This window comes from Papaver somniferum, chromosome 4 (genome assembly GCF_003573695.1).
Source record: "Papaver somniferum cultivar HN1 chromosome 4, ASM357369v1, whole genome shotgun sequence".
Lineage (NCBI taxonomy): Eukaryota > Viridiplantae > Streptophyta > Magnoliopsida > Ranunculales > Papaveraceae > Papaver > Papaver somniferum.
In genome coordinates this window covers 16,744,767-16,816,855 of record NC_039361.1, presented here as the reverse complement: position 1 = coordinate 16,816,855, position 72,089 = coordinate 16,744,767, and the positions used below count along the sequence as shown (strand labels likewise).

General features: G+C 36.1%; 4 protein-coding genes and 1 long non-coding RNA gene across 5 annotated transcripts; 1 reads left to right on the top strand and 4 right to left on the bottom strand.

Annotated features, from left to right (window-relative positions):
- The first annotated feature begins 53,237 nt into the window (after positions 1–53,237).
- On the top strand, positions 53,238–56,105 carry LOC113274831 (F-box protein PP2-A13-like). The gene is made up of 3 exons (XM_026524231.1): positions 53,238–54,275; positions 54,374–54,492; positions 55,439–56,105. The coding sequence occupies exons 1-3, from the start codon at positions 53,946–53,948 to the stop codon at positions 55,854–55,856; spliced, it is 867 nt and encodes a 288-aa protein (XP_026380016.1). The 5' UTR covers positions 53,238–53,945; the 3' UTR covers positions 55,857–56,105.
- Positions 56,106–57,241: 1,136 nt separating this feature from the next.
- LOC113272087 (F-box protein CPR1-like) lies at positions 57,242–58,253 on the bottom strand. The gene is made up of 2 exons (XM_026521993.1): positions 58,129–58,253; positions 57,242–58,046 (listed from the first exon to the last, which is right to left on the bottom strand). Exons 1-2 carry the CDS (start codon positions 58,251–58,253, stop codon positions 57,242–57,244), a joined length of 930 nt encoding a protein of 309 aa, XP_026377778.1.
- A 3,095-nt stretch (positions 58,254–61,348) lies between these two features.
- On the bottom strand, positions 61,349–62,284 carry LOC113272086 (F-box protein CPR1-like). The gene has a single exon (XM_026521992.1). It carries the CDS (start codon positions 62,282–62,284, stop codon positions 61,349–61,351), a length of 936 nt encoding a protein of 311 aa, XP_026377777.1.
- Positions 62,285–65,294: 3,010 nt separating this feature from the next.
- Positions 65,295–66,149, bottom strand: LOC113272085 (F-box/kelch-repeat protein At3g06240-like). Its single transcript, XM_026521991.1, has one exon. The coding sequence runs from the start codon at positions 66,147–66,149 to the stop codon at positions 65,295–65,297; it is 855 nt and encodes a 284-aa protein (XP_026377776.1).
- Positions 66,150–67,672: 1,523 nt separating this feature from the next.
- LOC113273563 lies at positions 67,673–69,243 on the bottom strand. Its single transcript, XR_003322479.1, has 3 exons — positions 68,780–69,243; positions 68,321–68,425; positions 67,673–68,015 (listed from the first exon to the last, which is right to left on the bottom strand). It is a non-coding gene; the product is annotated as an uncharacterized LOC113273563 (long non-coding RNA).
- Between the last annotated feature and the right edge of the window lie 2,846 nt (positions 69,244–72,089).

Here is a 72,089-nt window from a genome sequence, read left to right as displayed (position 1 = left end):
CAGCTGATCACAGGCTTGTTTGCTCAACCAGTTATCTAGCAATCCGCATTAGTGGAAGGTTAATCCCCTAAGTTCTCTAGTCCACCCCTAGCATTGAGTGTCTTCTTACAGCACACTCAATCACATGTGCATTTCATCACTACTAAGTTTACTAACTTCCCTACTTCAATTAAGCACAGTCCTTCAAATGGACTGAATCCTTAGCTACTCTCACTCTTACACCCCTAGAATCAGCTGTCTTCTTACAGCACAGCTGATCACAGGTGCATTCACTCAACTAGCCAATTATCAATCCTACTTAGTTTCAGCACTACAAGAACAGTGACATGAACAAGGACTATCCTAGCTTACAATTCAAGAGTATCATCTAACCCCTAGCAAATGGAGTTAGAACATAATGAAATTAAATGACAATGGAATTGAAATTGTTTAAAACATTGAACTAAACTTGAACTGAAATTAAATTCTAAAATGAACTGAAATTTACAAAACAATTTAAACTAAGAACTAACCCTTGAGGCACTGGCTATTCCAGTCCTCTTGGGTGAAGCACTGGCTAGCCCAGGCATGCGCAAATTCACAACCCTTAACACTTATGTATACATATAAGCAAAATCCCAAAAATCCCCCAAATCAGTGAAATTAGGGTTTACCAAATATCCAAAATTGACTCACCTAACAGCTCTGATTTTACTCAATTATCTTCACCCACTCTGCTATTTCTAGTTACAATCAACAATTCCCAAAAATCTTCAATTTGTAAAATTAGGGTTTTCTGTTGTGAAATAGAAATCAAAATCGACTCACCTAATCTCTGGTAACTGCTCCAAAGTGTCGACCCATACTTCAATTTCCTCTCCTGCGTCTCATGTTGTTCCAACTGCTCCTCTCGCTCGAGCTATTTTACCAATTTCTCTTTTATCCTGTCTCTGAAACCCTAGGAGAGAAATTGGTATGATAGCTGGCTAGAAAGAAGGGGGAAATAGATAGGGTTTCGTTAGGTAATAGACATGATGGCTTTTGGTGGTGTTTGTGGCAGTTGAGGAAGGTGGTGGTGGTGATGATGGTGGTGCGGCAGGGTATGGTGGTGTTGCAGAGGGTGAGGGAGAAAGAGAAGAAGTCGATGGAAAATGGATTGGGGTGCGTTTGTTTTGGGTATAGGGTATTTGGTACTCGGGTGTTGAGCGGGTTTAGCAATTGTTGATGAACAGCGAGGATGAGACGTTGGATGCGAAGATGATGGATCGATCTAACGGCGAGACAGAAGGAAGCGAGGAGCGACCGTTGGATGCGGAAGTACAACGAAACTGACGGCTCAAGATGGAGTTAGGTGCTGTAGTGTTTGACAGGAGCTTCAGACTTCGATGCATGACGATGAAGCGACCGTAGGATGCATCTGTGGATCCAATCTGACGGCTACGAGCTTAGGCAGGCTTTGGGCTTGGTCTTGGACTTAGGTTAGAGTTTGGGATTAGACAATTCTGAGCCCACTTCTTCTTTAAGAACAAATTCTTCCTTCCAAGCCCACTTCTAGTTGATCCGGCTCTTGCAAACATCATTCTTCGCTGCCTTTCTGCGGGAGTCTTTGTCGTTTCTTTGCTCTTTTCACTTCGTGAGTTAACCAGGCTTTATTTAGTACCTAAAAATGCAAAATTAATTAAGAAAAGTATTTATTCTTGAAAACAATGAAAATACAGAATATGGGATAAAATGGAGAATTAATGCACAAAAGATGAGTTAAATGCCAAGAAAAATATATAAAAATATGCACTTTTTAGCACTCATCACTCTATCATACATTCATACAAGACAATTGAAGATTTTCATGACAATGTTTTGAGTAGAGTGTTCGCAAGAGACAATGATGGAAGAGAAATTATGAACATTGCGAAAATCTCGCCACTAGAGGAATGGCAGAAACAGACTATTTCTTTTACCGCAGAAGAAGTCCCCGAAGGTGGATAGGTACATGACAATCCGTTGGTGGTAAAATTAGAAATTTATCCAAAACCGAAAGAAGATGAGGATGATGAAGCTGAAGCTGAAGATTCATGGGCAATTAATATGATTCTAATCGATATTGGAAGCTCTGTGAACATCTTATTTTATCATACTTATAAAACTATGGGAGGAAGAGATGATGATCTTATACCATCAACATATAAGATATATGGTTTTAATGGTACTGCCAACAAGCCTAAAGGGGGAGGTTACTATGCGAATTCCATTGAAGGGAATATCTTCTGAAATCCTGTTCTGTGTCGTTGACGTAAAATCACCCTACAATGCATTAATTGGTCGACCTTGGCTACATGGGATTCTAGGTGTAGCTTCAACGTTCCACCAGCGCATCAAATTCCCTCACCCCAGCGGTATAGGAATCATAAAATGAGATTGGGTTGAAGGAAAGAAGTGTTACGAAACTGAGGTAGAATCCTGCGAAGGAAGAGAAAACAAGAAGGAAAGTTGGCGACACAAAATCAAACAGTCACAAAGAAGTGAGAGATTGATGGTGGATGCAATCGAACGCAAATAAGAAGAAATGTTGCGAAACTAATGCTAGCTCAGAATAAAAAATGGTGAACATACCACTCCCAAGGAAGCAGTAGCAGAAAATAACAAAGAAGCATAGAATGGCAAAGGTAATAAAAATAAGAAATGTATGAATGATTGATTTGTGGTGACACTCTCGCAACAAATAAAATTCTTAAAAATACATTTTATTGAATGACAAAATTGAGATTGCGAAATGCAAATACGATATGATGATGTGCGACAATCTCTCAGAGATAATGAATTCTACAAAACACAATCAAAGAACAATGACAAAAGAGAAAGGGCGAACCTTTATGGCGTACACCCTAGTTCGCGAATACAATTTCGCAAGAGGAAAAATGTAAGACCTAAAGTACGTCATATAAGGGGGTACCTGTTGCATGGCTCAGGGAAAGGCTACACCGCCACCGGAACCTGAGTCATGGAGATTTGGGGTCAATAAAGCCCATCCGGGAGAGGCACCTTGGATTCTCAGCTTAAGCATATGACTTAGGTTGGGCGACTAAGGTAATAAGGACTCTCCCAAGGATTGCAGAATCTGACCAAGGCGTCGAGGTACACGGTTGAGTCAAGAGTGCCAGGGGCGTCTAGAGCGTACCATGCCATTCTTGACAAGTCTTGGCTTATACTGCACTCGGCCCGAAGAAAACCCCACTTAGGGTGCAGTCTCGTAACCATAATCCCTATAGGTAAAAGGGATAAGAGGCTGCGAAAACAACTGGTTGTTGTTAAGACCTGATGGGAGGAGCCAACCTTGTATGGTAGAGGTACGCCTCCTTGAAGGGGAAACCAGGGGGAAGATAAGGGCGGCACCCTCCATTAGGGAGCTGATAAGTTTCTTAAGACGCAAATGTCATGAGGCTTTTTACTCGCAAGGGTATTAAGGCTTGTCATATTTGTGCGACAATCCTGAAGAGGTAATAATACAAAAGAAAAAGATAATACGAGATCAATGGGTTTTCGCATGAAAGTGCGAAGACGTCCTGCGATTTCGTCGCAAGACGGCAATGTAATGGGGCTTTATTTTCGCAAGAATATTTAGGCATGTCATATTGTCGCAACATTCCTGAAGAGGCAATAATACAAAAGAAAAAGTTAAGGAAAGATCAATGGGTTTTTGCATGAAAGTGCAAGGACGTCCTGCGATTTTGTCGCAATGACAAGAGGTGGCATAATAAGACCTTTAACTAGGAAGGCGAAATAAGACCACACAGGAATCAAAATTCACTTCGTATATGATTGCGAAATTATACATAAACAACTGCGAAGTTAAGGCACAAAATAAGAAATATCTGCAAAATCTCTCATTTGGATACAAATAACAGAGGCAAGTATGGGAATGAATGAAATTAGAAAATTTTATTTGTCTCCACATGATAGATTTACGCAAAAATTCAAAAGTTAATGATTATGTTGATTAACTGTATTGCAAGGAAGAATTTTTTTAATGGATGCAGGTCAAAATGAAAGAAACTCATATATTAAGGAATGTGGAGAACCAAAAAAAATCGCAAATATACAGAAAGAAGGAATAAATGTACAAATATTTCAGAAGATCAAAGAAAGAAACAAAGACTACTTCTTAGTTGATCCTTCATCATCTTCATCAGACTTGTTCCCTTCTTCGTCTGCATCAGAACTTTTATCTCCATCAGAACCTTCATCACCATCAGATTCTTCATCATCAGCTTCGCTATCAGAGATGTTCAGACTAGGAATGTTCTTTGGGATCTCCTCCAAGAGACAAGTATAATCATAGTGAGGAATACTATGGTCATCACAAACCATTTGAATAGTTTAATTGCGAAAATGCAGAGCATCGTTCTTAAAGTTTGCAACAGTGATCTTGATTTGATTCTTTAATCTAGAATACTTGTCGTTGCGAGAAGAAAGATTCTTTGCGAGTTCCTCTTTTTCAGCTTCAAGTTCCTAAATTTTTTCGCGATATCTACTTTCAGAATCTGCAAGCAAAAGGCAATCAATTAATAACTTGATGAAAATTCATAAAAAACAAAAGATTAGTGAAGAAGAACAGTTAATAACCTTCTATGTCAGAAATCATATCTCTAATCAAGGCTGTATGCTCAACTTGGAGACTAACATTTACGCCTAAATCTTTTCTGGAATCGTCTAAGATTTTCGCAGCCCAAGCGAATTCATCCTCATTATTTATAAGGAGACGAGAACGAATTTGGTTTTCTCTTTCGCAGAGCTCGGTATTCTTGCGGTTAGCTTCATCTCGTTCAAGTTGAACTTCAAGAAGGGTCTCTTTGAATTTCGCCAAAGCCTTAGCACCTTGATTAGAGATGCGATCCTTATCATCTATGAGACCGCTAATTTTGGTTCTTAGATCATTGATTTTCTCTTTAGAATTAAGAAAGAAACGCTTAAATCGGTTGGCTAAGCCTAAACTAGATCTATGGTTAATCTCTAAGAGGCGAAATTTGGATCTCAGTTCATTCAGAGAAAGAGATGAAATTTTATCATTTGAGAAACTATTTAAAGATTTATTAAGATGCTCAAGAAGGGTATCATTATCCAAGGCATTAGGAAACGAACGAAGAATGGTAGCTTCATCGGAAAGACCATAAATGTCTGCAAAAAGGATCAATCAAATAAGATAAAACAACAGGATGAATGAATGAAGGGAAAGGAGAAAAGTAACATACCATAGAATTGATTATTAGCTTGTTGAAGACTAGAGATTTTATTCTTGTATGAAGAAGAATCAATTTCTAGTTGTTTGTTCTTCTCGCGAAGACCTTTGACTTCAGTTTCCAGTTCCTCATTCTTTGCACGAAATTGAAGATTCTTCTTTTCAAGAATTTCGCGTCTCCTCTCCAGATCCGAGGAAACATCGAAAGAAGCTTTTCCAGCCTGCGAGAAAATGTAAAAAGTATTAAAATAGAAAGAGATTTTGAGTTACAATAATGAAGAAGTAAAAAGACGAAAGCATACCAGACTATTAAGAGAAGGCAGGAAGTTGGGAGTCACCGATCTAGAAACTCCGCGAAGAGAACTATCACCATCTAATAAAGGAACATCGTAAATAGTGGCGAGAGCTTTGCAGGTATTAGCGAGTTGACTATTTCCCATTCCTTGCCAAGAAACATAAAAGATGCCAGAGAGCTTAGCCATAGAAGATTCAGATGGAGAATCTTCATTTGCAGTAAGGTCATCATTATCCTCATCATCCTCATCACTCTCTGAGTTTTCATGAGAAGGAGTATTTGAAGGATAGGAAGAACAGATTTTTCTCTTCTTTAAAGGAGGAGCAGTTGGTTTTTCCCTGCGAAGAGCACCTTTTCCTTTATCACCAATGTTCGCAACATGGGCAGGCTCTTATATTTCAGCAATAGCCTTCACACACAGATAGAAATAAGAAATAGAGGCAACAATATATTGTTTAAGATCATAAGAGAATATTTCTTACCTCATCTGTGTATGAGCGAAGAGCTAACAAGGTACTAGCCTTACCAGTCCTGTGGTAGCTATCTTTCAGTTTCTGGATATGTAGAATGTCGCAAGATTCAGCGAACAAAAGAATAAAGATAAATAACTGTAAAGTGGGAGAAATTGGAAGAAACATACCTCTTTCTCCTTCTCGGGCCAAGAGAATACCCAAGGTTGATAAGTAGCGAGATTCTCAGGAAAAACATTTGACCCAACAATGTAAGGTCTTTTCAGCATCAAGGGAAAAACATACCATTTATCATCTTTGGATTGGCGAGGGGTTGTGTTCTTACCAGAGTGCCAATCAATGTCTTGCATGAGTATTTTACATTCATCAACATTATCTTTCCTTTCCAAGAGAATACCCCAGCGAGTATTCTCTTTCTTCATGGAGATCAATTCATAATTCTCAAAGAAACTCGCTACTGTGTATTTTTCAGCGATTATCTCCAAGTCTGCGAATTTAGGATCCCTAAGTTCTTTAAAGTAAAGAGATCCTTTACCAGCACCACGATTAGCGAACTCCAGCATCAGATGGATGCAATCCCCACTCAATTAGAAGATAGCTCGCGAAAATCCCGAGTGAGCGAGAATTTCATAGAACAGAGGAATATCTGGGTCATAAAGAGGAATGGGGAGACCTGCGAGAATTTGACCCAGTGAAACTATGATTGATTGATCATCACAATGTTGATCAGAGAAAAGTTTGATAGAAAGAATTGATTTGGCACTTTCACCAGGAATGGTAGAAAGTGTGAAACCTTTCTCGGCAAGATCTTTTTGGGTTTCCTTAAAAGTTTTCTCATGCTTTTGGCCGCTTGGAGGCATATCCGAATATAGAGTATGGGAATGGATGAAAATTAAGAAGATTGAAGAGGGAAGAATTACAGTAGCATAACTTACGGAAGAACAATAGGGTTGCAGAGATGAGAGAGTAAAACGAGAAGAGAAAGCAAAAAGAAAATGGAAAGAAGAGTAAGAAAAATGTATAAAGAAGATTTTTTTACTCGAAGAAATAAACACCATTAATGCGAAAAGACGTGAGCGGTTGAAAAGCAGCGGTTACAGAAGACGTGTCAAGAAATAGATGGAAGAAAGGATACGTGTGATAAATGCAGAATATGAAGAGATGAACAGCTGCGGCATTTCTCACATTGTTCTCTACTTCGCAGAGAAGATATGAGAAGAGGCAAGATGTAGGATTAGAATCTCGCAGCAATAATGCCTCAACGAAGTTATTAACAACACAACACAACAGTGTCGCAGAACAACTTTAGAAACGAAATAATAAACAACGTCAGCTAAATCATGAGAAAAATATGATGGTCCTGCGAAAATTAGGGAGTTTGCGAGATTAACATTTGTAAGGTTGCGAGAATGTCGCAAGCCATATCCGAAAATAAAGGACAGATTAGCTGTCATCCACTATGTAATTCCCTATAAATAGCCGTTCAGTTGTAAAGGGAAAAGGGAGAGATCTTTTTTGAGTGAGAAGCAAGTAAATAGGAGAGAGAAAATCTAGGGCAGTGGTTATTCTTGATTCCTTTATCTTTTCTTGTAAGATTGTTCAAAAATTCATCAATAAAATTAAGATTGTTAGTCCAAAAATGAGTTGAATGTTAATGAAATCTTGTGAGGGGTGTAGTGTAGGATTTCCTGCAACTACAAAAACCATACATATAGTTTTACGTTTGGGAAGTACCTAGCCGTATATTACTCTGATAACCAAAAAAACAACGGACTCCTGGTTACAGCTAGGTATCATGTCCGTAACCCAGCTGTACCATTCTGGGCAATATAACGGTCAGAAGTTCTTTACTTCCCATTCGTTATTTGTATTTATGGCTGGGAGTTCCTCAGTTTCCAACTGTGGTTATCTATTTACGGCTGATTCGACACATTTTCCTAGTCGTAACAGGTAAAAAACTTAGATTTTTCTTTGATTTTTAACGGATTTGAATTGATAAAATTTCTATTGGGAGTTGATTATAAGGCTTCCCTGAGTATTATGACGAAGGATTTCATCATTTTCCTTCAAAGTTTTTCAAAAACAATTCACCTAAATCACCCTTTTTCCTTCTTCAAAATCCAAGGAAATAAAATTTTGATTTGCAAAAAAGTAATGATTCGAGTGGTTTAATCCATTCACTAATACTGATTAGTTAGGTTAATCATTTTAATTAGCACTAATCAATTGAGGGCAGATTAGGCATTACAAAAAAAAATAAGATAAGGGGTTCTACGAATTACTATTTCATGACCCAATGAAGCCCCCAAAAAAACTCACCCATTTAAAACCCTAATAATAGGATTCTAAAGAAAAATTTAATGATTTTTATCGGTCCTTCTAGACCGACTCCATTTTGAACACCATGAGAAGACGAGAACCTAAAATTAGAAATTTTCATCCATTCAATTGTTTTGTTTCTTTTTTGATTGTCGATATCTGAAATTTTTATTCACTGAGCTAAATTTTTTACTACAATCGATGACAAACTATGTATTCTTTTTGTTCTAAGAAAAGTTATATTTGTACTTTTTTAATTTGACCTGTTTTTACACAAAAATAAAAAGGCGACGATATCACTTTTCCTAAAAAATAAAGAAGTAGTATTTAGGAAAATATGTCTCGCAGAGATTAAGAGACTCGTCTCTGTCATGGGCCAAGACCGATAATCTTCACAAGATCTTGACCAAAATTCACTACACTGACCTCGAAGGCTCATTTTCTAGAACTTACATTTGTGGAAGATGAACTCCTAATTCACGATGTCCAACTACATCGCGATAAACATTCTGGTTCCGCAAAATTTGAATGATCAATCTCACGCACACATATCTATACGCAAAATGAAAACGTTGGGTACCTGTGAAGGTTTAATGCTTTTGGTATGATACAACTTTCATATTTCTTATTTAAATCATTTAGACAATTAAATTGGCCAAGTCAGTCAATGTTCATTTTTTTTATTTTTATGATGATGAATTTGGAGAGACAAAATTCAAGCAGTAAGATATTGGGGAAAACTGATTTTGGTATTTAGGTTTTTGTTTCACAGTTGATTTCATAGCATAAAAGAGTTGATGGATATAAAATCCATTTACTGTGTAATTGGCTAATGGTTCTTCACTTTCAGCAGTTTTGAATTCGAACTTAAAAAAGTTTAAAAAGTAAGAGGCAAGAACAAAATTAATTGTTTTGATCGACTGTTTTCATTTTCTTGTTTTTTTTAGACTAATTATAGTATGAAAAGAAAATTTATATGTGATCCACTAAATATTTTCTCACAACAAACTATGTATTAGGTAAAAGGAGTATGTCTCGACACTGCTTCTTGGGCAAAATCACTTAAAGCAAAGTATTATGCAACAACTGATATCCTATACGCTAAATGTCGGGATACTACTTTTTGGGCTTGGAAATGTATATATAAAACAATGGAAAAAATTAAGCCATTCATTTCATGGGTGGTGGGAGAAGGAAATTTTATAGATCCTTGGTGTGATAACTGGATACCATCAAAAGGAGTTGACACACCTAAGGAGAATACTACCCCTGACCAAAATCTTAAGGTGTCTGATCTCTTAAATCATCAAACAAGAACTTGAGATTCAGTAAAGCTACCAGAAGTCTTTGATCAATCTTCTGTAGAGAAGATTGAAATTATTCCACTAACCATTATGCCTACTAGAGATAGAAGTTTATGGGTAAATGCAAAGGATGGAAGATTCTCAACCAAAATTGCATATCATAGTCTTTCATTAAATGGGGATATTATGAATTCTGATTTATGGCTCAAATTGTGGGTTGTTAAACTACCAGCAAAAGTAAAACTGTTTGTGTGGAAGGCATTAAAAGGAGCCTTACCTGTGTATCTAATTCTACACCAAAAAATGCATATCTCAGAAGTTCTCTGCCCTAGATGCAAAATGAAGCAAGAAACAATAATGCATGCACTAATATCATGTTCAAAACTTAACACAATTTGGTCTCAATTGAATGTTCTAAATAAACAATTTCAAGACTTTACCTTGGTTGAGTGAGCGAGATATTGGTTGCAGTTGAACCTTTTCAAAGATACTTCTAGTAGAGCTGAATTATTCCTATTGATTGCTTGTATGATGTGGTCAATCTGGACTACCAGAAACTCAATTGTTCACGATATAATAATTGAAAAACCAGTCTCAACTTTGGCGAGAGCAAAAGCGATGCTGCCGGTGCAGAGTAATCAACCACAACTCATGAAGATTTCTACAATTACCCAATTTTCAAATCTGTCTACCTGGTTACCTCCGCCTCTGGATTGGATCAAATTCAATTGTGATGGGGCATGAAATTTAAATTCTGAGAATGGGGGAGTGGGATTTGTCATCAGAGACAATAACCAACAATTCCTACTTGCAGAAGCCATCTATGGGTCTTGTATGTCTGTAGAAGAAGCGGAGACAAGAGCAATCGTAAAGGCCGTAAAAAAGCATGGATGAGGAAAATCAACAAATAGTGATTGAAAGCGATGTTGAAGGAATCATACAGAAGATCAATCAAAAGGATTTATGTGGAGACCAAAGAACTCAAACGATGTTAACCGATATCAGATGCCTAATTTCGAAGTTTAAGAAAATTATCTTTATCTATGTTAAACGAATCAGCAATAAGGCTGCTCACAGTGTAGCCCAATGGGCAAAAACACATGAAGTATATATGGCTTGGTCAACACTTCAGGTTTGGCTTATGCCATCCCCGAGTGCTGACCATAATCCCACTCGGAAAACAGTGGGGGTGTAATAGTGGTTACTGTCGTTTTGACATTGCTTGTAAAAGGAAAAAAAAGGAGAGGTAAAAGGAGTATGAGAATCCTAAAACCTCTGGTGCACATGAATCGTCGGTCTTTAACTCACTTCTCCACGTAAAATGAGTTTCGAGCTTAAATCTACCTTGTCAAGTCCTACAAAACAAGGAAAATGCATATACCATCATAGGTCACCATAAAAACCAGACAGAAATGATTTATGAAACCTTAACAGTTTAAACAAACTTATTCTCCTAACTGTTTAACCGACCATATGTAAATTAATTAACTGAAAGTAAGTAGGATTAGTGGGATCTTGTTAAAAGACTAGCCAAGACCTACTTTTTATTGATAGAGTCGAACATATGATTCGAGCTTAAAAATCCTTTTCTACGTCCCACCAAAACTGACTGGTGATTGCCTGCCCTTTTCTTTCTTTTTCATTATTATAGTATATACTAACCCTTTTTGCTTTTTCAATAATCACTTTTCACTGTTTAAGTATAATTAGGTCCTACATAATTCCTGTGGACCTTTGTTTAGATTTCACTCCAAAGTTAAAATTATAGTCATCGTGGTGGAATCTCGTACTTGAAGTTGAACCTACTACTCACTAGTTAAACAACGTCTGGTTTTGTGTTCTTGCGATACCGACTTCTTTAAATTTGTTCCTCCTAATCTCATCCAGAGCAATTGGAAAGTTTTCACGAGTGAGAGATTACTTTGTAATTATATTCTTTTTTTCTCTTTTTAATATAAACTTATTTTTGAAAAAAAATGTTGAACCTAGTAAGATATAACACATACGATTTCTGTGTTCCCGCTATTTACGGTGCCTTAACTCAGTGCTTAATATTCATTCAGAAAAGGATATTTCATTCTGGAATGATGTTTGGTGTGGCGACATATCGTTAGCTGCTATATTCCCGTCTCTTTTTAAGATTTCTGACAACAAGAACATTAAGCTCGCAGAGGTGATCTCCTCGGAAAGGAACTGGTGTTCTAATTTTAAACGCAATTTAACAGAATCAGAGGTAAATCTCTTTGCAGACCTGATGCTTAGGATTGGTGATGAACCGCCAGTCTTAGATGCCTTACAAGATAATAGGAGATGGACCCTTGATAACTCAGGTGTATTTAGCGTCAAAACCCTTTATGCTAAATTGATGGAAGACTCTGGTATCGCAGATTTTCCTTATCAGTTTATCTGGAAGAAGTCAGTCTCACCTAAATTGATGGAAGACTCTGGTATAGTCAGGATGTAAATAGTTTCATCCTACTCATTTTCAAATATTTTTTCTTATATTTAATTTACATCAGGATGCATCCAGTTTCATCCTCGCTATTTTTTAAGTCTAAGCCAGAATGAATTTAGTTTCATCCTTGCTATTTTTTTGGTGTCCATTTCACCCATACTAATTTTTACTCGTACATTTAAACCATGTTTTAAAAATATTTGGACAAATGACCGATTTTCCGGCTCAGTTATCTGCTCTCGCAAATAAAAATGTTATTTCGTGTTTCTTCTGATGAGAATATGGTTTCGCCGACGGTTTGATCTTATTGATCGTGAATTTGGGCATACATAAACGAAGGCATTCCCAGGGGCCGGCATTTGATCATTTTTTTATTTTAATTTTTTGAAGCACAGGCATTTGATCTTATCAATGTCATTTGATTAATTTTTTTATGTTTTTTATGCGTGAATGAAGTTATGGACCATTTTCATGTATTTGGAATTTAGCCACTAAGGAAAAGAAGGAAAATGACTTCCCAAGTTGAATTATTTTACTATCACAAGTTTATAACCCCATTTGTTAAATGTTGGGACTCCGGATTTAATAGAAATAGTCTTTTTTTTTTTTGTGTGTGATATTATATGAACAAAAATGAAAAAGTAGTTGAAGGAAAATGAAAAAGCGTTTTTGAGTCGTGAGTTACCCACGGATTCGGGAAGAAAATGTATATTCCGTGGAGAAAACAACCTGGACCATAAGTGATAGACGCGAAAGTGACCAAGCAAGTTCTTCAATCCATTCTTTGGGAGACATTTTTTCTTCATTTGTTGGGTGGTCCTTAGTTAATTTGTTGTTAATAATAACAAAAGAAATCAATTTACATTGACGAATAAAATTTGACAAATGATTGTTAGCTGATCGTCAGCTGCGAAAGCCGGATTGTTGTTTCTTGTTGCTGCACTCGGCGTGTCGTAATGCTTTCATGCCACACTAGCTGACAAAGTTATAACTCGAATCTGATCAGACAGACGCCGAGTTTATCCTCCAAGTCAATAAAGCATTAGATTAGCATCAAGAAAAAAGAAACTAGTGGCCACGAATGCACCCAAATGGAATCCCGACTTAGAAATTGTTCCAAAGTAACCAAGTGGTTGGATTATGCATTGGACACCTCATAAATCCTTTGTGCTGAATGGATGCCATTGTCATGGCATCTCACTGGATAGACAGCTAAGTCTGTATTGTTAATAACCCGCATGATCAGCATGGCTGTGTGTATCTCAACTTATTTGCATGGAAGAGATTTTGTGTTTTCTACCTATATTTTCAAAATGCTATGAGAGTGGTAGTACATCTACCGTGTATCACTAGTATGGTCCGCATGGACTATTCCAATTGATTTGGTCGAGCCACAAAACGCAACTACTGCTGCTTATTTCACGAGTGGGGTGCTGGGACTTCAGTCACATAGTAGAACAGTTTCTTGTGGGACTGTAGCCACCCAGTCGCCAACTATCATACGGTTGTTTGTTATGCAACATCTCTCGATGAACCACCTAACTCGGGACCCTTGAATATTTGGTATTGCAAGAATTTCAAACGGTAACCAAATAGTTATGGTGGGTTTTGATACCATAAGCACAAATTAAAAGCAAAGTAAATTTGTTTCACAATAATTTAAATTTGTTTTTAGAAGAATCCTATTATTAGGGCTTCAACCCAATAGGATTTTTGTGGCTTTATTGGGTCATGATATGGCAAATCCAATAACCCCTATTATGTTATTTTATTAATGTATACCCTAAACTGAATTAGTGATAATTATTATGATTAACTCAATTAATTACGATTAGTGTATGAATTAAGATTAATCATTGCACTAGTTTTATGGATATTAAAAGCTTTTTTTCATCAATTTTTTTCTTTTTTTTTTGTTTGATTATGTGGAGGATTCTGAGGATTTTTTTTAACTTTCTTGAAAATCAACCACCTAATATGGTGAAGCATACCCTTGAATTACTCAGCATAACCTTATATATAAAGGGTTTTGTTGATTCAAATCGCAAAACATCCATTAAAAATCTGGGTTACTTGCAGTTTCGGCTGGGAAAATATCAAATCCCAGCCGCAACCGACAATTATTCGGCTGGAAAATATATGATGAACTTCCAGCCGAAAATATTATATACGGCTAGGATAACATTGCATCCCAGCCGCAACTCGACACTTAACGGCTGGGAAAACCCAGGAAGCAAATCCTCGTTGAATTAAAAAATTTAATTCGATTTCGTCTAATCTGCAAATTAATGTAGAACAAAAAGAAAGAATTCGAGCAGAAATCGAATTAAGTGAAGTTTGAGAGCAGGAAGCAAATCCTCATTGCTAAGAAATTTACAATAGAAAGTACTTCCCACAAACCCATGCCTTATTTTCTTGTGTTTGATTAATAGATTAGGTTTAAATCGAAAAAGCTAGGGTTTTATGGTTACAGAGTAAAGTTCGGATGACAATTGAAATGAATCATCAGTCGCACTACTCATTGTTCTTCGTTTTGAAAGTGCTGATGTACATTTCGGATTTCCTATTTTTGCTCGACTCAAACCGAACCTAAGTTCGGCAGTCAGTTCATAACTTATCAGCTGAACTTAAGTATGTTCTCAAAAAATCTAGGTTCGCTTGGTATGTTATCAGCCGAACTTAGTACGTTTAAAAAAATTTAGGTTCAGCCGAACATAGGTCCAGGTTTTGTAAATAAATAAATAATATAAAAAGGAACTTAAAAAATAATTTTTAAAATATAAATGATAAGGGTATTACTTTCATTATCAAAATATGGTGGATAAGAGGTTATTGATTTTACTACCTAGTGACTCTATTTTGTCTTTAATAACTATGTCTCAAAAGTTTTGAGTACGTCTCATTCAATTTTATGCCTATGGAACTTTTTCCAAGTTCAACATGCTTTTAGGCCAGGCTTACATTTTTGATTTGGCATGTGATACTTGCAAAGTTTGGTATTTCATTATATCGAATAAAAAACATAATTTATCCAAATAATCCGATATCTTTCAAATCAAGAACTATTCAATTAACAAAAAACGTTTATCAATTGACGACAAACTTATGTATTATTAGGTAAAAAAATCCTAAACCTTAGGTAAATATGAATGATCGATGTTTCCCACTTCTCCATCAAATCTTAGAAAACCCAAAGAAATGCTTTTACATGTATAGGCCACCATAAAAACCCGACACAATTGATTGAAGAAACCTTAATAACAGTCCAACTTATTTCTCAAATTGTATACACGACCATACTGAAACTAATCGACTGAAAAGTAAGGTCTATGCATAAAAATCCGACACAATTGATGAAAGAAACCTTAATAAAAATTTAAACCAACTCATTTCACTAATTGTATACACGACCATACCGAAACTAATCAACTGAAAAAGTAATTAGAATTCGTCAATATCTTGCTGAAGAAAGACGTGAGAAGACCCACTTTCTGGATTATGATGAAAATTTTGAACTTAGAAATCCTTTTCTACTTTAAAAATTATAAACCGTCCATGCATTAAACTCTACCATCTGTCCCGACCCACACAACACAGTGGGAGGGACGTCCCTCTAAATTAGGGCTGCACACAAACCGCACCGAAACCGCAAACCGCACTGAAACCGCACCGAACCGATGATCCAACGGTCGGTCACGGTTTTCATTTTAATAACCATTAGATTTACGGTTCGGTGAACGGTTCCACCCATAACCGCACACTAACCGCACCGAACAACCGATTAGTAGGGACCGTCGATTAGTTTTTATCCTGATTAATACTAGCCGTCTAGATTAAATCCTCCACCATATATATTTTGGGAACCCTAATCTCTTCGTCATTTTATCTTCTTCGTTTCTCTTCCTCTCCCTCTTCATTTTCTCTTCAGCCTTCACCTGAATCACCTCAGTCGCCTCCACCACCAGTAGATAGCACACCACCACCACCTCCATCAAGAGAACCACCACCTCTATGGCTCTATCTAGTAAGTAAATAGGTCATGGGTTTCGATTGATTTGTTTGTTTTTCAATTTCTAGGGTTTTTTTTTAATTATTCTTCTGTTAGGACTTAGGGTTTCTTTTATCGAAATCGTTTGCTTGTTGTTTTGTGTTTATCAATCAATTTCTTTTGACAAATCTTATTTTTCTGATTACAGTCATGGGTTTTTTATTTTAGGTTTTGGTTGACTTAAGGGGAGGAACTCAAGGAAGGAGTCTGAAAGATTTCTTAAGGAAGGAGTCTGATTACAGGTAACCTATCTCTCTTGTTCAATCTTCATTTTGACTTGTTCTGGTTTTGACATAAAATGTTTTGAAAAAGGTTTGTTGATTAATGAAGTGATTTATGATCTGTGACTGTGTGAAAGGGTTTTAATGGGTGTTGAATTAGTCAGATTTACTCTGAAATTGAAAGAGTAGTTTGGATTTTGCTTGTGTAATTTTTTGTGTTTAAAGATAAAGATGTATCTAAACATACTCTATAAGGTCTGTTCATACTTGATACTTCAAATCAAACTAATGAGTTTATTAGGTAGGCTTCTGATTTGTGTTTCTTTTTGAATTTGGGTATAACTCCATTAAACCTTTACTAGGGGAGTTTCTAGCTCTAAGTGGAGTGTATCTTAGGAGTTAGGATAACTGTTTAGGTTTATTTAAAGCCTACCCTGTGCCACAACTTTATTTTTGTTTTCAAGTTTTACATAGAAAATTCCTTAGAGCATATGAACTGTTTTATTTAGTTAGGTAGCAAATGACTATCACTTTTATTCTCTCCTATTACATCCAAGGTTCGTTTTTGGTTCATTCTTCTAGTTGACATCTATCTATAATCTTAAGCAGTGACACAGGACCAACATAGAACTGTTTTGTTTGCCTTTAATTAAAATTGAGTTAGATGGCAGGCAATGTCACTCACATGAAGTGCAATTTCATTATCAAGTTCAGAATCAGAACTAACTTGCTTGTTTTAAGAAATATGTGTGCTTGTATTAAGAAGTAAGAACTAACTTGTTTACCTTTGGCAGGGCAATGATTGAATCAAGTTCAGCTTCATTATCAAGCTGCAAGATGGAAAATGCATCTCCCTTTCCATCCACTGCAGCTGGTTCTACTGATGTGACACTATCTATAACACCTCAAGTTGATGCTACTCAAGAAACACAAGCTACACAGCAGGCTACACCTACACAGGACCCTGCACCTGAAGTTGTACCTAAGAAGAAGGGGAAAACTAGATCAAAAGTTTGGAATGACTTTACAAGGATCAGCGAAGAAAAAGCACAGTGTAAGCATTGTACAAGAAATTGCAAGCACATAGTAGAGGAAATGGAACTTCCAGCATGAAGACACATTTAGCCACATGTCCAGAGAATCCCAACAAGAAGCTCAAGGGACAAAAGAGTTTGGTGTTTCCACCACCAAGGCCTGGACAGTCATCACAGCCGGTTGCTGTAAGTTATGACAAGGATATGTGTAGAAGAAGATTGACTGAGTTTGTCGTCATAGATGAACTGCCATTTAGAATTGTAGAAGGAGAAGGGTTTAGAAGATATAGTGAATAGATTGAACCTAGATTCAAGGTGCCAAGCAGGATGACCATTTACAGAGATCTTTTAATTATGTACAAACATTAGAAAGAGAAGTTGAAGAAATACTTCAAGGAAAGTAAACAAAGAGTCTCTCTTACAACTGATACATGGACCTCTCCAAACAACTTCAATTATATGTGTGTGACAGTGCACTTTATTGATATCCATTGGAAACTTCAAAAGAGGATCATCATGTTTTGCTTGATCAAGGGTCATACTGGAGAGGAGATTGGGAAAATGCTTGAGAAATGTTTGCTGGATTGGGGTCTAGAAGATATTTTTGGTGTGACTTTGGACAATGTCAGTGCAAATACTGTCGTAATTGAGTATCTTCAAACCAGTGTCATCAATTGGACAGGAGCAGTAGTGAGAGCTCAATACATGCAGGTATGATTACTTTTCTTAGCTCTATTGCTATGTTTATTTTATACTTCTTTGTGCTTGTTACTGATTTTTTGATGATATTTCCTTGTTCCATTCTTATCAGGTAAGGTGTGCTGCGCATGTTCTTGCGCTTGTTGTCAAATATGTTGTGTTGTTGTATCACAAGTCAGTTGGAAGGATCAGATCAGTTATCAAGTTTGTTACCGGTTCTCCCTCTAGGTTGGCCAAATTCAAAGAATGTGCTGCTCTCGAGAAGATTGATTGTAAGAAGATGGTTTTCCTTGATGTGAAGACCAGGTGGAATGCTACGTATCTGATGCTTGAAGCTTCCATTACATATGAAAAGGTATTTAAGAGGTTAGAAAGGGAGGAAAAGAGCTTTCGTTCTAAGTATATTCTCAAAGAATCTGAAAGTGAAGCTTTACCTAATACCGATCATGATACTGTTGTAATTGATAATGAAGATTATTATCTTAGTTCATATAGTGAATCTGAATGTGAGGTAGATGTATCTAGAAAGAATAATATTAATAAAAAGAAAAAGCCTCGTCATCATACTCCCTATGCTGCAGACTGGTCATATGCTAGGTGTCTTGTTAAGTGTTTAAAAATCTTCTTTGATGTTACTGTTAAGTTCTCGGCTTCAGTTCAGGTTACTTCACATGAATTTCTATGGCAGTTGGCATTGATTCATGAACAGTTGATTCGTCTTAGAGCTATAGGAAAACGAGATCCTCATATTTCTAGGATGGAAGAAATAATGTTTCGGAAGTATAACGCATATTGGGGGGATTATGAAGATATGAACTCTGTTATGTATTTTGCTAAGTTGCTTGATCCTTGGGAGAAAGAATCTGGTTTGAAATTTGATCTGGAATGTTTGTATGAGCAAGATGATTTCAGGGTTACAACTGTTTTGAAGGCTGTGAAACAAGATATGGGAAGACTTTATGATGAGTACACCAGCATGTATTCAAATGCCAATGAAGAGGAAGGTGAAATCATTACTTACTATTGATCATCATTAGTTCATTACTTAATATTGCTTATCTGTTTTTTATCATTACTTACTATTGATTGTTCTGATGTCTTAGGTACTGGGTCAACAGCTGCTGCTGGTGTTGATGACATGGTTGTTTCTGTGCAAGAAAAGAACATTGAGGATATGCTTAAATCAAGAAAGAAAAGGCGAAGAATGAATGTTCATAGTACTCATCCAAAGTCGGAACTTGAAAGGTATTTGCTTGATGACTGTGAAGCGTCTACCAGGGAGTTTGATATTCTGGCATGGTGGCAGGCTAATAGTACCAAGTACAAGGTGCTATCATTTATGGCGAAGGATATTTTGGCAATACCAGTGTCTTATGTTGCATCAGAATCTGCATTCAGTACCGGAAAGCGCATTCTTACCCCATGGAGAAGCTCGCTATCTGCCAGGACAGTTGAAGCACTTCTCTGTACGCAAAGCTGGTTGCAGAAACCTATCTCTCTTGATTTTCTGTGTGACTATGTACCAGATGACAATTCCAACATTGAAGATGGTAATAGAATCTCTTCTCTTTTGACTTGAAATTTGAATGAATGTTATCTTCTTTTATCTGTTAGTTTTTATACCTTTTATCATTAGACTTCATTGAATATATTTGAATATTTATTATTTGCATTCTTGTTGCACACATTTTGGGAAAGGATGAAGATTAAGGGGATGATTGGATTGAGAGATGGATGGACTGCAATCTTTTACTGGTCTGCTACTTGAGAAATGAAGATCAAATGGATGACTCTTTATGCTACTTGCTTTTTAACTTTGGTTTCATCAGACTTTTTGGTTAATCTTTAGACTTAAGACTTTGGTCAATTTGTTTGTGAACTTCAACTCTGTTTTTATTCTGTAGACTATGATTATCTTGTCAAGACTTAAGTATGGAATGTAGTAGCAGTTTATTAGAAATTCAGATATATTTATGTACAGGTGCAGGGTATAGGTGAAAACCGAACCGAATAGTATCGGTGCGGTTAAAAATCGAACCGAATACTAAACAGTTCGGCTGCAGTTTTAATTGTGATAACCGCACCGAACACAGTTAGGTGAACGGTTTTAGCTATAACCGCACCGAACCGAACCGTGTGCAGGCCTACTCTAAATCCATCCCTATTAGACCAGGGCTTAGGGAGGGCCCCACCCACTATAAAAGTAATAAGAGATACTAACAATTTTACGGCTTGTTGGGAAAAAAATCTATAATAAAAGATCGAATATTTTTTTAAAAAAATAAACAAGGAACCTTTCCATTAATAGAAATTCGACATTACAATGAGTTTAAGATCGAAAATAAGAGAATACAAAGTAACAAGAACATACGTAAAAATACAATTCCGAGAAATACGACAAGAGAAAGAGAAGGATTACCGGAATAAGACAAATAATACAAGTATGGATAAGATCCGATTATATCGGAGGAAAAATGGTTGTTCTCGGAAATAAATCCCAACCATTTAGTTTGTTTTTCTTCTTTAGAAAGATATGCTCCCAAAATAGGAGTGATTTGCTCAAATCTCTTGTAACTAGTGTTGAAACTTCCGTCGTCAAATAAATCAGCGATGAAGATGAAGATTTCATCATTGAAGAGCATCACTATCGATCTTGGAACCCAACCCAATAACCAAGAACCGTCACTAAAACGAAGATAAACCTCAAAAGAGTAGATAAAACCACCGTAATGGTGTAGATAAGTATAAAACATAATAAAAATTAAGCTAAAACTACTAACTAACCTGGAAAACAAGAAATAGTGAAGAAATCTGCTCAGATCCGGTCCAAAATAGACCAGATCTGAGCAGAAAATGGTTGTTCTTGATGGTTTTGTTGAACAATAAGAAGGAGTGAGAGAGAGAGGGGAGAGAAAAATGTCATTCCAAGAAAGTTTCAAAAGATCGAAATACGCAATACAAACGTTTGGATATTCAATAGCCTCTCGTCCATTCTCTATACTTCTTGCTAGGTAGAAGTGGCATTTGAATTGCATGAACAAACATAAACAGATTGTTTAGTGATCACCCATATTTTTCTTTAAATGTTGCTGATGAGTTTCAGTGGTCTTAAAAAAACTCCAAGTTTTTTTTTTTTGCCAGTTATGTTTATGACAAGCTTTCTTTGGATGATATTCCAGTCTATAATGATGCGGCATTCAAATTTATGTGGACACTAAAATGCCCTCCAAAAATCACTTACTTTTTGAGGCTCATTGCTTATAGAGACTTCCTACAAAAGATATGTGAAAAACAAGAAGAATTGTGGTGCCAGAAGAATATTTGTTGTGTGATGTCCCTGAATCTGCTTCTCACTTATTCCTAAACTGCACTTTTGCTAGACCGGTTTGTGATGAGTCTATTGACAATGTCAGATGGTTCTTTTTATATGCCTATGAATGTTTGTGATGCTCTACAAGCTTGGAAGTTAAACCAACATAGTCATGCTGGTTTAGCTGTTTGGAATTTGATACCAGTTGTTGTCACTTGGAGCTTATGGAAAAAAAAGGAATACTTTAGTGTTCTCATATAAAAAAAGTAATGCAAAAGTTATTACTAACAAAACCATTTTCAAAGACGTTGAAGATATTATTTCCGCAGAGTCATGAAGAATTGGCGATGATGATAGACCAGATCTGATCAAACTAATTAACGTTTGACTAATTGGCGAAGAATTGTCTCTTACAACCAAATGGAATCCTAATTAGATCGAACTAGTTAACGTTTGTGTTCCACTCTATTTTCTCTAATCAAAAAATTAAGTGTACCTGGAATCAAGAAAAATTCTGCACCCTTCCCAATCTTATAGCTCAAAAAATCATAAACATCCACCTTTCACAAAATAACTCACATGATAAAATTATCTGGCTACACTCAAAATCTTAAAAATACACTACCTCTTTTATACAAATGTCTAATCCATGGTCAACCAACTCACACCCTTCTTCCACCTACCGAATTCATGTGGACCTTACCCTGTCCACCAAAAATTCGGCTTTTCTTGTGGAAAACAATCAATGAAGAATTACCAACCTTCTCTATCCTACATCATATCCATTTGACCAACTATGACATATTCCCCATATGCAATGCTGATCCAGATTCGGCGAGTCACCTTCTAATTCACTGTCCGACGGCAAATACATCCTGGAACACCTTAATCACTCAACTCACAAACACGCCAAACTCAACCCCCCCCCCCCCCCCCATCACTCTCACCTTAACACCTCAGACAACCATCTCCCAAATCCTATAACAATCTGCTCCAACAAATCTAATCTCCTCCCTTTGCTTTTTTTTTTGGACCTTATGGTTAGCTAGGAGTGACCTAATCTATCGCCAAAAACAACCAACCTCAGCCGAAATCTTTATACGGGCCCAAAAACTGCAACAAGAATTCACTGCAGCTTTAAATTCCTTACCACCAGTACTACCAGGAGATGCACCGATATATAACCACCCAAGAGGAGACAAAAGAATATCTACAATATCGGTAGGATGGTCAAACATCAATTGGATTAAGATCAACACAAATAGGGCAGCAAGAGATCACCCAGGTTTTGCGGGAGCAGGTTTCATCTGCAGTGATTCCGAAGCTCGAAACTTAATGGGTTACCCCCCCCCCCACCCCAGGGATGATTGAAGAAATAAAGTATTGATTCAGACAGATCCCACATGATGCTATTCAACACAACTACAAGGAAGGAAACCAAGCAGCAGATGGTTTGGCCAATCATGCGGCAGATAAAAGCTAAGTGGGAAGTTCATCAACCAAAATATGGGACCAGACAATCCCGCTTTTTATTAGTAAAATTCTATTTCATGACTGTGTGGGTACCACATACCCACGACAAATTGTAACGTAATTTTTTCTTAATAAAATGCATGCTTCAAAAAAAAAAAAAAAAAAAAAACTAATTAACCCTTTGTTATCATATAGTAGGGTTGATGGATGCTATTGCTACTATGTCATCTCACTAGCAAGCCAGCTCAATTTTGTTTTCTTGATAACCCATATGATCCATGCATATGACTATTTATATATGTCTCAATTTAATTATTGGCATGGAAAAGATATTGTGTATTCTGCTGATCAAAAAAGAAAAGATATTGTGCATTCCTCGGCTGATCTGAATTGACAAACACACTTGACTTTTGAGTGTTTGATTATAGTATTTACTTCTAATATTTTGGTGATTATGGCAAATTACAGCTAAAACCACTCTTTAATCATTTTTATATGTCACAATAGTACAGTATTATCCATAAAATTATACGTAAAATGTGTACTGCATTCACATGCAACACATCTAGGCCTACATATATTCGAAAAAAAAACAAATGAAAAATTCAGGTTGGAAGATTCCGATCCGAATAATATTTGTGTCACGCCCCAATCTGATTTTTGATACGTTTATACTTGGTTATAATTACTTATCATCCAACATGTTTTCTGCAATAGGTACACCATCGTATATCCAATAATGTAGTCTATACAAATTATTGCAAGAATTGCATCTTTTGCAACTGTACATTTCCTCCGCGTACAACATAAGTGGTTGGTGGTGCTTTCACTTCTCCGCGTACAATATAAATGGTTGGTGAATTTATGTTAAATGAGGGTCTAAAATCTTATGTGTCACTAAAAATAAATAGATTCACCATCTCTTGGAGATGCTCTAAGTGACGACATTCCGAAGGACCGGCATTTGATCTTATACTGAAAACGGTTGAAAAATGCTATCAATGTCATTTCTTTTATATTTTTTTTTTTGTATGTGCGTGAAGTCGTAGGACATTTTCATGTTTTGAAATTTTGGTCCACCAAAGAAAAAGACTTCCCAAGTGGAATTAAATTACTATCACGATTCACAAGTTCATAACCCCATTTGTCAAATGGTTTAGGACTCTAGATTTAGTAGGAATAGTCTTTTTTTTGTGTGCTATTCTATGAACAAAAATAAAAAGTGCTTGAAGAAAAATGAAAAAGTGTTTTTGAGTCATGAGTTACCCACTGATTCGGGAAGAAAATGTATATTCCGTGGAGAAAACAACCTGGACTAAAAGTGATAATGTGAAAGTGACCAAGCAAGTTCTTTAATCCATTCTTTCGAAAATGATTTTTTTCTTCATTTGTTGAGTGGTCCTTAGTTAATTTGTTGTTAATAATAATTAAAAAAAATTCAGTTACTATATATAAAAATGATCAATTTATATAGACAAATATTATTTGACAAATGATTGTTATTTGATCGCCGGTTGGGAAAACTGAATGTTTTTTGACAAATAACTTTTATAACCAACTTACCTTTATATTTTAAGAATTTTTATAAACGGAAATCTAAGTCTTTTTTTTTTCTTCCCGAATATAGAAGTATTCATCACAAAACCATACAAATAGAATATTTTTTCCCATAAACCAAACAAACTTACTTGTCTTTAAATGCTGTTTCGATATACTGTATGATTTTGGGGTGGTTTTCCGGGCAGTTTATGTAGATGTTGTTCTCTCTTTTCTCAGAATAAGATACCATCATTTTTTTCGTTCTAGGCTAAAACGAATAAGTAATGGTATTAGGGTTGTCTTACTTTTACAATGTGGATCGAAAAAGAGTTGCTTCCTTTTTGTGATGTGGCATGCCTTGAAAGTCACAATAAAGCGTTAGCGTAGAGCATCTCTAACGCGAACTCCCTAAATTCCTAAATTCTTGGCCACCTAGGACTTTTACACTTTTTAGAAAAAGATCTTCTCCAACGGAGATGTGAAAAAATGTGAGGATGACATGGTGGGTTAGTTATTAAGACATTCTCTAATCCATCCTCTGATTTCAGATGTTCTTTTAAAGGATGTTATATATCCTAATCATATGTTTTAACCAATCAAAATAAAATAAAATCAACAAAAAATAAAAACTAAAAGAAAAAAATATATTTCAACCAACTAGATAAATCTTAATGAATTATAAAACATCTACCATTGGAGATAATTTTCTCAAAGTCCGAAATTGTAGGGAATTTTTGGTTAACATTTGAAAAGAATGTCTATCTATACCAACCACGTGGGATACACACTACAGTCCACTGGAGATGCTCTTAGCTACCAACTGAGAGACACACACCTTAATTTCCGTATCGTTGTTTCCTTGTTGCTACACTCGGCGTGTCGTAATGCTGTCATGCCACACTGACCAAGTTATAAGTGGAATTTGATCAGAAACCGTGGAGTTTATCCTTCAAGTCAATAAAGCATTAGATTGGCATCAAGAAAAAAGAATCTAGTGGCCAGTGGCCACGAATGCAATTCAATCGTTTCTTTTACACCCAAAATCAAATGGAATCCTGACATTGAAATTGTTCCAAAGTTGCGAAGTGGTTGGATTACGCGTTTGTCATTGGACACCTCGTAAATCCTTTGTGATCATGTAGGGCTGAATGGATGCCATTGTCATGGAATCTCACTGGATAGACAGCTAAGTCTGTATTGTTAATAACCCGCATGATCAATGCATGCCTATGTGTATCTCAACTTATTTGCATGGAAGAGATTTTGTCTTTCCTACCTATATTTTCAAAATGCTATGAGAGTGGTAGTACATCTACTGTGGGATATCACCAGTGGGGTGGTGGGACTTTACATAAATAGTCTAGTAACTTCTTGTAAATCTGCATCAATGAATAATAAGGTATCACCAGCAAACTGTAAGTGAGAAATAACACTTCCAGTTTCAGCTACTTTGAAACCATGAATCTGTCCTCTTTGAACTGCATCATCTATAAGCTTTGACAAGATCTCAACCACCAACAAGAAAAAATAAGGTGATATAGAATCACCTTGTCTTAACCCTTTTGAAGGTTTGATTTTTCAGCAGTGAAAAAGCGGGGGTCTAACAACCACACCCAATATTTCGCTTAGCAATCTGTATGGACAAACTCCAATATACTTTCTAGAGAATCAACTAGACAATCAGAATCAATCTAGATTAAAAGCATATCAAAGAGTTTATATCTCAATCTCTCTATTTGATCTTTACTCAAGCAAATAGAAATCTGGGAGTCTTTATCAAAGAGAGATAACTTGGATGGTACCAAAGACCAATATCCAAGTGTCAATCAATTTAAATCAACAAACAAAAAGGTCGGATATTCTAATTGATTGAACAACGCACAGCCTGTGATATTTCAATTATATAAACAAATATAATACATAATAGAAATAACACAAACACCAGAATTTTGTTAACGAGGAAACCGCAAATGCAGAAAAACCCCGGGACCTAGTCCAGATTGAACACACACTGTATTAAGCCGCTACAGACACTAGCCTACTCCAAATTAACTTCGGTCTGGACTGTAGATGAACCCCAATCAATCTCACACTGATCCAAGGTACAGTTATGCTCCTACGCCTCTGATCCCAGCAGGATACTGCGCACTTGATTCCCTTAGCTGATCTCACCCACAACTAAGAGTTGAGATGATCCAAATTCGAAGACTTTAATAAACAAATCTATATCACACAGAAAAGTCTACGATAATAGATAAATCTGTCTCCCACGAATATACCTACGAGTTTTGTTCCGTCTTTTGATAAATCAAGGTGAACAGGAACCAATCAATAATACCAGACTTATATTCCCGAAGAACAACTTAGTATTATCAATCACCTCACAATAATCTTAATCGACGCAGCGAAAAAGATATTGCGGAATCACAAACGATGAGACGAAGTTTGTTTGTGATTACTTTTCTATCTTGCCTATCAGAGATATAAAATCTCAAGCTAATTATTTCAATTGTACTCGTATGATAGAAGATGAAAGATCAGATCACACAACTACAAGAAAAGTAGTATCGGTCTGGCTTCACAATCCCAATGAAGTATTTAAGTGGTTAACCTGGTTTAGAAGAAGAAACCAAAGGTTAAAGGATAATCGACTCTAGTTTAGCACAACTAGTATCACACAGAATGTGTATGGATTAGGTTTCCCAGTTGCTAGAGTTCTCCCTTATATACACTTTCAAATCATGGTTTGCAATCAATGTTAGCTTAGTAACAAAGCATTCAGTATTCAATGTTAGATGAAAACCTGATTAGATTCAAGCTAATATTTCTCAACCGTTAGATCGAAAACTTAGCTTGTCACACACAAATGAAATGTCCAATTTTGGGTTTATGAACCGTACCCAAACATTAACATTTGTTGGTTCAACAAGTCAACCAAATGGTTAGCCATATGATTACTCTCATATCAACCTTATTATTCTTCACCATAACTAGTTCAAATGACTGCAATGAACTAGTTAGAGAGTTGTTCAATTGCAAAGAAATCTTATGTAACTACACGAGACACAATTGAAGCAAAATCGGTTTGATTCACTCGAATCAATTCATGAACTCTATAGCCACGGTTTGCAAAAGCATTCCTTAGTTTATTTAAACATTAGTTCAAGAACAACCGACTTTAGATATAACCTGCTCAAGTTCGCGGACTGGGTTCGCGGACTTAAGCTCATGGAAGGAGTACACGATCTCTAGCAGAAAATCTCGGGCCGAGAAGTTCCGCAAGTTCGTCGACTTGGCTCACGCCACTTCCAGCTTCTCTTGATCAACAAAGTTTAGCAAACTTTGGTTCAAGGAATAGGACTTATGCATATATGTGTTTCCACAACAATGCTTATATCCATCAATGGTTATGTAATCTAAACACTCATTTCAATCATTTGAAACATTCTCAGAGAACGTTATATAGTCGTTATTCACAGACCATTTTTCGTCAGAGCAATTTTCAGAGTGATTGAAACATAACATGACTTTCTTCACTTTGTAAAGCTGAATTCGGCTAAAGAGAAAACTTACCAACACATATTTCGAGAAATAGATAGGCGAGATAGACTCGTCTCAAAATAGCAAATGTGTATAATGAAAGTCTATATATCAAAACGACTTTTGTCTCAAGAGTAGGAGATAGAGTAAATAGACTTTTGAGTGACAGATAAGTTCAAGTCTCCACATATCTTTTAGTCGATGAAGATCCACCAGTTCCTTGAGTAGTCCTTCGTCTTGTATGATGATTTCCGTGGAGTCTTGAGCTCAACTACACTTTTTATCCTAATCAAAGACCTTAGATCTAATAGGCTAGTAATCAAGACTTATAGTTTTGATCACTAATATTGACAAAAATGCTTGAGATAGCAACGCATGCGAGTTCGACCGAGCAATGCTCTAACAAGTAAATTCTCCATTTATCAAAACAGAAAGATGTGAAGTAGAGACACACCACTTCACCCAAGAAATCCATCTCTCTCCAAAGCCATGTTTATGTAATATACAAAACAAAGCTTCCCGATTGACATTGTCAAAAGATTTCTCCATATCTATCTTGCAAAGAATTCCAGGTTTTTTAGCTTTGAGTCTGCTATCTACACATTCATTAGATATAAGAACACCATCTAAAATTTGTTTATCCTTCAAAAAATCTCCTTGAGAATCAGAAACTAATCTTGGCATGACCACCTTCAACCTTTCTGCAAGAACTTTAGAGATAATCTTATATGCACTTCCTAAAAGACTTAAAGGACTAAAGTCTTTAGATGTACAAGAATCTTCTTTTTTATGAATAAGAATAATGAAAGAACAATTTAATCTCCAATCAAGAGACCCATATCTGTAGAAATCATTTATCATATTCATAAAGTCACCTTTAATTGTACCCCAACAGCCTTTGTATAATTCAGAAGTAAAACCATCTGGTCCAGGTGATTTATTAGAACCCATTTTCTTGATCACATCCCACACTTCTTCTTCAGTAAATCTTCTTTCTAACCATTCCTTATTTTCTTCTCCCACATGAGGAAAATGAAGAGAATCAAAAGTAGACACCATACTACCATTATCAGTAAACAGATTTATGTAATAGTTTCTAATATCCTCCTTTATGACATTCTGATCAAATACATCTTCCCCTTCAATTTGCAGCTTTGCAATTGTGTTTCTCTTCTTTCTTGCTGGTGCAATTCTATGAAAGTATTTAGTATTTGCATCTCCCCATCTGAAACCATTCTGTTTGGCTCTAATCTGCCACTTTCTTGCTTCAAAATTTTCAATATTCTTGAGTTTAATTCTACAAGACATTTTTTAAACTTTATTTCCAACTTCAAATTTGTGATCTGAAATTGAAAAATTATTTGCGAAGATATATCCAGAAACCTTCCTAATATTTGCTCTTTATATCACAAGGCTGCTAATGGGGTACCATATTATTTGGAGATGTATCAAATCCAAAGGCAATCATTTTTTTATCCTATATATATTGGTACACCCCAAATAAAATGGTAACCCTATTAGCATCCTTGTTTATATCGTGTGTAATGTGTATCAGTTATTCACCTAGAAAAGGCGTTGCGATCCTGAATCTGAAGGTCAACTGCAAATTCAGTCTCCCACCAAACTAAGGACATTTCATGCAACTTGCCTTAGCACCACAATTAGCTAACAACAAAATTAGTATCTTTTATTTAAATGTAAAGGAAATTACTGATTATGTAAGGGGGAAAGATCCGTTGACATGGTTATAATGACATAATTCGTTGACATGGTTATCATTTTCTCTACCGAACCCAACCGGTAATGAAACTAAAGCTAATATTTTGGTGACATGGTCCTCATATAAAACTCTACATTCAATATGAAAGTATTCCGAAATACGAAATTTCACCATCCGCAAATTTTAATTTCAACTGTTAATCTTCGACGGTTGATATTTAAATGGTAGATGAGGATCTTATACATCTCGGAATGCTCTCATTTTTGGTGGGAGCGTATAGACTTATAAGAAGAACATGTCATCAAAACATTGGCTTAAAATTCATTGTCGGTTGGGTTTGGTAGAAAAAAATGCTCCTAAAATGTCAAGATTATGTCATTATAACCATGTCAACGGATCCTACCCCTTATGTAAGAGGGGTAGGATCTAGTTGTTCGACATGTTGTACAGATATGTGTGTCATGCTAACGCGGATTTACATGTACATTGTTCTAAAACCTTGATGTCATTCCAGTTCCACGTGAAACATGATGCTTAGAAGGATTACATGGTTATACGTAGGGCTGCACAAAACCGACTCAACCCACCAACCCAACCCACACCCGCCTGAAATTACCCGCACCCGACCCAACCCACTTAGGAGCGGGTCGACTATGGGTCACAACATCAAAACCCATCGTATGGTGGGTCGACTGTGGGTGACAACTTCCCTCACCCGACCCAACCCACCCACCCACCTAAATATTTCTAAATTAATGGTAACCCTTAGATTACCTATCCTAGATGAACCACATCCATTGAAGTGATAATATATAATGCCTAAACCTAATCATCGGTAGCTTCTCTTCACTGAAGAGTCTTCAATCAGTTCCCTTCAATGGCAGTCTCAGAGGCTCAGTTTATTTTTTCATTTTCTCTTCGCTTTGTAAATCAAATCACAGCATCACCAGCAACAATCAATCAACATCGTCACCAGTAAACCAACAACCAAAGGTGAGACTAGGAATCATTGTAATTTGTAAATACTAATTAGAGTTTTGTTTCCTAAGATTGATTTTGGGTTGGCTTATTTCAATTGGGTTCTTAATGTAATGTTCATTGTATTTTATGGTGGGTAACCCACCACCCACCCGATCCAACCCACTGTAATGTGGGTCGGGTGAAAATCGACCCATTGTAATGTTGGATTGGTTGCGGATGACAACTTCTGTTACCCACCATCAGTGGGTTGGGTGACGGGTGAGGCCAAACCCGACCCATGTGCAGCCCTAGTTATACGAATAATGTACAGTTTATTACAGCTAAACTAGCTAAACACCTAAATCCATTTCCTAATCCTTTCTTAATTAATCTCAATCACATGTGAAACTACGTACAATTGATTAATATGCGCCATAACATACACATGCATGCCCCAATAATAAAATTTCAGGAAAAGCAAGCAAAATACGCTATCTTTATGTAAGAACCGATTAATGTCCGTGCTATCACCTAATCAAATGCTAATTATACGTGTGATCATACACTATGATCCAATGTATTTTTGGGAGTATATTTGTTGTCGTAGAATGTAAACCAAACCAAAAGATATGGTAATTATAAAAAGCACGTTATACTTCGCATTTAGTATCATAAGCAATTTCCAAAATGTGATTAAATTCTGATATGTTGACAGGATATGGCACGAGTCTGGTGCCAATTAAGATACTCCCTCTGCCCCATTATTAATTGACCTAGTTCAAATTCGTACAATTTTTAAAACAAGTAAGAGAAAAGAGTAGTTTTAAGCATTTTTTATAATTATACCCTTATTGATAATAATTAGAAATTTTTTGAAATGCTTTATCTCTCAAACTACACCACGGATGTTCGCAAACTTCATACCATTGAAAAGCATTTTAAAACACCTATGTAACAAATATAAACATGCCTATCAAACTATGCATATTTCTTATAATCAATTAAAAGGATAATTTTAGAAATATCTCTTGGTGTAGTGATACAGGTCAATTATTATGAGACAAAATCTAAAAGTAATAGGTCAATTAATAGTGGGACGGAGAGAGTATTATGTTTCTGGAAGATAGGCTTATTGCATGCTTAATTTGTTCTAAAATATATTTTTCTTGAAACGGAGATACTACCGAGTAATATATCTAAGAATTTTTGTTTCGCTTTCGACTTTTTTTATGGCTCTTCTTCGATTGCCAAATAGTCTGAATTACGGAATATTATGCTACCAATTGTATACTGTCATGAAATAACAATGGAAGAAGACTCTCTCTCCTCTCTGCAACATTATTTGGAAAAGTTATTTACCTTCATACAAAAAACAGTTATATTCATAAACTGCAGTCAGTTACCTTCATCTAAAATCAGTTATCTTCATCCCCTTACTTGATCTCTTCCATAACAATCTCACTGGTTCAACAAGGTTAAATCTGTTAACATTACTGATTCACTTGCTGAATCAGTAATTGATTCTCCTTAATCGCTTCCCCGAAAATCCTATACAACTAAAATTGGAAAATTCAAAAAATTTCCATAACTGATTGAAACCGCCAATATAACTAACCTTATCAGTTCTTCTTGAACTTTTTCTTTATAAGCCATAAGTGGTTCCTTAGTCAGATCACTTTTTTCCTGTTAATCATGTCTTCAAACCAAGAAAACTTTGAGTCTCATTTGCAGAATGATCTCTTACATGATTTTGCAAATCTTCTTGCCTAAGAAAAATCTTCATCCACAATCAATATCAATACCTACTTCCCAGGATCCAAGCTAAACCATCATATGTGTTTGGTTCTTAAGATTATCACCAACAAATCCCTACAAATAACCACAGTGAGAGAAATTCTTCAGAAATTCTGGAAAACAAACCATGCATTTTACGTATCAGTTTTCACTGATGACACTTTTCTGATAAAATTTGAATCCCGTGCTGATACTTATATGATAAGTTCCATGGATAATCAAGGAGGATTTATATGCTTTAGAGAGATGTGTTTTGGGAAAGTTACCTTGTGACTATAGATTTAACACAGTTGAGTTTGGCCTGCAAATTCATGGTCTCCCAGTGGAAAATTTAAGTGCAATGTTTGTTCACGAATTTGTCTCTCAAATTGGCGAAACTCGACCAATTCCAGTTTATGAAGCAACTACATGGGGGAAATTTGCAAGAACTAAAACTCACATTGATATACAACATCCCCTTCCTCAGAAAATTGCTTTCCCATTGCCTAACAATCGCAAGTATGTTTTTACCATTAAGTATGAAAGGCTGCCAAAATTCTGTCTTTTTGTGGTATTCTTGGTCATCTGATGAGATCATGTCCAAAAGTGAGTAGCTACAAAGATTTTAACTTTCAGAACCATCCAGAATATCTTCATCAACAGGCATTGGATATGATAAAACCGGTATATCATCCATCAATTAATGTTTCTTCAAAAGCCCAAGTTAATGAGGTTCCAAAATTCAAAGATATTTATATTGTGGGTGAAGTTCTGGAAAGGGAAACAAGAGGGAATGTTCAGTTTCATCAAAAAAAATTATCTACTTCCCAACCAAATGCGACTGAGGAAGTATTTTCATCGGTGGAACACAAATATGAAAGAACAAATTTTGTTTTTGGATATCAGCCACAAAGTCGTGTTAGGTCTGAAATTGTTGATCCAAACAACAATAATCTAGTCAGGAATTCAGGAATGGCATATTCTTCTAGGGGAATTCCTTATTCTTCTTCAAGGGATTTTCAGTTTGAAGAAACTCGTATGAATATCTTGATGAATAGGGGAAAACAGATTATGCATGGTGATAATGTGGAAGGTGTTAATATGGCCAGGAATGTTAGTGTACCAAATAATTTCATATTGCAAGAACATGATCAAGTAATCATTAAGAGTCCCTTATGCCTTAATCCCATTGTTACCTATGCTAAGAATCATGAGTTGGTGAGAATGAAGAAGGTGGTTGCTAAACCGTTACCAAAAGGTATTTCAAATTATCATGAATGGCAGTTACAAGCAGGCTCTCAAGGACAATCATCTACATCATTCATGGAAGAAAACAGTGGTTCTCAGAAGGCTAAGAGAAGTCAGGATGAGGAATATATTAGACGGAATTCTCCTAATCCAAAAATACAAAGAAAGTATTCTTCAAAATCCAAATCTGCGAATGGTAAGGCGGTTAATCCTCAAATTCCGCATGATGAATGTTAATCTTTAGTTGGAATTGTTGGGGTTTGAGGAATAACCCAACAACTAGAACTTTGCAATCATTCCTCAGAGGAACAAGTCCTTTCATTGCTTTTTTATCTGAGACTAAGATGTCTGAAGAAGTTTCATCTCAAAGAGTAAATCAATTTGGATTTGAAAATCATTGTCTTGTTTCTGCAGTTGGCAGAAGTGGTGGTCTCTGGCTTTTATGGGAACAAGAAATCAATATTGAAATTATCTCTAAATCTTCAAATCTAATTCATGCTCTGGTTCATGGTGAAGGTCCCTGTCAATCTTGACATCTTTTTAGCATATATGGGCCTCCTATTTCTAATCAGAGAGCAAGGTTTTGGTCGTCTCTAACCAGTTATCTGCAAAATTTTCAAGGGTGTAAAGCATTCGTTGGAGATCTCAATGCAATTGTGTCTAATGAAGAGAAGTTTGGAGGATTACATGTTCTTAATTCTAATATTTCTTACTTTCATAACTTTATTCAACAAAATCATCTGTTAGACTTGGGGTTTTCGGGCCGTGCTTATACCTGGAGTAATGGAAGAGTTTTTGGAAGTCTTATACGTCAGCGCTTGAATCGTGTTCTTGCAAACCCTGAGTGGTGCGCGGCTTTTCATTCTGCTGTTGTCTTGCATCTACCTAAACTCTCAAGCGATCATGCTCTTATACTGTTGAATACCTCTAGAAATCTACCAAGGACTCCACCTAATTATAAATTCGAAGCCTACTGGATTTCTCATCCTAAATTTTTGGAGAAAGTTGGTGAATGTTGGTCTCAAGATCCTAATGAAGATATTCAGTCAAAGTTAAGGAAATCGGGTGGATTTCTAACAGATTGGAGTCGAAAAAGAATTGGATGTGTTAAACATAAGATCAGTATACTCAAGACAAAGCTTTTAAGAGTGCAATCTAAAAGACCAACTCCTCACACGATTCAACAAGAAAAGATGATAACTGAGCAGTTGAATGATTATCTAATCATGGAAGCTACGTACTGGGACCAGAGGATGAAATAATTATGGGCTAAAGATGGTGACAGGAATACTAGACATTTCCATTTGTCTGTGCAACGTAGAAGAAGGAAGAATAATATATCCCATTTAAAGATGGATGATGGTACGTGGATAACAGATCAAGGCGAGATTTCTACAACTCTTGTTCAACACTTTCAAACTTTATTCCAAGAAGAAACTGGTAATCAACGGAGGACTTTTAATCTTCAAAGTCTTAGTCCTACCCTTCATATTGATAATGATGAAATTACTAGAATTCCAATACAGGAGGAAGTTTGGTCTGTTATTGTTCAAATGGGCTCGTACACTGTACCAGGTCCTGATGGGTTTTCTCTAGTCTTTTATAAGAAATGTTGGCAAATCATTTTTAATGATGTTATGAATTTAATCATAGACATTTTTCAGTATCATGTGTTTCCAGATCTTCTGAATCATACTCATATCTCCTTGATACAACGTGAAGAATCCAGAATCTGCTTCAGATTATAGGCCTATATCGTTGTGCAATGTCTTGTATAAGATTGTAGCAAAAATTTTATCTTTAAGGATCAGGTCATACTTGGATGAATTCATAAGCTGGTCTCAAAATGCTTTTGTGCCAGGAAGACAAATTCTGGATAATATCATTGTAGCAAAAAAATTAGTGCATTCTATGAATAATTCTTATGCTGTTAATGGTCACTTTGCATTAAAAGTGGATATGGAGAAAGCATACGATAAAGTTAATTGGAAGTTTCTAGAAGATATGCTGCAACTGATGGGAATTCAAGGTACTGTTAAATCTCTTATAATAATCTGTGTTACTTCGGAAAGTTTCTCTATAAATCTGAATGGTGCACCACAAGGTTTTTTCAAAGGTGACAGGGGGATTCGGCAAGGATGCCCTCTTTGTCCATCGCTCTTTATTATTTGCTCACAGGGGCTCTCGATCCTTATGCATCAGCATGAACAAAATGGTTTATTTCAATGTTACAAGTTAAATAGATGAGCTCCAAACATAAGCCATTTAATGTTTGCAGATGATCTGCTTTTCTTTGGTGAACATTCAAGGGTTAATGTTAATAACCTAAAGAAAATACTAGAGGAGTGTGCTTCTTTATCAGGCCAAAGAATTAATTATAACAAATCCTTTATACATTTCAGTAGAGGAGTTTCAGATGTGAGAAAACAGGCGTCAATACAGGATGTTGTAGTAAAGGAAATGGATGTGGAAGATAAATATTTGGGTATTTATCCTTTGAAATCTGATTATAGAATATCAAGTTTCAATTTTTTGACAGATAAGGTAAATTCTAGATATTCTGGTTGGAGACAGCATTTCTCTAATCATGCAGGAAGAACAGTTCTATGCAAGTCTACTCTAACTTCAACTCCAGTGTTCTTTATGGGAATCTGCTTATTACCTAAAGGAGTTACAAATCATATAAACAAAGTAATAAGGAGTTTTTGGTGGGGGCATTCGTCGGAGACAAAGAAAATGCATTTCTTCAAATGGGAAAAAGCAAAGTTGTTAAAAGAATTTGGAGGTTTGGGTATTCGCAATGCTGAACTGATCAATAAATAATTTGTAAACTGGTTTGGCGATTTTTGGGAATGAAGATGCAGTGTGGGTTCAATTATTTTCAGCAAAATATTTAAAGGATGACAATTTCTGGACAGTTAATGCAGATCCAAAAAACTCTGCCGTATGGAATAGTATGTTAGAAGTTAGACCAATTCTGGAAGGCAGCATATTCTGGCAAATCTCAAATGGAAGGAAAGTTAGGATTTGGGATGATCTGTGGATACCAAATCTTCTTGGAAATCTTATTCCTAAAATATCATATCTCCTTCAAACTTACAGAGAGTTTCGGATCTTATTGTGCAAGATACAAACACATGGAATTTAGATTTGTTAGAATCTATATTTCCTCCAGATATTGTTCAAAAGATAACTGTCATTGTCCTAAGTCCACAAGATGAAGATATTCTCACATGGTCTTGCTCTCCATCAGGTAAATTCTCAGCAAATTCATGTTATCATCTTCTTTCTCAAAATATCCCAGTTTCATCTTCATATTCTCAATTTCCATGGAAGAAATTCTGGTCATTGTCGGGAATATTACCAAAGATCCTGATTTTTGTATGGAGAATATTAAATAATGGGATTGCAGTCAAACAAAATCTGCAAAAAGGAAGTATGAATCGTGAGGTTGCCTGCACGTTTTTCAATCAAGAAGCAAAAACAATTTTCCATCTGCTATTTGATTGTCAGATAACAAAAATGTATTTGCTTCGGCTGATTTAAGTAATGTTTCTGGTGTAGCAAATGGAAATCCTTTTGAGATCCTTAAACTGTGGTTACAATCTTTATCAACACCTGAGTTTACATATAGAGTTTGTGTTCTATGGAATATCTGGAAGATGAGGAATGATATGATTTTTTCTTCAAACCTGATTCTGAAAAAGGCTTCGATAGATTTAGACTTATGCAGGTCTATCTCACATAGTGGTCAAAATAATGATACTTTTTTTCCTCAAGCACAACAATGGGTTCCTCCAGAAGAGTCTTATGTGAAGATTAATGTTGATGCAGCCTTTGTTCCTAATAAAGGTGCTGCAGGAGCAGTAGCACAAGATCATAATGGTTGCTTCTTAGGCTGTGAAACTGTAACTTTTGATGCTACTTCCTCTTTACTTGCAGAAGCCATTGCCTGCAATCTGGGCGTGTCGTTGGCAAAGAGGTTAGCTTTTCCCAAAGTAATTATAGAAGGTGATGCTATCGGGGTCACTAAAGCGATTATTGGGGAAACACATGAGATACCATGGAGTATAAGATCTGTCATTCTGAAGATCCGTAATGACTCTTCAACTTTTGTAGATATTAAGTTTCAACATGTTCCAAAATCAACAAACTATGTAGCTCATGCTTTATGTCTGTTTGCAATGCATGATGATGTAATGTTTAGGTGGAACGCTAATGAACCGCCTAGTTGTATCTCTTCAAACCTCAATTTCAATGAGGTAGTTTAATAAAGTTCCGGGACTTGCTTTAAGCCCCTTTTCCCTTCAAAAAAGAGAAAAAATAACAATGGAATGTTTGAAAAATACACAAGGAATAGTTTATAGTATAAGTTGTGAGAATCAAAATGCACAAGGAATAGTTTATAAACTAAAGTTTATATAATTGAAACAAGAATCCAGCACCGGATCAACGTGGATAATGCAAGTTAGTTGACAATGGTTATTTTAGGGCCGGTTTGGATTTTTGGTTTAGCTTATTTGCTTGACTAAAGAAGTTGTGCTCCAGAAATGAGTTTTTACACTTTTACGGCTGCATGGCACACTGTAATTCTTGTTGATATGTAAAAAAAATGAAAATCAAGTTTTCCAGAAATGAGATACAGTATTAATCTTATCCATCTCCAAGCTCTTAGTGTTATCTACTCCCCGGCGGGGCACTGATCTTATTCAATTTTAATGGGAATTAAGTGTGTGACCCTCCCCTCACTCTTTCTTATTCAAATGGTCTTTGACTTAAAACTCAATTTTAAAAAAACTAATCCATTTTATTGAAATGACCCTTAAAAAAGAAGGAGGGTCACTTGGCTAAAGATGTTTGATTATGTTATCAAATGTTAAATTATATTCTTTTAAGGGTATAATCGTCATACCAATTTAAATATAACATGTCTCATAAATCATAAGTAAGAATTCAATAAATTTTATATATTTGGAAAGCTTTTTGAAAGAGCTACACAACGAGCGTAAATACAACTATCAAATTTTCATTTCATGAAATTTTTTATTCTCTAAATATTTTTTAAAATTTTCTTCATATTTTGTAGTGTGCAGACAATATGCACACTAATTTTATGTGCATGAAATATACACACTGTTTTCTGTACATAATTTTTTAAAATTTCTTCATATTTTATAGTGTGCAGGTAATATGCACACCGATTTTATGTGCAGGCAATATGCACACCGGTTATAATACTCCAGGGCGACCAGAATAATTTGCAAATTTTATTAAATAACTCTGAGACCAAAAAAATAAGACTCATAATTTCCAGGGTCATAAGAAATAAATTTCTCCTGACTTTAAGCCCCTGGCCCCCTCTTTCCCTTGTTTCAATTATGCGTTCATATATAATTATGATGGGTTACAGCTAAATCCACTTAATAATCATTATAGTAGTTATACAGTTAGACATATTGTACCACGTACGAAAACTTAGTCTGTGCACTCCATAACTAGCTACTCCTTCACATGCACCATGCATGCTTCAATATATTCACCTGCATAAAGTTCGAAAATCAAATTGCCCAACTACATGTACAATTGTACAAGGCTACAAGCTCTGGACCTGAAGAGTCGCATTCAAAACAAACCTGGATTAGAAAATGCTTTCAAATATCAAATGGTACAATAATTTCTTTCGTTCGTAATTGGTTACGGAAAATAACTTGGAGACTTACTTTTGTTTGATAAGAAGAGAAGAACTTTATTAGATCATATAAGAATGTACAATTTTGTTTGATAAGAAGAGAAGAACTTCATTACATCATATAAGAATGTACAGGAAAAAGCTACGGAAAATGGGTTATTTGTCCAAATATTTTTAAAACATAGTTCAAATGGACGAGTAAAAATTATTATGGGTGAAATGGACACCAAATAAATAGCAAGGATGAAACTGGATTTATCCCGATTTAAACTTAAAAAATAACAAGGATGAAACTGGATGCATCCTGATGTAAATTAAAAATAAGAAAAAGTATTTGAAAATGGGTAGGATGAAATCATGAAACTGTTTACATCCTGGCTATTTTTACATTTTTGTCCATTTAAACAATATCAAAATCTAAATGTCCTTTTCACCCAGGAATTGTTGATTTTGGTCTTTTTAACCAATTTTTTGAAAAAGCTACAAGTTGAAGCAGAAACAAAGAGAAATTACAATCAATAAAAAATAGTATCCCAATTAAGCATTGTACGGAAAAAAATTAACACGAATCCACCTCCCAACAGTTGCACAACCCATGAGAGGACTAGAGTTTTAGCAATATCACAAAGATCAGTATCAGTTTTGAAGCTCTGATTTTCCCGGAAAGTCTGATAGTTTCTCTTGTTCCAGAGAGACCAAATAATAGCTGGTGGTATAAAGTTCCAGATATCTCCCCCTGAATTGCTAGAGATGCAATTGTTTGGCCAAGAGACAGACAGTGAATACATAGATTCTGGAAGGACCCAACCCCAATCGTTGTTTGGCGTGAGAGCAGTCCAAACACAGTGTGCAACTTTACAGAGAATTAGAATATGATCTTGTGACTTTATACTATCACCACAAAGAATGCAGGAGTTATACAACTTGGCGAGATTGGGGTATACCCAAACTAATTGGGGTATACCCAGATTTATATGGACATAGTGCCTTACTAAGGGGAGGCTAAACGTGGGGTGAGTTTACTTTATTACCCTTGAACTAATTAACCCTATTACTTAATCTAGTAACCCTAAAATTAAAAACATAAACAAACTGTTAATCTTCTCTTCTTCTTCATCTCATCTTCCATCAAACTCATAAGAAAAAATCTCTGAAAATTGAAAAAATTGATTTTCCTGAAAAATGGTTGATTCGAAACGATCAATAGATAAACAGATTCAACAGGAAGTATCAAAAGATCCAAATCAGGGAAAAAAGGTAAGAGAAAAGATGGAACTAGTAAAACCGAAAGTTCAATCCCTGGGAATGTTGAAAAAAACCCTCCACCGGTGAAAAGAAAACTATAAGTGATTTCTAAACTCAACCCATTATTGTTTAGTGTTTTGTGATTGTTAGATTAGGTTAGAAATCGAAAATTATGATTTTCAGGGATTTTGGCCGACAGGATCTATACTTGAAGAATATGCCAGTTGTTGTTTGTTTTATAAGCGCCGGCATGGTATTAGGATGAATAACCTGCCGACTTTTCATAGCATCCATGGTGAATGTTAGACAATAACCAGGGACGACAGGGTATATTAACAAACCATGCCGACTTACATATAGTCGGCATGGTTTTAGTCTTGTACCATGCCGACTTCAGGCCACAGAAACTTGATTTTCATTACTTAAGTGTCGGCATCTTTCTTAAATAGGATCATTCCAACTGTTTATTAGTCGGCATTGTAGATGAATACAACCTTGCCGACCAGTTGGTAGTCGGCGCGGTTTAGTTATCGACCTTGCCGACCAGTAGATAACCAAAACCATATGAAAATGTGTAACAATTTCATCTCTCTCCCGCTTTATGTGTATGGGTAAGTGGTCAGGAATTGATTATTTTTCTCTGAGAAACAAGGAGAACAGTAATTAATTCTTCGCCATTTCCCCATACACGTAAAGTGGAAGGGAGAAGAAAATTGTTATCCAAATTTAAACCTTGCCGACTGATATCGTATGTTCAACTGTGTTGTTTGTTTTCATATCTCTTATTTGTACATTGTTTAGGTTCCCAGAGGAAGAAAAAAAAGAAGATCTACCTTGTTCGGTTACTACAGAAGAGCTATTAGAATTTATTGACGAAATTTATCCCAATGTAGAAGATCCTAAAGATGAAACCGAAGAGAATTTCCCTGTTAGGAAGTTACTTCTGATGGGTAAGAAAGATCCTGAAGAATTCCTAAGGTTTATGCACAGTCCTAGCAATCCCCTCAACTATGTTGAATGCACATCATCAGAGGAGGAAGAAGAGGAGGTTGATCCAAGAACTTTTTTCAGGGCATGTGACTTTTCTGGAATGAACCCTTATTACAATGAGGACGGTGACTACATAGGTCCAGATAAGGGAAAAGCAAAAGCTGATGATGCTGAAAAAGTTAGTGATGGTGAAGAAGCTAGTGATGTGGAGGAAGATAACAACAACAAGAAGGATCCATGAAATTCTTAAACTTTATTATGTTTCACTTGCTTTAGAAACTTAGATTGTGGTTTGAAATATTTGAACTGTTAGTTGTTGGTTTTATACTTGTTAAACTTATGTTAATTTTCAGTTTCAGTTGCTTTAGAACTTAGTCTTTTTTATGAAGTTTTAGATAATTTTAGTGGTCGGCATGGTTTGTAAGCTCGACCTTGCCGACCTAATCATGTTATATGCTTTAGTGCTGTCAGGGATATGTAGTCGGCATGGTTTGAAATCTCAACCCTGCCGACCTAAATGTTAGTAGTATAAAAATATTACTTTTTAAGTACAAAGTACAACCAATTGAATGCTCAACGGCTAGAAATTTCAAAATAAAGATATTAGGTGTGTTGTTATTATAAAAGCATTCTCAACTTCATCCTCAACCTTGCATAAAGAATGGAAGTTTAAGTGCAACACAACCAAATATTTGTAGTCTTTGTACAATAAGTGGTCATTTTGCAAACGATTGTCCCTTTGAAGGAAGCAAATGCATTATTGAAGGTTGTAAGGGATTCTTATTTCTCATGAAAGCTGCAGTAGGAGATGTATATCAGCCGTATGCTCCAAAATGCACGTGTTGTGGGTTTTTCTATTGGATAGATGAGCGCCTAGCTCCGTATGAAGATGAAGTTTCTAAAATCAACCTTCTACCATGCACAGATCCATGTTGCGACGGTAAGATGAAACTAATTACCTCTCATAAGAAAGTGTGTACCGGAAAAAGATACTATCTATGTCCCAAATGTGTTAGGGTTAAGTTTTTAACGTTTGTATGCTTTAATTAAGGTTTGTGTTCGATGTAAAGTCGCCATTGTACTAAATTAAAAGCGTGCAGGCGGCTTCATAGTCGGCACTTAAAAGTTTACAAACCTTGCCGGTGAATATTAGGTCGGCAGGTTTCTCCTAATACACTCTGCCGACTATAATGTATGAGAACATCCAGAAACAAGTTTTGTTCTGTTTTTATCGGCATGGTTATCTTCAACAAACTTGCCGGCGGATGTGCCGTCGGCATGGTTCTCCTCATAAATCCTTCCGACTTAATGCATGAGAACATCCAGAAACAACTTTTTTGTCTGATTTGGTCGGCATTGTTATCCTCAAAAACCATGCCGACCAGATAAAAGTCGGCAACCTGACGAAACCAAGACCCTTTCGATCCTGGGAACGTCGGCGCTGTAAGAAGTAAATACCTTGCCGACCATCCCAGGCCTATTTTCCTATGCTTTCATGCAGTGCAACCGACAACCTGACGAATTAATAATATGTCGACCATGTGAGAGCCGACAGGGTCGTGTGACAAATACAATGCCGATCAAAGGAGTATACACAAAAAAACCCACATCCATTTCATTCATTTGTAGTACGCCAAACCACACGAATGGGATTACAAAAGTACTCCAAAAATATTCCTTAGTTCATACCATAATCAATCATCACTTAAATCTATTGGAGGGAGTTCATTCAAATCTATTGAACCTCCTCCTTTAGTCAAATCTATGGGACATTCCCTAGACTCATCTAAAATATTCCAAAGGGTCATTTTGTCCTCATAAAGTTTCATCCATTCCTTGCTCTTGTTGTTTGTGAACTTCTCCCAAAAACTAAACCTACAAAAATGAGGTAATGAACATTCCTTGTTAAGTTGTAGACCAATAAAATGATTTTTATCCACCAAAGCCATGACAATTCTTCTATGCTTGAGTTTCTCCACGCAAACCGCATGTTTCGGTGCAAATGCTATAAATAGTCCCTTATTAAAAAAATGTACCACGCAATTCCACGTATCCGCCAATAGATGGCCACACTCCGGAATTCTCAACCAATGCTCCCATTGAAGGACCGGTGCATTTCCCTCCGGGCCTTTAACACTAGGGAGTTGTACGCGATACTCTTGCAACACCGGTTGTACTACCTTCCTTGGACGACCTCTTTTCTTCGCAACATCTCCTTGGCTTGCTTGACTCTCAAGAGGTAGAGTGCCATTTGGATTCAAGTTTGAGACCGTTGGTGTAGTTGAATCCTTCCTTGGCCGACCCCTTTTCTTTCCAACAAATTCCACACTTGCTTGAATTTCAAGAAGTGGAGTGCTATTTGGATTTAAGTTTGAAACCGTTGGTGTAGTTGTTTCTTTCCACGGACGACCCCTTTTCTTTTTAGCAGGCTCCTCCTTGTATTGCGTCTCGGTATAAACATGTCCGGATGGATCGCACTTTGTACTCAAATGCTCTTTAATTTGTTCCCTTTCGGATTGATCCCACTTTGTACTCAAATACTCTTTAATTTGATCCCTTTCGGATTGATCGCATTTTGTACTCAAATACTCTTTAATTTGTTCCCTTTCTTTCGCCCTCGTCTTTTTGGTAGGTGGTCTACCACATGGATCTTGTTTCTCCGGTTCTTGAAGTTCTTCCATAAAAGGGTAAACAATTGGCATCAACTTGTGCTTCATAGTTTGTTTGTCCAACCTATTCAACTTGGGGTACTTTTCAAGGATTATTCTCCCAAGTTCCATGTCGCCAAACTCTTCACCGGATCTTCTCTTGGAGCCGGTTTGAAAGATAATTGCTTCAAATAAGGATCGATATCATCAAGAAGAATGAGAGTTTTATACCTACCAAGCATATGACGACATGGAAGTCCGATAGCCTTCATTATCCTACACTTACAAGGAGTGCTCGGGCCGTCATACTTTTTATACTTTTTAAACAAAACGAGATGTTTCATCATAAAACGTATTGCCTAATGCGAGACGCTGCACCGTATACCAACAAGCATCCAATTATCCTCCTTAAACTCCCTCAACTTAGGGAAGTTACTTTCTTGGAATTGCTTTTTTATCTTTTTGATATCATTATTAGTGTACTCATGGATAGCATGTTGCACCGTCACAATCCCATTTTGACTTATGAAAAGTAGACCTTTTAGTCTTTCATGAGCTTGCTCTACCATACTTGTGGATTCAAGTTTGAAATATTTATAGTCGTAAGTAAAAGCATAGACAAACCTCTCTTTGTGTGGCCTCAACCATTGTTTCTTTCAATATTCCACCACTTTGGGGTAATTAGTCCCCCAATCTTCCTCGAACTTCTTCAATTTTATCTCATATCTTGCAACACTCATCGACCAAACCACCTTATCCCACGCTTTCATGAAGAACCCAAACTTGATCTCACCTTCTTTCCATTCTTCATCTTCTTTTGCTTTCTCCTTCTCTCGCTCCTCTTTAGTTAGTTTGCTAACACGTTCATCTTCCTCCTTTTCACGTTTAGTTCCTTTCTTTGCCTTCGGTTTTTGGATATGACTTCTACAATTCTTTCTAAGATTCCATTGTATATGCCAAGTGCAAAGGAATTTTTGTGCATTGGGAAAGACTATCCTCACGGCGTTCATTATTGCTTGCTCACTGTCGGTGACTATAACCCCGGGAGTCTCATCTTCGTGGTAGAGAAGCTTCAAAGTTTCCAATGCCCAAATATAGCTATCATCCTTCTCACGATCCATAAAACACCATGATACCATGAAAGATTGCTTATCCGAGGTTTGTCCAACAATATTCAACAAAGGCATGTTTTACCTATTCGTCTTATAAGTACAATCCATGAACAAAACTTGGTAAAAACAACGAGCCAATTGAATCATATCGGGATGCGCAAGAAAAATACGATCCACCTTCCCCTCCGATGACTCATGGTGTCTCACCGTGTAGTTGTATTTGTGTATTAACCATTGTGATTCTTCCATCATCTTTCTTCCATCCCATTCAATTATTTTAATAGTTGCATTGGTCGCATAAATTGTAGACAATGAAGAGAGGTTATTCTTGTCATCCCTCTTAAACTTACTAAGGAGCTTGCTTGGTTTAATTCCCCAACTTGTTCTTACTTGTTCGAACTCGTGCAGTTTCAACTTGGCAACTTGACAATGCCCAACAAGAGTTTCCGGATCTTTATGGTTATGCCAACCAACATCAACTCTAGTCATTCTCCACATGCCATCGGTGTCTTTGTTCCTCCCAAAAATAATCTTGAATGGGCATCCACACTTCTTTGACTTCGTCTTGTACACCCTAGTCGTCTTCTTATCATACACATAACCCTTTCTCTTGTGACTTTCGTCCGACGACCCATAACACTCGCATACCATTTTAAACCGCATAGATTTTTGTTGGGTGTTTTTCACTAGAACGCACATCTTCTCTTTTGCTTTCTTAACAATCCAATTGACCGAGTCGTCTTTTTCCTTCCATTCCAAATCATTAGCATAATGTGCGGAAGTATCAGGACCCCTAATTTTCTGAGCTAGAGGCTGATCCGTCATCGGTACCAATGCAACAATCTACAAACCATAAAAAGTTAGTTAATATGTATTACCAAGGTCGGCAAGGTCGACATATAAAACCATGCCGACTACAGAACAGCCGGCACGTAAGAAAAATTTAACAGTGCCGACCAGACAAGAGTCCGCAAGGTTCGAAAAGTTGAAGATGCCGGCTTAAGTATTTTCAAGTAACGACTTCTGTGGTGTAAAACCGAAAGTCGGCATGGTTCATATTTTCTACCCTGTCAACACGATTACTTCTCATGAAAAGTCGGCACGTTGTTCAATTAACAACCACGCCGGCGTGTTTGGCCGGCATGATCGACAAGCGTCGACCTTGCCGGCCCTGTGCAGCAAAAGTGAAAAAACAAAACCAAAATCCATCATTTGCATGGAAAAATCACAATCTTCACCACATAGGTTGTCTACCTGATTACTTGCATCTCCATTCTCTTCTTCTTGGTCATTGGATTCTACGTTTGGCTCAAGATATTCATCACTTCCATACCCATCATGAGTTCGAGGAAAATAAAAGTGAGGGTCATGCATGTAATCCATTTGATCATGGTCTGGTAGATCATCATACAAGTACTCATATGTAGGAGGAAAGTTAGAAGACTCCCCCACTTCAAAATCAGGATTTGAATCATTCATACACTCATATCACAAATTTCTCAAAAACCCTAACTTTCCCCCCCCCCCCCCAAAACTTCCTCTACTACTTCATTCTACTTGTCTCTCTAAATTATTTCTAAAACCCAACTTATAAATCAACTAACTAATCTAACTAATTTAACTAATCTAATCATTTTAATTAAATTAGTCTTAATCGTTGGGGGGCATTTTAGCCATTTATAAAAAACAAGGTTAAGGGGTGGCTTGGTTTTACTTCATAATGATCACATTTTGTCTTATTGGGTATACCCCAGTTAGTTTGAGTATACCCCAATCTCTTCAGGTTATACAAGTCCATAACTTTACGATTTAACATCTCCAGAGAATTAAGTCTTCCATGTACAACACACCACATAAAAAAAAATTGGTGGAATGTAAGCTTGCAATACAAATCTCCATGGAAAATTAGCCACTCTAGCATCAACAACTAGATTTACATATAGAGACTTGACAGAGTACACACCAGCAAAATCAAGAACCCATCTTCTCGTATCAGGTAAATTATCTAAAATGGGTGGAGAGGAACCAATAATAAAAAAATTTAGTAGCCAGTTGATTAATTTCAAGATTCAAAAACACTCTTTTGCTCAAACTTCGAAGCGCCATCTTCAGAAATGTGAGCAGCAACACTGCCATTTTTCAGTCTATCCAGTTTGTGCAGTAAAGGAAATTGCACCATCCAGACTAGAGTCACCAACCCACTTATCATGTCAGAAAGAAATTTGTAAGCCAGAATGAAAACATAAACAAGAATTAAAAGAGATTCAACTGTTCATATCAGCAATTGTCCTCCAACAAGAAACATCATGAGGAATTTAACTTTACCAGGTACCCAATTTGAGAAAGAAACACTATACTTTTCAACAATGATTTTGTACCAAAAATGATTCTTCTCCAGACCAAGCCTCCAACACCATTCAGCAAGTAACGCCTGATTTACTAATCTAAGATTTAGTACTCCCAAACCACCTTTCTCTTTAGTAGCATGAACTAATTCCCAATTTATAAGATGTGAAATTGTAGAACCAGACTTCCGATCCCACAAAAAAATATCTCATTTTTTTTTTCTAAAATTTTGATAACAAAAATAGGGGCTTTGAAAAGAGAGAAATAATACTCCCTCCGTTCCTTTTTAATAGACTGGTTTTGTTTTTAGAGAAAACTAAGTAAATTAAGAGATCTAATCATTGAAAGCGGTCCTCATGACACTTGTCAATAAAAGAAGTGAAGTGAAATGACCCACATGACACTTGTCAGCAAAAGAAGTATAGTGAAATGGTCCACATGACACTTGTCATCAAAAGAAGTTAAGAGAAAAGTGGTCCCATAAAACTAAAGTAACATTTGACTTTCCCAATTAGGAAACCAGGCTATTTTTTTGAAACATTTATTTTAGGAAACCATCCTATTAAAAAAGAACGGAGGGAGTACATAGAAAGGGAACTTAAAATGCACTTCATTAAAGCCAACTTACCACCTTTAAATAACTTACCTTGTCTCCATATTGAGAGTTTGTCTTCAAACTTTTCAATAATGGGATTCCAGATAGATTTTGAATTTACTCTTTCACCCAAAAGTATGCCCAAGTACATGAAAGGAATTGAGTCAGTTGCACATTCCAATTCAGTTTCCCATTCCTCAGTAAGAGGTACATCGCCAATTGCAATGAGTATGTATTTTGAAGTATTGACCTTTAAGCCCGCAATATATTCAAAACAGTGAAGAATGGAGAATAGATCGACAAACTCTCATTTCTTGTTATCAACAAAAAAGATAGTAGTGTCACCAGCTTACCACTTAACCAGATTCATTATGGACTTCCACCATGAAAGCATCTCACTTTGGGAGTCAAGAAGTCATCAGAATTAGTACTAAACCAACAAGAACATATTCTTGGATTTGGAAAAGTATTTTGGACGGAGTGGGAAATGGCCTCAAAATCCACAAACAGGAAGACGGATGGATACACAACAAAGACAACATTCTGGCTAAACCTCGTCAATGTCCATATGATGACTGTCAATCAACTTATAAACAACAGGGATGAATGGGATACTGATACTCTTACTGTTTGGTTTTTTGAGGAAGCCCATGCCAATTCTTATCATTATAATAACTTTGCTCTTATTGCAGTGACCATCTCAGGGAACTTGCGATGCTTCAAAGACTCTATTTCTGAGATCTGCATAACAAAGAGAGGCAACGCACTAGCTTAGAGATGGACAAAGGAGTTGGATAGGGCTTATAGACTATCAGGCCGAGGATGATGCAACTTTAGAAGAAATAAAGGAAGGTTACAAAAGAGAAATTCAAGGCAGATTCACCCTAGATGGATGATGGAAATTTTGAGGCATTTAATTTTGTGCTAGGTAATCTGATCAAAGTGCGTCAAGATCATAACAAAAAGGCAGTCACTTTAGCTAGGGTAGCAACCAATTCCGTGGCTTTAAAAATTTTGACCGGAAAAGTCCAAATTTGTTACAGTTACTTCAAAACTTACAATCGGTAGGAATTAATGGAAATGTCAATGTCTTGTATGTTAATTTAGGGGCTCTGCGTGATGCTACCCTTAGCTCTGCAGACACAATTCTTGCTGTCGAGTAACCGTTCTTCCTGGAAAATCTTCTCTGATTTCTTTTAACGAATAAGTAATTGGTAATTGAAATGATATTTGGTCGATGTATGTCAGTTTCGAACCTAGTGCCACGACGGTGATAATAACATTGTCTAATGATTTTTATACTATATCAGGCATGTGTGACGCTCGGCAACTGGATCCCAAGCCTAATAATTGTAACCATTAATAAAAGAATAATCAACATGGAAGAATTTGTTTGTTAAGCGGTTACTCACAATTAAATATGTACATGAAATTACCTATGCGTCCTTTCTGTTTGTCCTTCCATATAGAATTTTAACTTTGACCTTCATTATGATTTTTTTTGGCGGTGGTGCTATTTGTAGGTGGTGGTGTCGCCGCTTACATATCGTTACACCGCATTCAGGATCGTAAAACCGCATTTAAGTTCGTTACGCCGTATTCAGGCTCGTTACATCGTATTCACCCAAAGGATTCATCGCTCTCCCTCTGGGATTTAGCGGAGTTTCTTAAGCTAACACCACCACCACTACCGCTTCATCACCACCACCTCAACCAATTAGTTAACTAGAAGGGGTGTTTTAGGGAAGGGTATTTTCGAAAAAGATAACACTGTTTTATTCAAAAGTGTTAAATTCGATGAGAAAAGACCATTTTGTAAATGAATTACAAAAATATGACCATTTTGTGAACGAATTACAAAAATATGACCATTCTCTAATTGGCCTTTTTTTACATAATTTATGAACCAATCAAATACATCCGTTCCATCAATCCTAGTTGCTCGATGATGAACTATTCAGAATCGTCCTTGATATCATCATTATCGAATCCAGAAATATCCTTCAACCACTTGTAGATACCCATCTTTCAATTACATCATGAACATATTGTCTGCCCCTTTACGATTGGAATCCTCAACCCCTAAAACTTTATACTTAACACATTGATGCAACATGTCTAAAGACTCTAAACACATAATTAGCTAAGAAACAAGATCAAGTCTTTGTTATTATTCTAATCGTATCTTTCTAATCATCTCTTCCCAATTTTTTGTGCAATGCTGAGTGTGACAAATATATATATAGTGATTTAGGTTTTGCTAGTTGTTGTACGAATTATGTGGTGTACATTTCACGCTGACGCGGATACACATTGCATATAAACCCTAATCCAAATCCATGTGACTATGTGAGCAAGACGTTTCAACTTTATTTCGCTAATCAAACTAGATTATGGGTATAGTTAGTCTAAACTAATACTAAGAGCACTTTTTGTATTTAAAAATATTTAAACTCTCAATAATTGTTCTTTATCATTTTTCTTAAACAGCCTGATAGCACTTTTTTTTCTTTAATCGAAAGATAGATAAATCGAAGAAAATGAATGTACAAAGCGTCTACCAGTGGTAGAATAAGAAACAATTTTTTTTTAATGAATACAAGGTCCCAGTTCATGACATGCTGAGTATATTACTTGATAGAACTTCTATTGATGTTAATCCTCTTTGCGTTTCTGGAAAAAAGATACCATCCGTTTTCCAAAAGTGAAGGGAGTATCTTCATGTTGATGAACCATAAATTATTGAACGTTAATATTTAATTTAATCTAGAAAATTAGTTGAAATATCAAGTCTTTTAAGAAATACAGATACTCATTCTCTGATTTAGGAAAAGCGATACTTTACTTTTTCCTGTAACACCGTAGTAAATGGAATAATGTAAATATTCATGTGAGATTGTTCCATCCTCAAAATTATGACACAAATTTTTAATAAACTCAAAAAGAAACTGTTCGGAAACCCAGAGCTGTGAGAATCTAGTGAGAATGCTAGAAAGGGAATTAGTTCAATTATTGATCCAAAAATCCAACGCCAAACCGACGTGGAATTTTATTTTATCTATAAAAGTAGGGCTTAAACTATGTTGGTCGGTAATGCAAAACTTAGGACACTAGTTTGGATCTTGTGGTTTAAGATTAGTCGTTTAAAGGAAGTCGATATTCGGATATTGTCATGCATGCAAAGACAAAAGCATGCAGCTTGAGAGTTCATTGTTATTTTGCATTGTTGTGCGTATTGCTTTTCTACGTGTATTGGCTAATGTCTCTGTTTTAGAATAGGTTAATATCCTTCATTAACTTATCGGCGATGGAGATTAGTAAACGCTTATCTATTGTACACGCGTATTACCAGACCCTAATCATAATTAGTGCACAAGGGACAAATTAAGGCAGAAAACAGTTCAAGCGTATATAAAACACCTCTACATGCACGAGACGGTATTGCCTCGTCAAAATAAGAATATAAGATTGAAACATCAGGTGAACATGCAGGTAATCAGACTAGCACTGTAATTACTCTCAATATAAAACTGTGCACATAATCGGACTAGCTCTATAATTACGTTTGTCATTTCTCATATGCAACTGAATCACAAGGAGATGATTGATAGGGCGGCAGCAAGATCATCAGATGTTGATATTTATAGGTGAAGAGTAAAAAAAAAGAAGAAAAAAAAAATTGGATTGGTGTTGTATATCGAGTCGTTCACAAACTTGTACATCAAATGCTAATCATCAATCAAATGATATGATTAAAACCTGAAATTTGTTTCTTTTCATTTCGACGTGGCATTTTGAATCGTAATCCGAATAGGGTTCTATTCCTTCATCCATGGACTAGTCTAATCATTTTGGAGACCAAAATATCTAGCTAACCGCGTAAATATCTTGAAAACAAAGTTTCAAAAAGTACTTAGGAAATAAATATCTCCAAGTTATTTTCTGAATAATCACGATTTTACCGTAAATTATAATATCCATTTATTTATTGATGGAAATCCAAAATCAAAATAGTGAGATGGAGATTGAGTACATGTGTAAGGCTGAAACATAGTTGTGTTATTTAAATAATCTACCTGTTCAAAGTGGTCTAGGGTCAGGGCCATCTACTGCATTTAAGGGTTGGATTCTAGCTAGCTAGTCGGCATTACGTGTTTCGTTTCCAAAATAGTTACCTATCAAATACACCGGAACTGTCATCGTTGGTTAGGGAGACAAAATGTGCATTTTACTATAAACCTAGTAACTCTAACAAACAATTATTTGATGTTATCGCTTTCCACAGTTGTTGTACAAATCATGCAACTTTCCCACGGTTTTTCTTTGCACAAGGCCGACTCTTATGGGGGTTGAAATTTTTTCACAATACGACTTAGTAGGAGCAACATTTTTAATAAATCCAATTGTTTAAGATAGTACCAACCCATGTCGGAAAAAATTCTCCAATCCTTTTTCCTCAATCTTTTTTATGAAAAGGCTTCTAAATACAAACTAATTAAGAGTGATCAAATGGGAAACATGTTAGTTCTTGCGTCTTAAGATCGTGAACACCTTAAAATCCATTGGATCAATTACAAACCAATGAAAGACGAATTACTTATTAACTTATTAATTAACAGAATAATTACCAAGTGACGTGTTTTCAGTCATTTTTTATCTGTCATTTCCTCTAAATAAATCCACCAAGTTAGGATCTGATCAGAGTCTTCCACACTTTTCTGGATCAAAATACCCTTAGTTGCACACCGGAACTGACATTACCACCATATCCACCAACAGCACATCTTATCCGTACCCAACTTGAAACAACAAGTTTCAAGGTCATCTTAGGAACTGTATTAATATATTTTATCCAAAAATTAATAAATAAAATCTTAAAAATAGAAAAAAATCTAACAAATTTTTTATTTCTATTTTTAATTAATTAAATGGGTTGGTGGGTGGAAGATAAAGGGCGATGGAACAACACAAACTTCTTCTTCATCCTCTTCACACACAGTAAACAAATTCCTTCGCTGTCAAATAAAGGTCTCTCATTTCATTTTTAATGGTTTAAAACAAGTGCTTGTCTTTTTGGTCCAACAATTCATTTCTCTCCATCTCTCCATTCAAAAGAAAACAACAAACACAAACCCCACAAAACAGAGGAGAAGAAGAGGGATAAAAAGAGTCAAATGTATACAAATCTATGTATATGGAGCAGTAGCAGACAATACCTTCCTCCTAAATTCTCAGCTTAATAGTATATATATTTCCCTTTTTCTCATTCCATTCTTCAAAAGAACAATTTTTTTTTCTCTACAGATTATTATTCTTTAATTTAGGGTTTGGGTTTCTTCTTTGGGTATCTTGTTTTTGATGAATTGGAGATAAGGTGGTATAATTTGAGACTTGGGTTTCTTGTTTTCTATCAATTGGAATAAAGTGTTTTTGGATTTTTGATCATTTGAGGGTTTGGGGGGTCAAGATTTTGATCTATTCAAGGTAAAGATTTTCAGAAATTTGACCAATTTGAGAGGTAAATGTTTTCTTGATCAATTTGAGGTAAAGGGTTTCAGAAATTTGATTAATTTGAGGTGTGGGGGTATTTTGTTGTGATCAATTGGAGTTTTATAGCGGATTCAGGATTTGGTTTGGGGTATTAAGATTTTGATAATTTGGGATTAGGGTTTTGATAATTTGTTGTGAAAATTGATTCTGATGGGAGCTGGGAGTTCAAGTATTGCAGCAGCAGAAGAAGGAGGATGTTCTTCACCGAGTAAAATGATGGTGGTGGGTCTTGGTGATATGCCTGAAAGCTGTGTTGCATCTGTTCTTATATATCTTGATCCACCAGAAATTTGTAAACTTGCAAGATTAAATCAAGCTTTTCGTGGTGCTTCTTCTGCTGATTTCATATGGGAATCAAAATTGCCTTCAAATTATAAGTATCTTATGGAGAAAATATTTGGTCAAATTCCAGCTAATTTAAGTATGAAGGAGATTTATGCAAAGCTTTGCAGGCCTAATCGATTCGGGGATGGAACTAAGGTAAGGTTTTGATTTGATTATGTGGTTCTTCAAATTTGAGCATTTGGGGGTGTTTGATTTGCAGTTTTGCTAATGGTTTTGTTTGTTCTTTGTTTTAGGAAATTTGGTTGGACAAGAGGACTGCACAGCTTTGTATGTCGATTTCGGCAAAGGCGTTAACAATTACCGGAATTGATGATAGGAGATATTGGAAGCACCTACCAACTGAGGAATCTAGGTATAAATTCTTCTCTTGTTTTGCTTGAGAAATGTCATTTTGGGTTGTTAAATTCTGTTATTTCCAATTATTATTTTGATCCGTCATTCGCTTACAATCATATGATTTGTCTGGTTTTTGTAGAAAATTTTCAATAACTATGTATTTGGCTTAAGATTGCTCATTGAGATTTTTTTGCTAGGAGTAAATAGATTTGATTGATATGCTTAACAAATTTCTTTGATATTTTCTAGATTTCGCAATCAAGTGTATTAATTGGTGGATCTGATTTGTGAATTAGAATATGAAATTGAACTATCGTTGATTTGTTCAATTCATATTTCAAATTGACACTTTTGTGGGCACAGTGTGGGAAAGTCATAGGCAAGAGTTGGGACTCGCTGGATTGTTAACACCCCCTTGGGTTTTGAATTTCCTTAGGCTTCTCAAACAAGTAGAAGCCATTTTCTACATCCCTCTCATTCGTATGGGCAATTTGGGGTTGAGTACTATTGGACCACTGCAAGGGGAGGTTGGTCCCCATGGAGATATAATCTTAGTAAACTTCCATAATGAGATGTAGAACATTAGCCACCCAACCTCTACTGTGTCTGGACCGATCTTAAAGTTTAGGGTAAGGGATTGATGTTGATGACATAGCAATATTGTTTCCAGATATACTTCATTTAAATATGCCAAGTTTCAGTCAAACATAAGAAATTCAAGACTAGTTCAGCGTAGGAAACAAGTTTTACTTGGTCCACAGATGTTGCTTTTGGGTTCAGTTGGTGGAGGCCATTGCTATGGTCTTTTAAGTGTAAACTTTTTTATGGTCAGGAACCCGTTTATTGTTATACAGTTGTGGTTTAAGTTCTTATGAAGTTATAATTTCTAGCTTTTATCTGTTGCGTTGTTGGACGTAAGAGTAAAAGCTGACTCGGATTCTTCTTTTCTGTGTTCTTTATAGGTTTAACTCAATTGCATATCTGCAACAAATATGGTGGTTTGAGGTTGATGGAGAAGTGGAGCTTTGCTTTCCAGCCGGAACCTACAGCCTGTTCTATAGGATTCAATTGGGCAGAGCCGCAAAGAGATTCGGCCGTAGAGTTTGTAACCCTGAACATATCCACGGATGGGATTTGAAACCGGTTCGATTCCAACTTCAGACATCAGATGGCCAACACGCGATGTCCCATTGTTATCTGGATGAACCAGGTAACTGGGTTAATTACCACGTTGGAGATTTCGTTGTTGAAAACCCAAACACACCGACAAAAATCAAGTTTTCGGTGACTCAAATAGACTGCACCCACACAAAAGGCGGCTTATGTTTGGATTCTGTGTTAATATACCCAAGTGAGCTTAGAGACAGGTTAAAGCGGTAACCGATTTTTTGAAGCGGATTTTAACCTTGTTTTCTAGGGTCTTTAGGATTTAGCAAGAGAGAATATATGTTATAGGAATTATAGATATAAATAGATGTGTGCCCTGGTTGGTCTGTCTTGTTATTTTTATATATTTTTGTTGGGTTCTCCTGGATAAAGCTGTAAAGGGATTGTATGTTGATCTGTCTATACTTTTCTTCAATGTAACAATTCAAGTACTTTGAATTTAGAGGTCCTGTTTTTGAGTAATTGTACCTTGTTATTTAAAAGCTAGAGGTCATGTTTTTGAGTGAATTTTCACCATCATTGCTACAGAAAACTGCTACTCTGTTGCAGGAATTTAAGGAACATTTCTGTAGAAATCATTTTTCAAGTTTAAGGTTCTAACAATGGATTATTGTTGTCTTGAGAATAAGTTCTCTTCAATTGTGAAGATATTGAGTTTTCTTCGTTTTTCTTGTTCTGCAATTATTTACATGTAATGAACACAAGACTCAGCACATATTACTACTTCTGAACTAAAAATCTGTTAGGGTGAATGCTAATTGCAAGAGAAGAGAAGTGTCGAAAACATGCCATATGTTGCAAATTTGTTGGGGCGAATACCAACAGCAGCAAGAGAAGAGTCGAAAACACGCCATATGCGAAGCAAGTGATGTGTTCTTATGGTTTTTTGTATTCAGAAGCACCTGGACTACAAGTAGAATGCTACAGGCTTTGCAAACGTGCCATATTGCTCTATCTTGACATTTCTTGTTGATATGATGAGCGTATGATGAGATATTTGTAAGAAAGATATTATCTGAGATATTTAGCCAGCAAAGAGTGGGACCTAAATTAGCAAAATATCAACACTTTTCAGGGTTCGAAGAAGATAGTATGGCAGCCCATCTCCTTCTTACAAATATCAAAAACACTCGAGTTGACCCAAACAACTTGAAAAATATCAAACTTGGACTTTTTATTATAAATGGAATTGCCTCTCATTTGTATCAAAGATTATCAACATTAGGTCTATATAATAGTGGGAAAAAAACAAAGAATATACCTTAAATGTAGTGTGGACGCTAAGATATATTAGATCTAGTAAAGATTGGAATGCTTGAAAGCAATGTACCTCGCATTTGCACACTTCTGCCATGGATTGGCTCACTGCAATATCTTATGTATATATGTAGTCTTCTTCCAAGTTACTATCAATGACGATAACAAAACTTATCAAGTGCTAATGGAGTAATATGAGGTCATTCGTTCAAGTCTTGTTTGTTGGCTACAGGATACATGGAAATGGAACACCGATTCATAAATTAATGTGCATGTTCAACTAAACATTGGTTTCACTTGTAGGTGGCTCCTCCTCTTGGTACGGGCTGTTCGAGGAAAACTTATCTTCTTCGTTTGTTAGATATATATTTGGTCTTCAGTTGTCTTCTTTTTCTTGTATAAGTACCAGAGTTCAGTGAAACTAAACTCTCTACATAAGTCTCTCCTGAAAGATAAGTAGGAGCATGATCAAGACCATTGATATTCAGAAACCGAATTCTGTCATTCTTTTGGTCGTATAAACCAAAACGTCCAGCAGCTTGTATTAGAATATCACCAGTTATAAAATACCAATAGAGCTTCAACGATTTTGGATATGCAATACTTTTTTCTTGGGTGGTGGTGAATAGCTTAGTCCAGGATTCTTTCACTCCGTAATTTTGCATTACCCACACATCAACTTGGACATTAGGGACACCGCAAATTATGCAAAGGGAAGCTCCCAGCACTCCAAGATGACAACTACTATGCGCCGGGCGCAGTATAATTTCTTGTGGAAAAGGCAAATTCGTGAACTTCTCATTGCTAATATCAAAAGCAACTATGGACTTGGAGATTTTGCCAGTGACAGTAGCGAGTTGCCAATGAAGAACACCATTCAGAAGCAAACCTGCTGGATTCTCAAAATCCGCACAAGGGATGGTTTCGACAACTTTTCTCCATGAACCCGATTTTAACGTGTATGCATAAGCTGCATTCACTTCATCAGCACCATCTTCAATCGATGCAATACATACCAACTTATAATCATCAATTTTGTTATCGTACCCAAACCCGTAGGAAGGCCATTCAAGATTGTCAGGTGGTGGTATAATTTCATTGTACTCTCGAGTTGATGGGTTCCAAAGAATTGGTGTGTAAGTATGACTGCGGGGGCGTCCAAACAAAGCAAGCCATCACAAGATCCCAAATATTATAGTAACGATTTATAACTCCATTCTTTTCTGACACTGGATAATTCAACCGAACTACTGCTTCACACTTGCATGATGATGACGATGCTGATGATATTGAATCATAATCTATGATATAAAAGATATCTTTACCTTCCCAGCAGTTAGCATCTCTGATCATGATTCTAGGGTTTTTTCTGGTACGAATAAGATGATCATTGACAAATTTAGGACTGCAAATTAATGTGTTCCAGTTCTTGCATACCGCCTTAAAACGTGCGTTGGATTTCACTGGTAACCTTAATAAATATTTTCTTGGATCTCTTCCGGAATGCTCGACATTGTTTCTTCTTCTTTCCTTTCACGTGAAGTTGCAATTCACTTCTGTCGAGTAACATGGGATTTTATAGACGAACGGTTTCTAAGTCATGGGTATTTACCGACTTCTAAATCTTGGGTAGTTACCGACTTCTAACTCCAAGATTGGGCCTGGGCCAGCTATTTCTTCCGGTAGGGAAATTTGGTGTCTGAAACCGAATAGAATTGAAACCTATTTTGAGGCATACTCATTTTTTTTTTTTGAGGCATCCTCATCCATTATATTATCTAGGGTGGGTCTATAAGGGGTGCTTAAAGGTAGTGTAATTATCTATATATCCCTAAATAATTTCAATTTGTCATAGTTCTCTTATCCTCAAAAACCTAAAATTAAAAATCAAAATAAACTATAAACTTAAACATCTATGACTCCAATTCAATAAAGAAATTAATCAAACAAAGGAAACACGAATCGAAGTGAGCGATGTTGGAATGCCAAATCCAAATCTCAATTGCTCTTAGATGTATTTTAGAATGTATGCGTAACAAACCCATCTTGTTTTTGATTGATTTTATTTTGTTTGATCGGTAGAATATGATTTCAAAGATGAAATTAGGGTTTTCAGAAGATCAGTTCGCCTGATCTTGCAGTATCAATTTTGAGCCGAACTTAGTGTATGATTTAGAGAAACACTATTTTCGGCTAATGCGACTTTAGAATATTTTCAGCCGAACCTCAATTTTCCAGTCGAACCTCAATTTTCCAGCCGAACCTCAATTTTTCAAGCCGAACCTAGTGGATGATTCAGTTTCTGAGTGAAGTTCGGCTGATAACTTTTGAGCCGAACTGTTCATCTGGTCAGCAGATCTGGGTTTTAAAAATTCAATTTTTTGGCAGATTCAACTTATAAAAGGAAATTAAACCTCGATATAAGTTTACCTCTGATTTGAATCACACATTTTGGTCACTTCTAATCATTAAAATCTCAAAAGTCAAAACCCAAGCTTTTTTTTCTTCTTCTTCTTCTTCTTCTTCCTCTCAAAAATCCCAACTCTCTCACATAAATTTGATTTTTCTACTAATTCACCACTAATAATTTAATGTTTAATCAATCCTTAAAATTCATAATTAATCAATTCTAATCATAATCATTTACACTAATTATATAAGGATAGTTATGTCATTATCAAAAATGGTGGATGAGGGGTGATGTTGTTTTTTATTTAGCGACCCTATTTTGACATTATCTAGTGTGCCTCAAAAAAAATCTAGTATGCCTCAAAATAGGTTTCATAGAATTTGAACGATTTTCTAAGGACCCCTCCGTTTTTGTCGGGGTGAGCAAAAACACCAAATCCACGGATTTCACCCATCCGCTAGACACCCGGCCATAAGGACCTTTTCCATACACATTTTCCATTTTTGATAAGATTTGGGGCAGTGTTCATCTTTAACTTGCTTTTTCTGCAGTTCTCTAGCCTGTTCGGTTTAAAATTTGAAAGGACTAAATTAAAGGTTGTAAGCTTAATCTGAAAAAACAAAATCCAATTCCTACAAAATTCTACAGTTTCTCATACACTTTTAAAAAACAAACGAACAGGCGAAACTAACACGCATGTGATGAATATACATCAAACATCACAACAACTCTATGATCATCCAAATTTAGTCTTAACTACTAAAATTGGTGTTTCCCGCTTACGCCTAACACACAACTAAAACTAAGTATACACAAAGTCTTGAGAATAAGTTCTCTTCAATTGTGAAGATATTGAGTTTTCTTCGTTTTTCTTGTTCTGCAATTATTTACATGTAATGAACACAAGACTCAGCACATATTACTACTTCTGAACTAAAAATCTGTTAGGGTGAATGCTAATTGCAAGAGAAGAGAAGTGTCGAAAACATGCCATATGTTGCAAATTTGTTGGGGCGAATACCAACAGCAGCAAGAGAAGAGTCGAAAACACGCCATATGCGAAGCAAGTGATGTGTTCTTATGGTTTTTTGTATTCAGAAGCACCTGGACTACAAGTAGAATGCTACAGGCTTTGCAAACGTGCCATATTGCTCTATCTTGACATTTCTTGTTGATATGATGAGCGTATGATGAGATATTTGTAAGAAAGATATTATCTGAGATATTTAGCCAGCAAAGAGTGGGACCTAAATTAGCAAAATATCAACACTTTTCAGGGTTCGAAGAAGATAGTATGGCAGCCCATCTCCTTCTTACAAATATCAAAAACACTCGAGTTGACCCAAACAACTTGAAAAATATCAAACTTGGACTTTTTATTATAAATGGAATTGCCTCTCATTTGTATCAAAGATTATCAACATTAGGTCTATATAATAGTGGGAAAAAAACAAAGATATACCTTAAATGTAGTGTGGACGCTAAGATATATTAGATCTAGTAAAGATTGGAATGCTTGAAAGCAATGTACCTCGCATTTGCACACTTCTGCCATGGATTGGCTCACTGCAATATCTTATGTATATATGTAGTCTTCTTCCAAGTTACTATCAATGACGATAACAAAACTTATCAAGTGCTAATGGAGTAATATGAGGTCATTCGTTCAAGTCTTGTTTGTTGGCTACAGGATACATGGAAATGGAACACCGATTCATAAATTAATGTGCATGTTCAACTAAACATTGGTTTCACTTGTAGGTGGCTCCTCCTCTTGGTACGGGCTGTTCGAGGAAAACTTATCTTCTTCGTTTGTTAGATATATATTTGGTCTTCAGTTGTCTTCTTTTTCTTGTATAAGTACCAGAGTTCAGTGAAACTAAACTCTCTACATAAGTCTCTCCTGAAAGATAAGTAGGAGCATGATCAAGACCATTGATATTCAGAAACCGAATTCTGTCATTCTTTTGGTCGTATAAACCAAAACGTCCAGCAGCTTGTATTAGAATATCACCAGTTATAAAATACCAATAGAGCTTCAACGATTTTGGATATGCAATATTTTTTCTTGGGTGGTGGTGAATAGCTTAGTCCAGGATTCTTTCACTCCGTAATTTTGCATTACCCACACATCAACTTGGACATTAGGGACACCGCAAATTATGCAAAGGGAAGCTCCCAGCACTCCAAGATGACAACTACTATGCGCCGGGCGCAGTATAATTTCTTGTGGAAAAGGCAAATTCGTGAACTTCTCATTGCTAATATCAAAAGCAACTATGGACTTGGAGATTTTGCCAGTGACAGTAGCGAGTTGCCAATGAAGAACACCATTCAGAAGCAAACCTGCTGGATTCTCAAAATCCGCACAAGGGATGGTTTCGACAACTTTTCTCCATGAACCCGATTTTAACGTGTATGCATAAGCTGCATTCACTTCATCAGCACCATCTTCAATCGATGCAATACATACCAACTTATAATCATCAATTTTGTTATCGTACCCAAACCCGTAGGAAGGCCATTCAAGATTGTCAGGTGGTGGTATAATTTCATTGTACTCTCGAGTTGATGGGTTCCAAAGAATTGGTGTGTAAGTATGACTGCGGGGGGCGTCCAAACAAAGCAAGCCATCACAAGATCCCAAAATATTATAGTAACGATTTATAACTCCATTCTTTTCTGACACTGGATAATTCAACCGAACTACTGCTTCACACTTGCATGATGATGACGATGCTGATGATATTGAATCATAATCTATGATATAAAAGATATCTTTACCTTCCCAGCAGTTAGCATCTCTGATCATGATTCTAGGGTTTTTTCTGGTACGAATAAGATGATCATTGACAAATTTAGGACTGCAAATTAATGTGTTCCAGTTCTTGCATACCGCCTTAAAACGTGCGTTGGATTTCACTGGTAACCTTAATAAAATATTTTCTTGGATCTCTTCCGGAATGCTCGACATTGTTGCTTCCTTTCCTTTCACGTGAAGTTGCAATTCACTTCTGTCGAGTAACATGGGATTTTATAGACGAACGGTTTCTAAGTCATGGGTATTTACCGACTTCTAAATCTTGGGTAGTTACCGACTTCTAACTCCAAGATTGGGCCTGGGCCAGCTATTTCTTCCGGTAGGGAAATTTGGTGTCTGAAACCGAATAGAATTGAAACCTATTTTGAGGCATACTCATTTTTTTTTTTTGAGGCATCCTCATCCATTATATTATCTAGGGTGGGTCTATAAGGGGTGCTTAAAGGTAGTGTAATTATCTATATATCCCTAAATAATTTCAATTTGTCATAGTTCTCTTATCCTCAAAAACCTAAAATTAAAAATCAAAATAAACTATAAACTTAAACATCTATGACTCCAATTCAATAAAGAAATTAATCAAACAAAGGAAACACGAATCGAAGTGAGCGATGTTGGAATGCCAAATCCAAATCTCAATTGCTCTTAGATGTATTTTAGAATGTATGCGTAACAAACCCATCTTGTTTTTGATTGATTTTATTTTGTTTGATCGGTAGAATATGATTTCAAAGATGAAATTAGGGTTTTCAGAAGATCAGTTCGCCTGATCTTGCAGTATCAATTTTGAGCCGAACTTAGTGTATGATTTAGAGAAACACTATTTTCGGCTAATGCGACTTTAGAATATTTTCAGCCGAACCTCAATTTTCCAGTCGAACCTCAATTTTCCAGCCGAACCTCAATTTTTCAAGCCGAACCTAGTGGATGATTCAGTTTCTGAGTGAAGTTCGGCTGATAACTTTTGAGCCGAACTGTTCATCTGGTCAGCAGATCTGGGTTTTAAAAATTCAATTTTTTGGCAGATTCAACTTATAAAAGGAAATTAAACCTCGATATAAGTTTACCTCTGATTTGAATCACACATTTTGGTCACTTCTAATCATTAAAATCTCAAAAGTCAAAACCCAAGCTTTTTTTTCTTCACTTCTTCTTCTTCCTCTCAAAAATCCCAACTCTCTCACATAAATTTGATTTTTCTACTAATTCACCACTAATAATTTAATGTTTAATCAATCCTTAAAATTCATAATTAATCAATTCTAATCATAATCATTTACACTAATTATATAAGGATAGTTATGTCATTATCAAAAATGGTGGATGAGGGGTGATGTTGTTTTTTATTTAGCGACCCTATTTTGACATTATCTAGTGTGCCTCAAAAAAATCTAGTATGCCTCAAAATAGGTTTCATAGAATTTGAACGATTTTCTAAGGACCCCTCCGTTTTTGTCGGGGTGAGCAAAAACACCAAATCCACGGATTTCACCCATCCGCTAGACACCCGGCCATAAGGACCTTTTCCATACACATTTTCCATTTTTGATAAGATTTGGGGCAGTGTTCATCTTTAACTTGCTTTTTCTGCAGTTCTCTAGCCTGTTCGGTTTAAAATTTGAAAGGACTAAATTAAAGGTTGTAAGCTTAATCTGAAAAAACAAAATCCAATTCCTACAAAATTCTACAGTTTCTCATACACTTTTAAAAAACAAACGAACAGGCGAAACTAACACGCATGTGATGAATATACATCAAACATCACAACAACTCTATGATCATCCAAATTTAGTCTTAACTACTAAAATTGGTGTTTCCCGCTTACGCCTAACACACAACTAAAACTAAGTATACACAAAGTCTTGAGAATAAGTTCTCTTCAATTGTGAAGATATTGAGTTTTCTTCGTTTTTCTTGTTCTGCAATTATTTACATGTAATGAACACAAGACTCAGCACATATTACTACTTCTGAACTAAAAATCTGTTAGGGTGAATGCTAATTGCAAGAGAAGAGAAGTGTCGAAAACATGCCATATGTTGCAAATTTGTTGGGGCGAATACCAACAGCAGCAAGAGAAGAGTCGAAAACACGCCATATGCGAAGCAAGTGATGTGTTCTTATGGTTTTTTGTATTCAGAAGCACCTGGACTACAAGTAGAATGCTACAGGCTTTGCAAACGTGCCATATTGCTCTATCTTGACATTTCTTGTTGATATGATGAGCGTATGATGAGATATTTGTAAGAAAGATTATCTGAGATATTTAGCCAGCAAAGAGTGGGACCTAAATTAGCAAAATATCAACACTTTTCAGGGTTCGAAGAAGATAGTATGGCAGCCCATCTCCTTCTTACAAATATCAAAAACACTCGAGTTGACCCAAACAACTTGAAAAATATCAAACTTGGACTTTTTATAAATGGAATTGCCTCTCATTTGTATCAAAGATTATCAACATTAGGTCTATATAATAGTGGGAAAAAAACAAAGATATACCTTAAATGTAGTGTGGACGCTAAGATATATTAGATCTAGTAAAGATTGGAATGCTTGAAAGCAATGTACCTCGCATTTGCACACTTCTGCCATGGATTGGCTCACTGCAATATCTTATGTATATATGTAGTCTTCTTCCAAGTTACTATCAATGACGATAACAAAACTTATCAAGTGCTAATGGAGTAATATGAGGTCATTCGTTCAAGTCTTGTTTGTTGGCTACAGGATACATGGAAATGGAACACCGATTCATAAATTAATGTGCATGTTCAACTAAACATTGGTTTCACTTGTAGGTGGCTCCTCCTCTTGGTACGGGCTGTTCGAGGAAAACTTATCTTCTTTCTTTCGTTTGTTAGATATATATTTGGTCTTCAGTTGTCTTCTTTTTCTTGTATAAGTACCAGAGTTCAGTGAAACTAAACTCTCTACATAAGTCTCTCCTGAAAGATAAGTAGGAGCATGATCAAGACCATTGATATTCAGAAACCGAATTCTGTCATTCTTTTGGTCGTATAAACCAAACGTCCAGCAGCTTGTATTAGAATATCACCAGTTATAAAATACCAATAGAGCTTCAACGATTTTGGATATGCAATAATTTTTTCTTGGGTGGTGGTGAATAGCTTAGTCCAGGATTCTTTCACTCCGTAATTTTGCATTACCCACACATCAACTTGGACATTAGGGACACCCAAATTATGCAAAGGGAAGCTCCCAGCACTCCAAGATGACAACTACTATGCGCCGGGCGCAGTATAATTTCTTGTGGAAAAGGCAAATTCGTGAACTTCTCATTGCTAATATCAAAAGCAACTATGGACTTGGAGATTTTGCCAGTGACAGTAGCGAGTTGCCAATGAAGAACACCATTCAGAAGCAAACCTGCTGGATTCTCAAAATCCGCACAAGGGATGGTTTCGACAACTTTTCTCCATGAACCCGATTTTAACGTGTATGCATAAGCTGCATTCACTTCATCAGCACCATCTTCAATCGATGCAATACATACCAACTTATAATCATCAATTTTGTTATCGTACCCAAACCCGTAGGAAGGCCATTCAAGATTGTCAGGTGGTGGTATAATTTCATTGTACTCTCGAGTTGATGGGTTCCAAAGAATTGGTGTGTAAGTATGACTGCGGGGGGCGTCCAAACAAAGCAAGCCATCACAAGATCCCAAAATATTATAGTAACGATTTATAACTCCATTCTTTTCTGACACTGGATAATTCAACCGAACTACTACTGCTTCACACTTGCATGATGATGACGATGCTGATGATATTGAATCATAATCTATGATATAAAAGATATCTTTACCTTCCCAGCAGTTAGCATCTCTGATCATGATTCTAGGGTTTTTTCTGGTACGAATAAGATGATCATTGACAAATTTAGGACTGCAAATTAATGTGTTCCAGTTCTTGCATACCGCCTTAAAACGTGCGTTGGATTTCACTGGTAACCTTAATAAAATATTTTCTTGGATCTCTTCCGGAATGCTCGACATTGTTGCTTCCTTTCCTTTCACGTGAAGTTGCAATTCACTTCTGTCGAGTAACATGGGATTTTATAGACGAACGGTTTCTAAGTCATGGGTATTTACCGACTTCTAAATCTTGGGTAGTTACCGACTTCTAACTCCAAGATTGGGCCTGGGCCAGCTATTTCTTCCGGTAGGGAAATTTGGTGTCTGAAACCAAATAGAATTGAAACCTATTTTGAGGCATACTCATTTTTTTTTTTAAGGCATACTCATCCATTATATTATCTAGGGTGGGTCTATAAGGGGTGCTTAAAGGTAGTGTAATTATCTATATATCCCTAAATAATTTCAATTTATCATAGTTCCCTTATCCTCAAAAACCTAAAATTAAAAATCAAAATAAACTATAAACTTAAACATCTATGACTCCAATTCAATAAAGAAATTAATCAAACAAAGGAAACACGAATCGAAGTGAGCGATGTTGGAATGCCAAATCCAAATCTCAATTGCTCTTAGATGTATTTTAGAATGTATGCGTAACAAACCCATCTTGTTTTTGATTGATTTTATTTTGTTTGATCGGTAGAATATGATTTCAAAGATGAAATTAGGGTTTTCAGAAGATCAGTTCGCCTGATCTTGCAGTATCAATTTTGAGCCGAACTTAGTGTATGATTTAGAGAAACACTATTTTCGGTTAATGCGACTTTAGAATATTTTCAGCCGAACCTCAATTTTCCAGTCGAACCTCAATTTTCCAGCCGAACCTCAATTTTTCAAGCCGAACCTAGTGGATGATTCAGTTTCTGAGTGAAGTTCGGCTGATAACTTTTGAGCCGAACTGTTCATCTGGTCAGCAGATCTGGGTTTTAAAAATTCAATTTTTTGGCAGATTCAACTTATAAAAGGAAATTAAACCTCGATATAAGTTTACCTCTGATTTGAATCAACATTTTGGTCACTTCTAATCATTAAAATCTCAAAAGTCAAAACCCAAGCTTTTTTTTCTTCACTTCTTCTTCTTCCTCTCAAAAATCCCAACTCTCTCACATAAATTTGATTTTTCTACTAATTCACCACTAATAATTTAATGTTTAATCAATCCTTAAAATTCATAATTAATCAATTCTAATCATAATCATTTACACTAATTATATAAGGATAGTTATGTCATTATCAAAAATGGTGGATGAGGGGTGATGTTGTTTTTTATTTAGCGACCCTATTTTGACATTATCTAGTGTGCCTCAAAAAAAATCTAGTATGCCTCAAAATAGGTTTCATAGAATTTGAACGATTTTCTAAGGACCCCTCCGTTTTTGTCGGGGTGAGCAAAAACACCAAATCCACGGATTTCACCCATCCGCTAGACACCCGGCCATAAGGACCTTTTCCATACACATTTTCCATTTTTGATAAGATTTGGGGCAGTGTTCATCTTTATCTTTAACTTGCTTTTTCTGCAGTTCTCTAGCCTGTTCGGTTTAAAATTTGAAAGGACTAAATTAAAGGTTGTAAGCTTAATCTGAAAAAACAAAATCCAATTCCTACAAAATTCTACAGTTTCTCATACACTTTTAAAAAACAAATGAACAGGCGAACACGCATGTGATGAATATACATCAAACATCACAACAACGCTATGATCATCCAAATTTAGTCTTAACTACTAAAATTGGTGTTTCCCGCTTACGCCTAACACAACTAAAACTAAGTATACACAAAGTCTTATCCTTTTGAATACTGACTTTGATGTTAAGTGTTTCAATTCGGATTACCTACCACCTTTGACACTTGCGTTCGAACTTGTTGTCAGAATATCCCTTTACTTCCCCAACAATGGTGTACCATCGACTGCATGAAGTGGATGCTTAACTGGGAATACACCTACAAATAGATTAATGACATCCATCATCAGAACATTGAAAGAATGCCAGTCTTCCAGAAAATAAAACTTAAGTGTATGTATGAACCCTAACATCTGATCGCTGTTTTGGTTATTATACGCACCGTACAATCAACTGTTTCAGGGATGCAAATGACCCCTAGCAAAAAAGCTAGTTCACGGTGATAAACTTACCTTCCCCTCTGTAGCAAACTAAGGTCAGACTTGCCTTGATTATCACTATTGCAGAATCCATGCCGAGTCATATGAGTTGGGTTCAACAAAATATTCGAAAAGAGTAACATACCTTGTCTCAGCCAATCTCAGTAGTCGAGGTAGACGAAGCCTCGAGTGATAATTACTGTTACAGCTCTGATGAAAAATTCGCCGTAGTCTCCTATATGACAGCGCCCTGCATTCCAAACCAAATAATTGTTGTTCCTTCAATTATTACTGTCACTCAGAGTAATTCTCAAAACGAAATCATAATATCTCGATCGACTATTTCAATCATAACACAGCTGTAAAATTTTCTTCAAATATTTCAGATTAATTAAAATAATTGAAACCGTTAATTGCATTTGCCAATCTAGGGTTTTTTAGTTGTTCAGAGCCCAAGATTCAGATTACGAAATTAGTCAAATTCTTAAAACTAAACAAATCCAAAAACCCATATAAACAAACAAATTATTAGGAAAAAAAAAACTATTTTTTTTAACAAATAACTGAAGGAAGGATCAAAAATTCGGATTTAGGAATGACATACCTAATCGAAAAAGATGAAACCAAACTAATTTATCATAATTTAGAATAAATCTGAACCACCATCTTCATAACAATCGTTAATATTTTGGGGGAAATCGATTTGATTACGAAAATCAATCGAGTAAAATCATCAGCTTCATCAATTCAATTCGTAGTGCTACCGGTGTTGGTGGTGGTGCTGGTGGATAAAGAGAGATTTTATGTGGCAGAGGAGGTGGAAGCGCTGGTTACGCCGGTGGTGGTACTGCTGCTAGTGATGGCGTCGGCGATGTCAACAAACTAACAATGGAGAGGAATCGTAAATTAAAAGGAAAAGAGTTTGCGTTTTTAGAGAAGATGGAGCGCATTTTTGGCAAATAACGAAAAAATTGACACGGAATTTATCTCTGTTGACTTTTCAACTCTCTTGTTGCCATTAAAGAGGGGGGAGATATTCGTACAGATGGGAGCCTCTAGCTGAAGATCAGTTGATGGTGCATCTTTTAGCAATCCAGGTGCTGCTGGAAATGCTCGGTGTAATTGCCTTGGTTCCCAGGCCAAAGAGCGTTAGGTTCAAATGCAAACCTCCAGGTAAGCTTTCCCACCAAATCTTCGTTAATTAGCCAACTCCAAGTCTCGTATACTATCAAGACGTCTAGACGTAATAAGTAAGTCGATTCTGGACGGCCAAAGTCAAAGGCGATTTAGGGTTAGATTTTTTCCTGCTTTCTTTGTATCTTCTCTAGGAAGATGCAAGCTTTTCCTTCTTCAATTCCTCGGGTGGTTTCTTCCATTTCACCAGGAGATTCTCGTATGGGGGATCTCAGTTCTAGTGGTGTTTTGGGTTTGAATCCAGAAATTCTTCCGGGTTTTGAGAAACTTACTCCTGCTGTTTCAAGGGTTTCTCCTCCTGTGTGGTCTTCTTTGTTTGACAAGGAAAAAGCAGCTGTTATTTCTTCTGATATGAAATTCTTTCCGGTTCCTGTCGTGGATGGGAAGAAAACTATGGATATTCCTTATGAAGTTTTTGAAAAAGATATTTGACAATGTGAAGACAAAGTAATTGGTGCTTTTGTGGGTAGAAGATTGCCTTTTAATTGGGTTCGTACCGCTGTGAATCGAGCATGGAAACCAAAAGGTGAGATTCAAATGACTATCCATGGTGAAAGTATGTTTATCTTTGAATTCAATTCTGCTGAAGATAGAATTAAAGCTTTGGAAATGGGTTCCATGTTTATCTCTAATAGATTGTTTATTATTAAACCATGGTCAAGAATGGTGGAAAAGGAATTGAAATCTATTCATGTATGGATGAATTTTAGAAATGTCCCTCTCTTTATGTGGAACAATAACGTCCTGAGTATGATTGCTAGTTTTCTTGGAAACCACTTATGATGGACACTCAAACTCTAAATTAAACTAGAATGAGTTATGCTTGAATCTGTGTAGAAGTAGATGTCAATTGTGAGTTTCCAGATTCTTTTACTTTTACTCTAGGTGGTAAGGACACTGTTGAAATCAAAATGGATTATTCTTGGAGATCTCCAAAATGCAGTGAGTGTGCAATATTTGGTCATGTTACTTCAAATTTCCTTAAACTTGTTAAACCAGTTCAGAAAGTAGTACAAACATTGGGTCAAGAAGCAGATTGCAAACACCTCAGCTGAAGATGGTTGGGTTTTAAAAACAAGAAATGGAGCTAAGAAAAATGTGCAACAATCTAGTGGTCAAGCTAATGTGGATTCTCAAGTTGTTCTTGAAGCTGAACCAATGAATTCTGATCAAGGACATAGTCAAACACATACTCAAGTGTTGCAGGAGGTAAACATAAGGAAAGACAATAGTGTAAATGAGCTTATTTCATCTAATCCTTTTTTCATTTTGGATAAGGGTTTGGATAATTTACAAGAACACCTGTCTGAACAAAATAAGGAGAATTTTCAAGTTGTTCTTCAAGTTTCTCATCAGTGATCAAATGTACATGAGTCTTCTAACTCTAGTTCAAGAGCTCATTTTCAGAAGAGGGGCAGTCTTGCACCACCAGCCATTAACCTCTTTCCTAAGATTGCAGATTTGAAGAAATCTGCTAGACGTTCTCTTTCTCTCCCTTTAAATCTTAAATGATGTTCAACACTGGATGTTGGAACATCAGGGGGCTTAATGACCCTTTGAAACAATTAGAAGTCAAACATCTTATTAGTAACAATAATCTCCCTCTAATAGGGCTAGTTGAAACTCATGTTCAAGTTTGTAATAAAGTAAGAATAAGGAATAATATCAACCCTTCTTGGTGTTTTTTGGATAATGATACAACTGATTGTTTTGGTAGAATCTGGTTGGGCTGGGACCCAAAAAAAATTCAAGTTAATGTTCTTCGGATGTCTTCTCAAGCTATTTTCGTAGAAGTTTCTTCCTCTAGGCTTAATTTCATTACTACTTTTATTTATGGAGATAACTACTACATTACTAGGAATCAACTCTGGGATATGATTTCTTCTTTTGTTGATACTAATAACAAGCCTTGGGTGCTCCTTGGTGATTTTAATTCTATTATGTATCCTTCTGATAAAGTGGGAGGGTCTCAAATTATGCCATATCAGTATGAGGGTTTTCATAGATGCAGTCAGATGGATCAACTCTTGGATCTTTATTTCACTAGTTGTTTCTACACTTGGACTAACTGCCAACAGGATGGTGTTATTATCAGATCAAAGTTGGATAGAGCTATGGTAAATTTGAAGTGGATCCAGCAGTTTCAATTATCTAAAGCAGAGTTTCTCTTACCAGGTATCTCTGATCATTCTCCAGTTATAGTTGTTATTTGTGAAGATAGAAAGCATGGCCCTTCTCCCTTTAGGTTCTATAACTATATGTCCGAGGAAGAAGATTTTCTTGATGTAGTTAGAACTGGATGGAATTTTCCAGTCAGGGGAAATCCTATGATTGTCTTGATTAATAAAATGAAGAATGTTAAGCATGAACTCATAAAGTGGAGGAAAAATAGATTTAAAGCTATTTCTGAACAAGTTAGATTAGCAAAAGAAGATATGGATTCTGCCCAATTGCTTCTTCAGTCTCACCCTCTTGATCAAGTTCTTGCTAGAAGAGAAAGAGATTATGTTGCTGAATATGTAAAGTTAGCAAAATATGAGAATCTTCCCTAAAACAACAATCCAGAGTAAAATGGTTAAATTTAGGAGATGCAAATAATTCTTTCTTTCATAACTCTCTTAAAGACAAAAGATCTAGAAATAACATTTTATTTCTTTATAATAGAGAAAATATTAAAGTCACTGAGGATAAGGATATTGCAAATGAATGTGTCTCTTATT

Coding starts and splice junctions, on each gene's coding strand:
- LOC113274831 (XM_026524231.1), top strand. CDS start 53,946: ATGGGAGCTGGGAGTTCAAGTATTGCAGCAGCAGAAGAAGGAGGATGT. Junction 54,276..54,373: donor GATTCGGGGATGGAACTAAG/GTAAGGTTTTGA, acceptor TCTTTGTTTTAG/GAAATTTGGTTGGACAAGAG. Junction 54,493..55,438: donor CTACCAACTGAGGAATCTAG/GTATAAATTCTT, acceptor TGTTCTTTATAG/GTTTAACTCAATTGCATATC.
- LOC113272087 (XM_026521993.1), bottom strand. CDS start 58,253: ATGATCAGAGATGCTAACTGCTGGGAAGGTAAAGATATCTTTTATATC. Junction 58,047..58,128: donor GTTCGGTTGAATTATCCAGT/GTCAGAAAAGAA, acceptor ACGCCCCCGCAG/TCATACTTACACACCAATTC.
- LOC113272086 (XM_026521992.1), bottom strand. CDS start 62,284: ATGTCGAGCATTCCGGAAGAGATCCAAGAAAATATTTTATTAAGGTTA.
- LOC113272085 (XM_026521991.1), bottom strand. CDS start 66,149: ATGTCGAGCATTCCGGAAGAGATCCAAGAAAATATTTTATTAAGGTTA.